Source organism: Impatiens glandulifera, chromosome 5 (genome assembly GCF_907164915.1).
Source record: "Impatiens glandulifera chromosome 5, dImpGla2.1, whole genome shotgun sequence".
Classification (NCBI taxonomy): domain Eukaryota; kingdom Viridiplantae; phylum Streptophyta; class Magnoliopsida; order Ericales; family Balsaminaceae; genus Impatiens; species Impatiens glandulifera.
Window position 1 is genome coordinate 9,540,834 of NC_061866.1, and position 72,089 is coordinate 9,612,922.

General features: G+C 32.0%; 2 protein-coding genes across 2 annotated transcripts; one reads left to right on the forward strand and one right to left on the reverse strand.

The window, feature by feature from the left end:
• Positions 1–21,481: 21,481 nt before the first annotated feature.
• On the forward strand, positions 21,482–28,035 carry LOC124939938 (protein DCL homolog, chloroplastic-like). Its single transcript, XM_047480402.1, has 3 exons — positions 21,482–21,812; positions 23,151–23,265; positions 27,672–28,035. The coding sequence occupies exons 1-3, from the start codon at positions 21,541–21,543 to the stop codon at positions 27,828–27,830; spliced, it is 546 nt and encodes a 181-aa protein (XP_047336358.1). The 5' UTR covers positions 21,482–21,540; the 3' UTR covers positions 27,831–28,035.
• A 9,943-nt stretch (positions 28,036–37,978) lies between these two features.
• On the reverse strand, positions 37,979–39,192 carry LOC124940612 (cyclin-D3-3-like). The gene is made up of 4 exons (XM_047481134.1): positions 38,736–39,192; positions 38,468–38,663; positions 38,271–38,395; positions 37,979–38,189 (listed from the first exon to the last, which is right to left on the reverse strand). The coding sequence occupies exons 1-4, from the start codon at positions 39,117–39,119 to the stop codon at positions 38,037–38,039; spliced, it is 858 nt and encodes a 285-aa protein (XP_047337090.1). The 5' UTR covers positions 39,120–39,192; the 3' UTR covers positions 37,979–38,036.
• Between the last annotated feature and the right edge of the window lie 32,897 nt (positions 39,193–72,089).

Genomic DNA, 72,089 nt, shown 5'->3' on the forward strand with positions numbered 1-72,089 from the left:
TCAGGGAGAAGCTAAAGCTTCTCAAACCATATTCAAATAGGCCATTAATAAATCAAATATGCTAACCGGGAGGAAGTCTCCAGTTATGCCCGATTATCTCATTATTTCAAATCAAATGTATGTTTACTAATACGGTTGAAATAACTAGGTTGAAGTGGATAAAACAAGTCCAAAGTTGAACAACTGTTGACACTAATCAACTTTTCTTCATAAACGGAAATATCCTACTAAAACCGGTCATGGAAAACCGCTCAGTACATATGCACTCTGGTCTGATGAAATGAACTTTTCCGGTTAACCTGAGATGATCGACCGAGTTTTCGTGCATGTTTTGAAACATGAAGCCTGTGATTAATTAAAAACGAGTCTACCACAATCGAGATGACGACATGTGTCCATCATCAAGAGAGGGAGACTTACATCTTGTCAAATAGATATTTTGTCATCATTGCTATCTTAGTAATTATTAGATTTACCTTGGAAATAACCATTAGTTACTTCAACAAGTTAAGTCTATTAAATAGCTGATGACATCATCAGGCATGCTTAAACTCATTAAAGACCAAGCCGAATCCCCGGGCTATATAAACCATCCTTAATCCTTTTCAAAAACATCACAAGCTCACTATTCACAAGAATCATTCTTGAGATAAAATCCTCTCTCTCTCAAAAATATGAATACCAACCCCCTAGCCAAGAAAATCCTACTGGCAGATTTTGAATCAATCTACCAATATGAGGATCATGAAGTCAAGGAAATGTTCTTAGCCATTGAAAGGAGTGGGCTAAGAAGTTTTCTTGAGAACAGGTTCATCATCGACTACCTTATGGTCGAAGAACTGTTTGAAACCGTGAAAGAAGTGCATCGAGATATACTCGTCGCACAGGTTTACGGTCAAAAATTCCTATTCAGCGAGACGGATTTCGCTGTATACTGCGGCTTACCCAATGAAGGGGTAACCGACCTAACCTATTCTCCGGTGACAATGGAAGAAATGTGTCGCCGGTTCTCTGGATCTGACATCCCGGTTAAACCCTGGGGTGCTAAGAGTCAACTTTCTCACAAGTACTAGATTCTCTGTGAGATTCTGGGAAAATCTGTCTTGTGCAGAGAGAAAAGTTACTATTACACTCAAAGGGTATTCGAGATGATGATCGCCGTAACGGTTGGGACACCGGTTAACTGGTCCTGGATCATCTTCAGTAACCTGAAGAAGATGCTTCTCTCCAACAAAACCGGCTACGCTCCTCAGCTGAGCGGTTTCTGCGCAAGTCTGGAGATCCACTCCGGAGCCTTCGTCACTCTTCACCCAAGGCACGTGCTCACCAAAGAAAGAGTACAAGAGATGATCGACCGGTGGGAAGCGGTTAAAGCCAGAAGAATTCAAGCGGCTGAGGCTTCAAATGCTCAAGCGGCTGAGTCATCAAATGTCTAAACCTGTCTTTCCTCTTTTCTTTTATCCTTTCTTTACAAAACCGGTACTTTTGCTGTACTACCGGTTTCGTACTTCAATCAATGAATCGGATTTCTTTCCTTTCCAAGTCAAAATCTACAATATTCAATGCGTCGTATCAAGAATAAATCATTTTACTCTTGGAAATATAAATCTCAAAGCATGCCTGACTTGATTTGACAAGACTTGCCTTTATTCTCTTGGAAAATCACAAAAACATTAATGACTAAGTATAAACGGCTAGATTTTCAAATCCTCGCATTAAATGCTCTCATTCACTCCAGGCTATAAAAGGGGGTTCAACTTCCACTTTTCAAAACACGCCTTCAAGCATTCTTCTCTCTAAAAACTCAAAAGCTCAAGAACTCTCTTAAATCTTCTTCATTCTTCATCATCATGTCTGCCGAGATAAGAAACACTCTGATCATTGATTTTGAAGACATCAAACACAGTTCTTACTATGAATGCATTTTTCAGCATGTCATAGAGTCTGGCCTGAAAGGCTTTCTCAAGGGTTCGGACCTCATCCTCGTGGAGGAGGTGTGCGAATTCTACAACAACGGTCATGTTTTGGATGATGGCAGCATTTGCACCATCATCGACGGTCAATTCCTCCAGTTTTCTGAGGAGGAATTTGCCACTTTCTTTCACCTTCCAACGGAAGGTTTCTCTGATTTTCCAACGCCGTACTTACCGGCTAAGGAAACCTTTTTCAAGATCTTCTCCTCTTCATACACTCCTGTTAAGGACTTTGGGAAGAAAGAAGATCTCGCTCCTCACTACCAAGTCTTTCACGATTTGGTCCAAAGGTCTATCATAGGTCGAATGCCCAATCAGAACTACAGCCGGGAGGCATTCGATATTATGATAGCCATCATCCGCGAAACCGCCATCAACTGGGCGTCCTATCTTTTCAATAAGCTGAAGCAGCTTATGACCGGTAAAAGAGGAAGGATCAGCTACGCTCCTCAGATCACCCGGTTTCTCATGTCCAAGCGTCGCAACCTTGGAAAAGGTGTTCCGGTTGGATCCTTCAACACCATCACTATAGATATGATCTATAAATGTGTGTTAAGAATTCAGGAACGGTCTCCTCAAAACACCATGGAGAAGTGGTATGAAAGGAGGTTGGAAGGAGGATGGTTTACTGAATAAATCTCTTTCTTTTCGTTTTCTTTCCGGTTTCTGGTCATTTTGCTGTACGACCAGAACCGCTCCTATGTTAATCATTTCTTTTCTCGTATTAATGAAACATTTCAATTCTTAAAAAGTCTCCGGTTTCTCATTCACATTATTCCCTTCCGGTTTTTCACACTTATACAAAAACTTAAAGTTAACTTAACTATCTCCGGTTAACAAGACTTCAAGAGAAACCGGAACTTCGAGCAAAGATAAAAACTTGAAAAATCTTAACCGCCCATGGTTTTACCTCTCAAAATTTACCGCCCATCGAATTTCCGCTTTTACCGCCGAAAGTTACGGCAGTAACTTTTTGGAGGGAAAGTTGGCGCCAAAACATTAAATTGACGGTTCATCTTCAAAACCGCTTGGAACCGCCATCTATATAAACTCAAATCAGCCCATTCAACACACGTGCTTTCTCTCTTTAAAATTTCCAGAACTTCAAAGATCTCCTCTCTCTGATCATCGTCACTCTTCATCTTCTTCTCTCAAACACTATCATGGATCTAGGCAAAGCTCCATTTCAATGGATGTTGCAGGTAGATTTCGCAGATATTGACGAGCATGCTGACGACAAGAACAAAGCTGTTCTTCAACTTCTACGAGAATCTGGGTTGGAGAAGTTCCTTTCTGGTCCGTTCACCATTCATCCGGCGGCGGTGACGGAGTTCTTGGCGACGGCGACACTGTTGAAGAGAAAGATCTCGGCTACTGTCAACGGGAAGGCCGTCCTCATCACTGAAGAAATCTTTGCGGAAGCCCTTGGTCTGCCCAACACAGGTTCAGACCTAAAGTTCGACTTAACCGAAGCAGAATCAAATGCTGCCCGGTTGGTTGTATCTTTCTCAGGTCAGGATCTGGTGATCCACAACAGCCGGAAGATCAAGCTAAAACCGGAATACAGATGGTTAGTGACCGTCATCGCCAAATCGCTCCAAGGAAAGGGAGGTAACTTCGATAACCTCACAAAGTTTAAGCTCAGAATGTTGTTAGCCATTGTTCGCGGAGACAAGGTGGACTGGGGATACGTTATCTACGAAGAGTTTTGTCAAATGGTGATTAAGAAAGATGGCCGGGTGCAGGCCTATGCTATGCAAATCGTCAAAATTCTTGAGTTCCTTAATGTGGAACTAGGTGAAGGCATACCGCTTCCGATCTCCAACATTCTTGACTCTGAGTCAATGACAGAAAAACCGGAGAAGACGATCAAACCTAAATCCTCAAAGACTAAATCATCTAAGGGAGCTAGCTCATCGGTTCCAGTTGAAGAAGAAACAAGACAGAAGAAACCGTCAAGAAAAGCGGTTGAGGCAGAAGCTCCACCAGAACCGAAGAGGAGGAAGAAGGTAGCTGCGAAGAAGAGTTCAAAGAAACCGGCGGACTCCGAGAAAATGCTTTCCTCGGACAATCCACCGGAAAGAACCGCAGACGTTTTTCAGCCCATCCCAATCAACACCGTTATCCCAACTCCCATCCCATCCAATTCTCCAAGGCAAACCGAATCTTCGGGGAGCAAGGAGAACAAGTCAAACTCAAAGGAGGAGGCAGAGGGAAATGTTCACTCTGCAACCTCCAAGTCACCCAGTAAGCAAGCCGAAGAGGTATTAGCCGATGTGGGCTTGAATACCTCAGAAGCAATTCAGAATGTGGTCCAGGAGATCACAAGAGAAACCGAAGAGGACGATGTCTCAAGTCGTCGGAAGCCAGACAATCAGGTTGAAATACCTGATCAAACAGAAGTTCAACCGGTCGATGAGACGACCAAATCAACAGAAACTGCACCTCCGGCTCAGGAGGGAAATATTGAAGAACAGGAACCCTCCGGTTCCGCAGGAGGCAAGACAGCTCCAGAAGGTCCCACTCAGGTAGACAAAGGCAAAGGCATTCTTTTTGAAGAAACAACTGAAACCGGAACGGGCACGTTGCAAATCGACCCTCAAACTGAAGCCATAACCGGAGACGAGTTTTCATACACCATAGAGCAAGAAAATGAGCTATTTGAGGAATTCACTCAAGACATGAACAAAGGTGCAAGTGATGCGCTAGCTCCATACATCCGGTGGGTGAAGCTCCGATGCGAAACCAAATTATCCGACATGCTTCCAGGTTTTAGTGGAAACAGACAGTGGGACAAACTCGTCAAGCTAGAAGAAAGGGCACTCGAGCTAGCTAACACCAATCTAATCCAACCGACGTTTAACAAAGCTCCGGTAATCCTTGAAAACGTTCGGTTACAGGCAGTTGAAAATGCTTTTCAAGAAATCAAAGGAAAGACACTAGAACCGATTGAAATGAAGATGGCCGAACGATTTCTTGGGGTACGAGAACAGCTTGTGCGAAATCTCGATCGTCTTGATAAGCAATGGTGGAAAAGTTGCCAACGTCAATTCGACAATGCTGAGTTATATCAAAGTAAGCCTTTCTTTATAAGTGGTGAAACATCCGGCACCTCTGAAAACCTGGAACAAGAAGCCTCTCAACCGGTCAGAGCTCTGGACATAGATCAAATCAAGCAAGCAATGGTGGAAACAGCTGATTCATGCCTTGGGAACTTTTCAGCAGTAGCCGACGAAAGAATTTCAGTGGCTGAAGATAAAATGTTAAATTCTCTACAAACCATAATGGACACGACCATGCAAACAACAGTTAAAGCCATGATTACCGAGTCCGTCAAAGCCGCAACCGCTCCACTGTTGGACATGTTGCAAGCAATGGCAATTCAAATCGGGGAAATGTCCAAGGTTCAAGTCAGCTCAACCCAAACACAAATCGAAAAGGATGCTGAAACCGCACGGAAATTGCAAGAAGAAGAGATTGAAAGAGAACGGCTACAGAAGGAACTTGAAGATAAAGACCATGAGCTTGCCCAACAATGCAATGAAGAGGAGCAGGCTAACGTCCAGGAACCGATACTGGGTCAATCGTCCCACTCCATGAGTACAAGGAACAAGAACAAGAAGAAACGAAGTGCCGTTAAAAACGTGATGAAGCGGGCAGAACAGAAAACAGCCGCACCGGTTGCGATAAATGCGGAACCGCTTGATGAGGAAGAAGAAGAAGATCCGGAGGAACTTAACAGACGGAAGAGAAGGACAACCGGAGAATCCACAGCAACTCCAAGCTTCAGACCTTCGACTGTTCCACCTCCTCCACCGCCAAAGCTAGTTTGCGCCAACTTCAACCTCAAGAATAAGAGCACCGGTCACTCAAGTGTATGGGCCGGTGTGCTGATCGATGCCGACAGACGTGCTAGAGAACACAGAGCAAGGCAAGAAGAAGAAAGAAGACGGTTGGAAAAAGAGCTGGAAAAAGAGCAACACAAGGGGGGACCATCCAAGCCCTAAACTCTATTTCTATAATTATTTTTGAACAATTATATTTTACTGTGTTTCGGAAACTTGGTTACTTTGCTATCTCTTATGTTTTTCAAACATATTTTTTTATGTTTTTCAAACATAGTTTTCTTAAAAAAATCTTACTTATTTTTCTTCAAAACATACATTTATCAAAAATCAAACTCATGTTTTTCAAACACGTTTCTCTCAAAGCATTTGAATTCATACTGTTAACCGGCCACACATTACAATTTTTAAATATTTATTCTAAATAATCAAAAAGGGAGAAATTGATAGAAAAATTAAGTAAGTTAATTTTCTTAAAACCGGCCACACATTACAATTTTTGAATATTTATTCTAAATAATCAAAAAGGGAGAAATTGATAGAAAAATTAAGTAGATTAATTTTGGAACCGGCCAAATAAACTAAATAGAGATTAATCTTCATGTGCAGGTACTTAACAAACCGGAACCGGTTGAGGCATCAAAAACCGGTTGATACTACTTCAAAGAAACCAGCCTCAAGTGATCAAGTTAAGAGATCACAGGAACCGGCTTCACCTTCTCAAAGCGACCGGTTAACGAAGAACAAAAGATTACATTCCAACCGGATCATAATGCACAAGACACAAAAACCGGACAGTACAGATCAAAAGTCAGAAGATTCAAATCTCAAGAGTGACGTACCATGACGGAAGAAACGTGTCTTGAAAGAATAAAAGAAGATCAGATCCGATCAGAAGCATGCGAGGAAAGCAATGATGCTTTGCTGATCCGATGCTGACAGCCGGAAGCGGATGTTCAACACGTGTATCAATCTGAAAACCAGCTATGTCATCATATGCTCAGAGTCACCTGCATGACTGCCAGGTGTTGAGGAAGTTGAAGCGTGCAAGCAACCTCTCTGCAAACAGGCGTGATAACGATCAACCAATCCAGAAGAGAGAGAAGAAAGTAACCGTTAGCTATTTTCAGCTATAAAAGGAAGACGGATCGTCTTCATTAAATGCAAGTGACGGATTACGAAAACAAATCATTAAAGCATTAAATTCTAGAGAGATAAAGTCCTGTATTCTAAAACCGGTGTGCTTAAAACCGGAAGCTTTCTGTGTGTTGTTTTGTTGAGTTGTTGTATTACATCAAAGTGTGAGTTTGGTGTAACCGGCGAGTAGCGAAGTTGGGCTCGACCGGAAGTGTAACTGTAACTCTAAAGAGTTAGTGGAGATCCTTCTCATAACCTGAGAAGAAGGGGTGACGTAGGAGGGTTTGCTCCGAACATCCATAAACAAATCTCATGCCTCGTGTTCCCTTTCTTGCTTTCAGTTCTTGTTTACTTAAACCTTAAACCGCAAACTAATCATAATTCCAAAACCGGTCACTCACCTCCATTAAATCGACTCCTTCCTAAAACATCATCTAAAAGTCGCATTCGTTGCTTCAACCTGAAACAGACATTTCCGCACTTGAACCCGGTTCAAGAGTCTGTGACAGGTTGTGCAGTGCTGAGAAAGGTTTTAGTCTTTAACCGGACTATCACCAAAGAGTTGTGTGTTGTGTAAGCGGCCACCCTTACCTGAAACCGGAAAACACCCCGGTTGATGCGGTGCGAGTCGAAGAGATTGGAATATAATCTAATTAAGGAAGGGATTGGAAGATATATTCTAATCAAGGAAGGGATTAGAATATATATTCTAATTAAGGAAGAAATTACTAGAGATATTCTAAATTAGGTAGGGATATTCTTGCTATGGAAGGAATATCCTAAATTAGTATAATTAAATTGTAATTAGACGTAATTCCTAATTTAATACGTGTAAGTCCTATAAATACCCTGAAGGTATTCCATTGTAAGGGAGAAGAAGATTATTAATCAGAAAACGAGGTTTCCTCAATATCTATCGACTTTCGGTATTCGTAAGAATCAACGAATCTTGATAAAGGTTCATCCTAGCCACGCACGCTGCATCAGTTGGTATCAGATTCCAGTCGACCCTGAGGTATGCCGCCCCGAAGACAGCCGCGCAACCCTACCCCTGGTGCTGATGATGGTGACCTTGCTGAGTTGCGACGTGAAAACGCTGAGTTTCGCCGTGATAACGACGATTTGAAGCGGCAGGTTGAATGGTTGACGCAGCGGATGGATGCATCTATGCACATGCACCACCCTGAAGATGATGTTACGATGACAGATGAAAACCCCTTCGGTGGTCTTCGGAATCGATCCCCTGAACGCCCCAATCATCGCTGGGAGCAGGCTTTCAGGGTGGACATCCCTAAGTTCGATGGTAGTCTATCACCGGAAGAGTTTATTGATTGGCTTTCTCAGGTTGAAGAGATTCTGGATTTCAAGGAAGTTCCTGCAGATCGTCGTGTACCCCTTGTTACGATCCGCTTACATGGTCGTGCACAAGCATGGTGGCAGCAGTTGAAACAGACACGTGTTCGTCATGGTAAGGCAAAGCTCACGAATTGGGACAAATTCAGGAAGCATATTAGGGCTGCGTTCCTACCATATAATTACGAACGTAACCTGTACCAGCGGTTCCAGAATCTTCGTCAGGGTTCTCGTTCCGTGGATGACTATTCCACTGAGTTTTACACCTTTGTGGCTCGTGTTGACCTGTCTGAGTCCCCCCTCCAGTTGGTTTCTCGCTATATTGGTGGCCTTCGCCTCCAGTTGCAGGATATTTTGAATATGTTTGATCCCTTGACTGTTTCTGAGGCACATCAGCGTGCTTCACAGGCTGAGAAACAGCTAGCCAGGCGCGGTTCGGGTAGCTTTGGAAAACAGGGTGTCCCCACTAGTGGCATTGGTTCTTCTTCCCAGTCGGCCCATCCCACCCCAGCCCCCCCTCGCGGCACTACAGCCCCCCCACAGGGACGTCCCGGTGGCTTGCGTTGTTTCGATTGTGGTGAAGTTGGCCATCGCCAAGCAGAGTGTCGCAACCCAAAGTCCACCAATCGTGGTCTTTTTACTGAGGTGGATGATCCTGACTCTGCTCTTCCTTCAGATTCAGCCCCAGTGTATGATGTTTATGATGATGAGGCAGCGGAGGAGTATGTTTCTGGTGATGTTGGCCCCCTTTTGGTGATTCGTCGATCATGTTTAACCCCTCGTGCTCCTGACAACGAGTGGTTACGCAATAATCTGTTCCATTCCACTTGTACCATCGGTGGCAAAGTTTGCACCGTCATCATTGATGCTGGGAGTTGTGAGAATGTGATTTCTGAGGTTGCAGTTTCGAAGCTGGGTCTGTCCACTGAACCTCACCCCAAGCCTTATCGCCTGTCCTGGCTGAGTCAAGGTACGGATGTTACAGTTTCCAAGCGCGTACTTGTTAATTTTTCCATTGGTTCCCATTATCGTGATGCTGTATATTGTGATGTGGTTCCTATGGATGCTTGTCACCTTTTACTTGGTCGCCCTTGGCAGTTTGATCATTCCGTTATACATGATGGGCGTGCTAATACCTACACGTTCTTATTTCATGGTACCAAAATTGTGTTGATGCCAAATCAGCCCAAGAAGGGTGCTGCCCCCACTCATCATGCGTCCCCCCCTACCACCTTGTTGTCTCGGGGTCCTTTTCAGACCGCCATGGTCGAATCGGGCATGGTGTTTGCTCTATTTTGTTCGCTGATTACCTGTGGTGCTAGTTCTAAGGTGCCTATTCCAGTGCAGCCGCTGTTACAGGAGTTTGCAGATGTTTTTCCTGAGAATCTGCCTTGTGCCTTGCCTCCTTTGCGTGATATCCAGCATCACATTGACTTGGTTCCAGGTGCTGCCCTACCCAACCGTCCTCATTACCGCATGAGTCCCAAAGAACATGAAGAGTTGCGTAGACAGGTGGAGGACTTGCTGGCTAAGGGACACATTCGAGAGAGCCTTAGTCCCTGTGCTGTCCCGGCCCTTCTTTCCCCAAAAAAGGATGGGTCTTGGCGTATGTGCATTGATAGTCGTGCTATCAACAAGATTACAGTGCGTTATCGGTTTCCTATTCCCCGGTTGGATGACTTGTTGGATCAGTTGGGTGGTGCTTCTGTGTTTAGCAAACTGGATCTCAAGAGTGGATACCATCAGATTCGTATTCGCATGGGTGATGAGTGGAAGACTGCCTTTAAGACTCGTGAGAGCTTATATGAGTGGCTGGTTATGCCGTGTGGTCTGTCGAATGCTCCTAGCACCTTTATGCGTATGATGAACCAGGCTCTTCGCCCTTTCATTGGGAAGTTTGCTCACAATCATGCTGTTAATCGCTCCACTGGTTTCAGTCCTTTCCATGTGATTTACGGGCTGTCTCCGCGTGCTCCTCTTGATTTGTTAGCGCTGCCCAGCAAGGTGCGTCCTCATTCCACTGCTGCGGATTTTGTTGGTCAGTTGGCTCAGGTTCATCAGACCACTCATGACCGCTTGGTTGCTGCTACTGCCAAGTACAAGGAGAAGGCTGATTCGAGAAGGCGTGCTGTTGATTTTGAAGTTGGTGACTTTGTGTGGGCTATTCTGACTAAGGATCGTTTTCCAGCTCATGAATATAGCAAGCTTGCTGCTAAGAAGATTGGTCCTGTTGAGATTGTGGAGAAGATCAACCCCAATGCTTATCGTTTACGCCTTCCCAGCCATGTGCGTACCTCTGATGTGTTCAATGTGAAGCATCTTGTTCCTTTTGTGGGTGAGTCTTCTTCTGATGAGGATGATGCGGTTCCAGATTCGAGGACGAATCTTTTCTACCCTGGGGGGAATGATGCGGTGCGAGTCGAAGAGATTGGAATATAATCTAATTAAGGAAGGGATTGGAAGATATATTCTAATCAAGGAAGGGATTAGAATATATATTCTAATTAAGGAAGAAATTACTAGAGATATTCTAAATTAGGTAGGGATATTCTTGCTATGGAAGGAATATCCTAAATTAGTATAATTAAATTGTAATTAGACGTAATTCCTAATTTAATACGTGTAAGTCCTATAAATACCCTGAAGGTATTCCATTGTAAGGGAGAAGAAGATTATTAATCAGAAAACGAGGTTTCCTCAATATCTATCGACTTTCGGTATTCGTAAGAATCAACGAATCTTGATAAAGGTTCATCCTAGCCACGCACGCTGCATCACCGGTCCTCCAAGGGCGTCCCCGATCCTAACACTTCTTCTTCGTTTAGAGGTTCTGCGCCAGAGCGATCGGCGCCATGAATGTATTTGGAAGCAGCAGAGACATAGCTTTCCATGATATCATTCAACTTTTTCAACACTTTTGCTTCAACATCATCTCCTTTTGCGTCAGGGTTGAAGTTAGCTTTCCTAGCTTCATAGATTGGAAACAGAGTTTTTCCAAGAATGCAAGCTTCCACCAGTTCTCTCTTATTCAACGCTTCACCCACATCTGAAGTTCTTGCCCATTTCAGAACTTTCTTCTCGTTTGTCACTCTCTTCTTCCATTCTTTTGTTATGACAGCGTTAGATAGAGAGTCGTTGTACGTAGAGGACAGCCTCTCAGTATGCCAGGAATCATAGACTTCTAATTTTTCAGCAGAAATAACTTTCACTTGATCCAGAATAAGATCAACGATACCTCTTGCTTCAGATACCTTCTCAGGAGCTTGAAATGTAGTGGATTTCTCTTTTCCAACAACCTCTACAGGTTTTGGAGCTGGTCTGGGTTCACCAATTACAATTCCACTGGTCCCTTTTCTGGCCCGCAACAATTCAAAGGCAGATTGGAGTTTCAAGCAGAACTCAGCAGGGAGCTCTCTACAAACAATTTTTCCAACCACCAAGGAATCCTTGGGATCAGGAATGATGGGTTCACCAGCAACAAGGGTAACAACACCTTGTTCTGGTTTCGACGATTCTGTAGCACCGGCGGCTACATGATCAGATTGAGTAACAGGAGACTCCGCCCTGTTAATAGTTTTAACATTTGGACCGGCTGACTCAACAGCAGGCCTTTCAACAAATTCTCTCAGAGGAGAGAAAACAAATTCAGCTTGTTCCACTCCGGTAACATCAAATTTTGGCACAACAGCCAAAGAATTAGAAGACTTTACCTTGGCAGATTTAGACGCGCGGGGCGCCTTTGTCTTCTTCTCCTTTGAGGCACAAGACCTCGAAGGTTTCCTCAAGTACGTTGATGGAGTGGATAACGATGTCATCGGGGTAGCAGCAAGTACGCCTGGACCTTGCTTTACCCTTGAATCAACAGATTCTGTGTCCTTCTGATTTGGGCTTTTCATGCTGGAGGAACTGGCCTCCGATTCGTTCACAGTTCTGGTTCTCTTTGCTCCTGTTGACATAACAGAAGTAGAAGGCTTTGATCGGGTGGAAGGCCTTCCACCAGTCTGGAAACTAGAGGCCCCAGATGCAGACTCTAGGTTGTTCTTCATCCTCGTCAAAATGCTGGCCACCGTAAGTGTAGTAAAAACTCTTGGAGAGTTAATCTGCGCCGGTTCACCAACAGGAACCCCCAAAAACTTCAACAGGTGGCTCAGTTGAGCCGCATACGTGATACTCTCTTTGTTCGTCTGGATGATGGAGTAACACAGATTCTGAAACAGGGTATGACCCCAGTTCACTTGGATTCCTTTAGAAATGGCACACATATAGTCAAAACGGTCTTGACTATAGAGATTGAAAGAGTCAGCCTTCCCTTGCAACGCCTTCGCCACCACATCGTTTAGGAGAATAAAGTGGGGTTTGAATACCTTCTTGTATCCATTCACATGGATCTTAGAACCGTCAGCAAAGAAGGAAGTATTCATTTCCTCCATGATTTCTGAAGGGAGCACCAAGTCGAACAGATGACCCTCCGTTGGGAGTTCAAAGAACTCCGCATAAACCGCTTCGTCAAAAGAAATCTCCTTTCCGTTAACGGTTGCTACGATGGAATCATCCACCATAACTGCCGTTTTGAAAAACTCGTGAACTTCATCTTCATAGAAGATGAACGGTCCGCTCAGATACTTCCTCAACCCAGAATATTCTAGGGTTTGAAACATCTTTACCACCTCCGGCTGATCAAAAGAATACACCGATGGAAAGTCCACCTGCAAAGTACAGTGACCGAGAGTGATTTTTTTCACCATTTTGAAAGAATGTGAATCGACACGATATTTCAGAGAGATTTAGTGAGAGAAATGCAAGAAAGTTAGGGTTCTTAGAGATTTTGAGAGATTTAAAGTTTTCAAAATCATGCAGTAATGTCCTTATATAGAAGAGAGATGGAAATACAGAATAACCGTCTATTCTATGGGTATGGCCCATTAATAAATGTTAGACGTCCTTTTTCAAGAAGTAATCATTAAAAATGAGGGTATATCAGTCATTTTCTCTAAACTTGATAGACACGTGTCTTCATGTTATTAAGAGATGACTGTTCGATATTTTGAGCGGGAAAAGTAGATAGCTCTCAGCGTGTGACAACTGTCCCTGATCAATCTAATCGACATATAGTTAGACGTTTTTCTTACTTCACAAATAACACAGCGTCTATTAGACGGATGAGTGTATTAGATGCATACGTCTAATTCCGTGTTTATAACAAATCCGTCTAATGTTTATTAGATGTGTACGTCTAATTCTGCATAAACAACACGTGTTAGACGTGTGTTTATTAAACATGAGCATCCTCTTGCTCATGACGTAAAAACGTCTAACGTCTATTAGACGTGTCCGTCTAATTGCGTGGATATAAAATCTCAACACATAGACTTAGATGTATGGATTGTGAGCAAAAATACGTCTAAGTACATATTTTTTCTTTTAGACACTCTTGTCTAATTAGACCGATTAAGGATATTCGTCTAGAGAATATCTTTAATTCCAAAGAAAATTTTCTTCTCACAATGAATATGGACATTAGAGTTTTATAAACAATTTTTGTGGTCCAAAGACCAAAAATATTTTTAACAAATAAAAACATTTATTCTTCCAGAATGGCAAGTGCCATTGTTGATCTTCCAAGCTGTGTACTCAGAGGAGTACTCTTCTAGCTTCCTTCCTGCATCACCTACAAAATAAACTATTTACAAATCTTGGTACCCACACTCAATTGGGTCCTCGATCAATTAGTCCCTTAGAAATTCATATTTGAGATATTTTGATGGATTTCCCATTTTGTGTTGTGATTAATGCATAAGATTTTGACTTAGCAGATGACTTCCTACTAGCCACTGATCCTTTGACTTTTGAAGAAGATTTTCTTTTAAAACTCCTTGACTTAGAGTCAGGTTTTAAATTACCAGACTTATTAGCTTTTTCTAATTTGTTCTTAAGCCAACTAACAGTCGGTGGAACATAAACTATTTCATTTTTGAAAGCAACTTCCTCATGAATAGGATCAGATTCAATGTTAGTCATACTTCCTTTGACAAAACTTATTGGCTTAAGTTTGTCATTTGGCTTTGACTTTTTGCAGGATAGGTTAGGGTCATTGCTATCAAATCCCAATCCGGATCTAGATCTAGCAGGTTTCAACATGCTGATCTGATATTTGACAGCATCACCAGACCTTGTCCATGCACAGACAACATAGTTAAGCCTTTTGTTTTCAGATGAAAGAGTTTGAATCTGTTCCTTGAGCATCTCATTTTCAGATGAGATCTCTTCAATCTTCTTTTCAAAAACATGTGACTATTCTTCTTTAGACAGATTTGGTTTATTTAAATCTGATGAAGATTTAGTTTCATTTAGAGATTCTGCTAGCTTTCTGTACTCGATGACCATCTCATCTAGTGCAGCTACCAGTTGTTCCCTTGAAAACCTTTCGGAAGAGAAATCAAATACCTCAGTTTCCTGAGTTCCTTCCTCATCTTCTCTGGCCATGAAGCATGCCACGTCTTCTTCATCACTTTCACTAGATGAGAAGTACGAGCCACGACTGCTTCCTCTGTTCTTTCCGTCACCGGCCATAAGAGCCTTCATCTCTTTTTCGTCTTCATTGGCATCTTCACGCTTTGGCTTCCGGCATTCCGATGCATAATGACCTTTAATACCACAGTTAAAACAAGTAACATTAGCTTTAGATTTTCTATTATCATTAGAATTTGAAGAGTTTGAGTTAGAGTTGCTCTTCTTCATGAAGTCGCCAAACTTCTTCACAAAGAGAGACATGGCATCGCTGCTCAGCTGCTGAGCTGTCATCTTCACGTCCGGAGCGGTTGGTGGCTCTTCAGCAGTCACCAACGCCTTGGCAATAATAACGAACGAGGGTTGATCTTCTTCCATCCTACAGTTCAGCTCGAACTCGTAGGCCTTGAGGTCAGCGAAGAGATCAAAGAGAGAGATCTTATTCAGATCTCTGGATTCTCTCATCGCCATAGTCTTTATGTCCCATTCCCTTAGAAGAGCACGCATGACCTTGATACCAAGCTCCCGGTTTCTATAGGTCTTGCCTAGGATGGACAGAGAGTAGACGATCTTGTTGAATCTGGTGTCGAAATCATTCATTGTTTCACCAGGACACATTTTGAAGCTGTCGAATTGTTGAGTGGCAACCATGATCTTGTTTTCCTTGGTTTGCTTATTGCCCTCACACAGTTGAGTGAGTCTGTCCCAGACCTCTTTGGCAGTGTCACATTCGATGATGTAGTTGAACATGCTATCATCGAGAGATCTGTACAGAACATCAAGAGCCATGTTTTTGAGGTTGTTCTGCCTCTTTTCATCAGCAGTCTAGTCGGCCTTCTCCTTATCAATCTTGATAGGACCTTCTGTGACAACACTCCACATGTCATCATGAAGAGAAGAGAGATGAGCACGAACTCTTTTCTTCCAAACAATGAGTTTTCACGAGAGAAGGTTGGAATGGTTGTAGCACTGTCATCTTTGGATATGTTCGACATATTTCAGAAAAAGATTGAGAATAGAAACAGGGCTCTGATACCAATTGATAGGATCGGCTTTATCGTTAGAGACGGGGGTCTAGCTAAGGATGAAGGCTTATGAAAAACAATTTGATAGAAATCCTGTTAAGGATTAATATTTCTTTCTATTCTACGCAAACTTGTGTAAACACTTGAAACAGATTCAAGGCGGAATTGTTTACTTGGGTTTGAAGCACAAGATGAAATATGAAAAGATGATAGAAATGAAGAACACAATAGTTTGTTTATGGATGTTCGGAGAAACTCTCCTCCGTCACCCCTTCTTCCAACCACCAAAAGGATTCACTATAAGATGATAAGAATCAAATACAGTTTACACAAACTTAGCTCACTATTGAACAGAACACTTTCTGTTCAATTTACAAGATGAAGAATATCACTCAGCTAAGGTGCTTTGATTCTAGCTTTCTCTCTCGATTCACACACAGTACAATCAGAAAGAAGCTTCACAGAATAAGTTCAGTAAGCAAGATGATTGAGTAGTCTCTCTCTCTCTGTAAAATCAAAATGCTTGTTCGTTTGGCAAAATTCTTAAGGCAAAGGTCACTACTTCGTCCGTTGTACTTAGGATTTGTTAAATACAGAGCAGGAGCATTTGAATCGAATAGACAAGATTGAGTTACCTCGAGTAGGTGATAGTTTTTTCTGTTGACGACACCATTTTGTTGGTAAGTATCAACACAAGAGATTAGATGAATGACCAATTTTTCTTTTGACAAACTTCAGTTTTTTTCCTTAATTAGGAAGAGCCAAGTGAGTCGAGTGTGATCGTCGATAAACTGTGATCCATCGTTTATCATTTAAAGTGTTAATGGTGCGGGCCCCTACATGTCACATGAATTAATGATAAATAAGTTCGGTTTAGCCAAATATAAAATACTGTGTGATGACTAAGTCTACGATGCCACAACATTATTTCAGTACCTTTCTTTGAAAAGAAAATTGAATAACCTTAAACATTCTCTATAGGTGTGTTATGTTGCAAGATGTAGAGTTACTAACACAACTTATTATTTTTAATCGTTCTCCCTGATCTCGTATCCTGAAATTTACAAACATTCTAGATATAATTTGGTAAGATATTTTTAATGATTTGTATAGGAAGCTAGTATGAGACTTTTACTTCAACTTAAAATGTGAGAATTGAATTATGAGACTTTTGATCTATTAGGAACGGACTTTTACTACTTACTTATAGTAGTGGGTATATGTTTTACCGTAATGAATTGAGATAAAAAAAAATCAAAGGACTTCATTAAATTAAATGTTTGGTTAACAGGCATTTTTAATCTTTCTATTTGTTTGTAGGTGGATCATCATCCTCAACATAAACATTCAAGGTCTTTGTTTGTGGTGAGAACGGATGGAGGATGTACAGATTTCTCCTACTGGAAGTGTCTTCGAGCATACATACGAAATAAGTACCCGGAGTGTCTTCGAATCTCCATACGAAATAAGCTTCGAAAATCTGCCAAAATATTTATTATGAAGAATATAATATGAGTAAGTGTTTGATGTCCTTTCTATGGCTTTGGAAATAGCTTATAACACAAATAATAGTATTTTCCTTTAAGGATTTTAAGCTTATAACATAAATAATAATGATGCACATAGCTTATCATATATCCATCATTATTAAGCTTCCTTTATGGAGTTTAAGCTTTTAACTTTTGTAAAGAGCAATAATATTTTCTAAACAAGATAACTAAACGCTAGATTTTGGGTCTATTCAATCATAATTATTTATTTATTTTTGTGTGAATGTAGAAAATTAGTATGACTTCGTTATTTTCACTTTCCAATTTTATATTTGATCTTTTAAATATTCACTTAGCTAATGATGTATTTTATTTTAATTTTTAGTTAAGGTATTTTATTGTAACTTATATGTAAATGTATTTTAATTTAATTTTTATGAAATATATTTAATTTTAGTTTATTTGAATTATTTAATTTAGTAGGTTAATTTTAATTATATATATTATTTTTATAAAACTAATTAAATATAAAATATGTGATATTTTAATATTTATATAATATATTTTATTTTAATATATAATATTTATATAATTTTAATTATATATATTTTATGTTTATAAAATTAAATATTTAATAAATTAGTGAGAGAAAATAATTATGATAGGATCGGCTTTATCGCTAGAGACATGTCTGGCTAAGGATGAAGGCTTATGAAAAACGGTTTGATAGAAATCCTGTTAAGGATTAATATCTATTTCTATTCTACGCAAACATGTGTAAACACTTGAAACCGATTCAAGGCGGAATTGTTTACTTGGGTTTGAAGCACAAGATGAAATATGAAAAGATGACAGAAATGAAGAACACAACAGTTTGTTTATGGATGTTCGGAGAAACTCTCCTACGTCACCCCTTCTTCCAACCACCGAAAGGATTCACTATAAGATGATAAGAATCAAATACAGTTTACACAAACTTAGCTCACTATTGAACAGAACACTTTCTGTTCAATTTACAAGATGAAGAATATCACTCAGTTAAGGTGCTTTGATTCTCGATTCACACACAGTACAATCAGAAAGAAGCTTCACAGAATAAGTTCAGTAGGCAAGATGATTGAGTAGTCTCTCTCTCGCTGCAAATATAATATATTTAAATTAAATTAAACATTCTAAATTAAATAATTCAAATAAATATTATAAACTAAAATAAATATTATACCCTAACATAAAATTCATTACATAAACCTTTAATATTATTTATTAAAATAAAATATATTATATTATATTATATAAATATTAAAATAACACATATATTATATAAATACTAAAATAACATATATATATATATATATATATTATTTTTTATTTAATTTTATAAATATAATATATATAATTAAAATTAAACTTTCTAAATTAAACCATTCAAATAAATATTATAAACAAAAATAAAATACATTATATAAAATTTTAATATTATATATTAAAATAATATATATTACATAAATATTAAAATAACAAATTTACACTCTTTTATATAGGGAAGAATGTCAATTTTATCATTGATATAATGGAATATTCATATATATATCACTGAACTAATTTTTGTTCGCTCATACCACTTTAGTTGAGTTTAATGTTCATTGATGTCACAACTTCACCAAATCTCTAACTCGCTTAAGTTTCTGTTAATGAGATGACAGGTGGAATTGACATGTCATCTTTTTTAATTAATATATGGTGGGATTGACATGTCATCTTTATTAATTAATATATTATATATATATATATATATATTTATAATTCTAAATAATAAAATATTTACAAAGAGATTAATAATTTTCCTCTTCAGCCCTAATTTACTAAGCCCACTATTCTTCTTCTCCAATTCTTGTTCTTTTTTAATTTATGATATTATATAAATTTTTATTAATATTATTTATGTATGTTTTTAGTTTATTTTTTTGACTACTAAGTGAATTAGGATAATAAGAAGATGAGAAAGGTAAAAGTGATTTATTTTATTATTTAAGAATGTTAATAAAAATAAATGTTGAAAATATATTAATTTAAAAAAAATGAATTATTGTTAATGTCTCTCAAAATGTCTAAGATGTTTGGTTAATGAATCTAAAATGTAAGGGTTTTATTATTTAAAAATATAAATAAAAAAAATATATAATATATATTAATTTTTAAAAAAGATATGTGAATCACATGTGTCATCTTTTAACAGAAAACATAACGAATTTGGATGTTTTTGTTAACAAATGATATAGATGAGCATTAAGCTCAACTACATTGGTATGAGCGAACAAAAATTAGTTCAGTGATATACGTGAATATTTCGTTATAGTTCAGTGATAAATTTGACATTCTTCCCCTTCTATATACAATTCAATCCACTCTTCTAGGCTAGCGGCAACAAAAGGTGTATATTCCTCAGTTTTCTTGAGAGGTATTGGGTTCAAGCTCGTTTGACGACAAGTTCTGCGCATGGTTAAGTTGTGACAACTTTTCTGGCCACATCTTTTTTATATGCAATTCAATCTCAAATACAGCTCGATCTTCGGAGGAACAATTAGAGAAAAAACTTTGATTTGTTTTTTACAAAGCTGCTATCTTTGTATGAAAAAGAACAGCTCTAAGAATATCAATTGTAAGGATGGCAATTTAAAAGCGTCCCGCGAAAATTGAACCGAATTGTCCCGTTTGGGACGGTTTTTCCCCGAAACCGAATGAGGATGGGACGTGGATGGTATTTGTGTCTTCCGCCCCGACCCGTCCCGATTTCACCCTGATTCTGCCCCGAACACCATAAATATAATTAAATATATTAAATCACCAATATATTTATTTATTCAATATATTTTATAAGAGTAGTAAGGTTATTTCTTTTATAATAATATAAAATTTTAATATATTACAATATATAATATATTAAAAAATTCGTTTATATAATTTTATTCTATAATATTTATTTATTTTTTTAAAAAAAAATTATTAACGGTGGCCTGCGGGAATTCCCGAAACCGAAAAAACCAAATAGGGCGGGGATGGTATTAAAAAAATCTCCGAAATTAAAACGGTGCGGGGATGGTAAATGCATTCCCCGCTCGAACCGCTCCATTGTCATCCCTAATCAATCAAAATCGAATGTTTTGAATTGCTATGGCGGCTAAGCTCACTTCGACACCGAGCTAAGCATAGTTGTAGTAGTGATTCGAGTAGAATAAAAAAGAAAGACGTATAAACTTAAGACCCATTTAAGTTTAATATAATAAAATAAATAATTTATATGATTTGAGTAATTAATATTATAAGTTTTTAATTAAAGTCTATCCCAAAACCACTTTGATAGAAAAAGTACGATCTTCAACGATTAACATAAAGATCCGTAAATCTATGGGGAATTACCATTTGTGTGGGTGGATAATTTAAATAGCGCTGGTGACCCTCTTTTTTTAATGACAATTGTACACTTGCGTAACGCAACTCTAGTTGTGTGACGCAACCAGATTTTTTATTTTTCAATTTTTTTTTCGTCTTGCGGTTGCGTGACGCAACTGGGGCATTTTCGTCCAAAAATTTCATAATTAAAATTTTTTGAAAAATAAAAAAATAAAAAATTGCGTCACGCAACGACGCAGTAAGGACATTTTCATCAAAAAAAAAAGGGGTCACCAGCGCTATTTAAATTAGTGACTCTCACTTTCCGCATTTAGCCCTCTTTTTAGGGTCATCTCCTCAAATTTCCCAATCTATGAGTCGAAATATATTACGCTCTACGTTGTGTGAAAATTATATAATTAAAAAATCGTAATAATGTTTTCAAACTTAGTTCAATGTTTTAAAATACCTAGTGTTAAAGTCATGATTTAAGATATTTAATCTAACATTAAAATCAATTAAAGTAACCTTAATTTAAAATTTGAGAATCATAATTATGACTTAAATGAATAGAATTTATTCAAATTTCAACTCCGTAAAAAATTGGTTCAAACTCGACTTATTACTCTTAACGAGATCCTTGAGAAGATCGTTTAAAAACTTAAAAATTTCAATAAAAATATAAGATAATTGGATGTTGAGCTCACAAAAATGTTTATTTAGCTAAAATAGGGTTTAAAAATCTCGATTAATATTTAGTCTTAAACCCTTCCCAACAACAAAACTGTGAACCGCTCTCTCTTCAACAATAAACCAACAAATGGCGGCACCGCTGCTGTCTAGGGCGTTTCCGTTACTCCGCCTACGGTTATATCACCATAATCTGGACTTCGGCACCCTCAATCTCCTCCGACGAGGCTTCTCTGCTGAGTCCACCGATCGGACTGAGGATGCCACCGATGGAGGCCTGAGCAAGGCGTCTTTGAGCGAAAAAGATTCCGACTGCCTTAGATGGAAAGAGAAAGAAGCGGATATCCTCAGAGATATTGATCCCATCACCCTCCTTGCGAAGAACATTTTACACTCCACCAGGTTCAATCTCTCACCCCTTTTCACGGCGCTTTTATTCTTCAAGTTAGCGTTGTTCTTTTGATGAAATAACACTTTCCTTTAGTATCAAGAACAACGACCTTTAAGCATATTAGTTTTGGAAGACATATATCTCTTCATTTCTTAATTCAATCTTTTATTGGCTAGTTAAGGAATATAGCTTAATTGTGTAATTCATTAAAAAATATTGCACCTTTCTTTAAAATTATTTTACAAATGGTACTATTAGTTATTTTCTTGTATGAGTGTTCAATGCAATTTAGTCTTGTAGTGAGGAGTATGATTGTTCAATGCAATTTAGTCTTGTAGTGTTTTGGATCATTCTAGGATTGAGAAAACCATTTCGATTATGTAATTTCTTAGGACAAAGATATTGGTGTTACTGCAATATAAAACTGTGTGTTTGCGCCTCCATGTCAGAAAATAGCTAAATTGTGAGAATATTGTCTACTACCATCATTGGGTAAGTGTTGATTTGAGATTCCGAGAACAGTTAGGCTTAAGTAGTTTATTTTTTTGAGGTGTTTTCGATGATATCATTTTCTTGTGACTTGTGATGATTAATTTATGGCAATTTATGTCATGACTTGAAGTATACTAGTTTGGTTTTGACAAATGTAACCTTTGTGTTGGCTGCGGTGTAATAAAATGTTTTTTTCACCGTTTAGAAAAAAAGATCGTCAGGTGAGTGTCCTAATTAGATCTAATCTACTCGATTACTCTTGTATCATAACCATATTGCATAAGAGATATTAATCTAATTCCATAATTGATAATTCTATGAATGATAATATCTAATATTCCGCATAAGAAAAATGAGGCATCAATCACTATGACAGGCAGTATGGCTATGGCTATGGTGAAAGGATAGGTCGTAAACACAATCTTGTGTTTTTGAAAGGGAGTCGTTAGATTAGGATTTTTATGATTTGGGTAAAAGAGCATGGATGAAAGCGGATATGCTCGAGTTTGTTCCAAGATGCAGATGCTAATTTTTTTAAATTGGTTAAAGGAATGATGATTTTTCTTGAATTTATATTACACTTTGATGCATATACCATTTTTGTACACTTCCATTTATTGGTACTATTTGGAAATACCTGGATACACAAATTCTCAATGAGATTATGTTTGAAATCTAAACTTAGTTTAATTATTGGTTGTTTCTCATCTGGAATTCGTAACAAAATTTGTAATTGTTTCCAAATGGAGCTGGTATGTGATAAGAGTTTTTACTTGTCTAATCAAGTATTTCGGATTGCTGCTAAATGCAAATAAGAATTCCACTTGCTGTCTGACTGAAATAGTAATTGTTTTCAGGTACTCAAATGGGGAGCGTCTCACCACTGATGATGAGAGTTTTGTGGTAGAGAGGCTTCTAGCTTACCATCCTAATTCTGAAGACAAAATTGGATGTGGCCTAGATTCTATTATGGTCAGTATTTGAATTTTACATAGTTTTTCTTTTGGTTTTCAAGTCACTTCTTATCTCCTGTTGTGCTTTTACTATAGATGCATGATCTGTTCTTCTGTTATTTATGTGTTCCTTAGAGACCCTGCAGTTAGTTCTAAAATCCTCAACTCATAGTATGTTGTAAGCACTTCTTGATCAAATATTTGATGAATTTCAGTTTAGTTCTTAGTTTATAATTTCATATCTTCTTTTCTCCAATTTTCCACTTGGTTTCACATCATCTGTCCCATTCCTTATCTTTTTTCTACCCATTTATGTGATCTACTCGAAGCAAAAAAATGTTGAATTTTATTGAGAAAAAAGATGAAATTTTGATATATTATTCTCATGATATGTTGCACTTATTTATACAAATTTTGAGCTGATTCCCTTCATTAGGATAAATTGGGATTCTTAAAATATCCCAACAAATTTATTCCCTATTACATCTCTAAATAATTAAAGAATAAAATACATATAAGCATTGTTTGACTTTTCCATACTCCCCCAAAAAACAAGGAAACATATTCTCTAAACTATGGAGACCTGAGTGACTTGATCCAACCCAAAGGAGGATGCCCAAAAGTACTTGATTCAACTCAAAAGAGTTTGAGGTAATCATCGAAGAGTAGGTTGATGTTGAGACTCTTGCTGATTGGCACTTTAGAGTGTGCAGAGAGACATTTGGATTAACATAGTAGATGGTGCAGTGTTGTAGAGGGGCGATGCTGAAGGTCTTGAGGTGGTGATGCCAAAATTTCTGTTGTTAATTCCTAAAATTGAAGTGGGCCGCTAAATTTTCAGTGGCTAAATTTGCAATGGATTTAAATTTGGGCTAAGCAGACTTAGGTAAAATAATATGCCTTCATATAGGAAGGGATAGAAAATGAAGGCATAAGAGAGTTTTTATTCAATATTTTTGAGAGGATAAACACAATCTAACTGCCTTAGCACCTAAAGCTGCAACTTGCAAATTGTGAGAAAGGGAGAGATGAAGGTTTGGGGATTCCCCTACGGTGTATACGAGGCTCAATCGACCCATAGCCAACGACAAAAGGAGCTCGGTTGTTGGAGTTTCGACAGAGAGGATGACGACGCCTTCAAGTTCTCCATTAAAAAGTTGACGGCTGATATTCAAGTTCTCCTTCTTGCTAGAGGTCGGGTCCTTCACTTGCTGTAACAACCTGTGAGTTTAGTCGCCAACATGCTGAAGGAACCAGGACATTTTGGGGTTTGTTTGGTTTCAATATGGATAAAAGCAGAGAAACAAAAAGGTAATTGGGTCCTTCACTTGCTGCAACAACTGTTCGACTGTGAGTTTTAGTCGCCAATAGGTTGAAGGAACCGGGACATTTTGGGTTTTGTTTGGTTTCAAAATGGATAAAAGCCATGGAGCAATAAAGGTAATTGGACTATTGAAGTCCCCAACCAATGGCTACTCCGACCATTGGCAAATGCGTCAGAAGACGTGCAGTTTTGCTCAAGAACAGTAACACCGCTATGATACCTTGCTGGATTTCATTGAAAACAGAGAGTAATTTGTTGATATATTATACTCATAATAGGTTGTATCTATTTATACCAATTTAGAGCTGATTTTTATCCTCCATTAGGATAGTCAAAATCCTTTAAGTATTTAAACTAACTTATTCTAATATACCTGTGAATAAATTAGAAAGTAAAAGAATGAACAAACTATTTTCACCAATTTGAAGGAATCGCTTAAATGCATTCATTTAGGTGAAGATCTGTATTTTCATTTTCCCATTACCATTAGCCATAAATATACATATTTGCCGAGAAATGCCAGAATTTATCGATTAACAAAGAGAGATTTACAAAATGAAGAGAAAATGGAGGGGATATCATGTGAAAGGATATCCCGTTTAATCTGAATCTGCCTAGTCCATTTACAAAAGTCATGGTCTCGGTTAACATTAGACTGATTAAGGAAATAATTGAGATATTAGTATAAATATTGAAAGAATTGCTTGTGATGGTTTGATGATGCCTTTGGCTTCCGAAGAAATGTCTTATGGAATGCTATGCAGGATAGAGACCAACTTAAGTGAGTCACTTATAATCATAGTTGCATTCCTTGTTTGCCGAAGTGAAGTTTAGGGCAAGTGAAATTGCTTCTGCCTCGGTTGTATTAGAAAACCAACATTAATCAGTCCAAGTCTTGGTGAATGTGATATCTCCCTTATGCAATAAAGGAAGCTGCACCGATTGATGAAGAGTAATCTTAGAAGATGAAGATATCCTCCTTTTGCCGGAGGAGGTATCTTTTGATGTAGTTGTGGAAAATGAACACCATTGATCTACTATGAGTGGAGTCAAATGTAGATAAGCTCATTCCATTTGTGTCCAATTGATTGTCCCAAGACCTTAATTGTCTTTTCAATAAACTTCCATTATGCTCTATCAAATGCTTTTGCTATGTCATTTTGGTACAAAGAGACCCACCTTCCATTTTGATCTATAAATGTGGTGCATAATCTCTCTTGCCATGATAATATTATATGAAATTTCCCCTACCGAGACAAAGGCTTCTTGGGCTGGTGAGATAATCTTTGAGATGACTTTCTTTCATTGTAATAGATGAGAAAAGAAACCTTAACTGCCAGGGAGAGAGAATTTAGGAGGGAAACATAACTTAACTAATTTCATCATATTCAATTCTAGCAAGTCTACCTCTATTTATACTAATCTACCACTATGAGCTCTCTTCATAACAGCTAAAAGTCCTATCTCTCCATCTTCAATTATTCTTTATTCAATTATCCTAACCCTTCCCATGAAATCATTCCACTGTTTTTTTCCATTTCTCAAGCTTGTGACCATTTGGGTGATCCAGTGAGTGGATAAAATTAGTTCCTTTGTTTTAATCGTTGACCTAAAGAATAATTTACACAGTGATCACCGACATAGAGCCATCTGTCTCTTGATTTTTGTCACGGAAACCATACTCAGAATTGAATCGATGTCTTTCCTGCACTGGAGTTCTTGAGAAGAAAGATGCCCCGCGTTATCATAGTTCTTGAGAAGATAGATGCCCTGTGTTATCATTATGGAGTTCAAATGTAAGCTTGATCATTTTTTCTCAAGGTTTCCCATGATGTGTTTACTCTAGAGAGAGTGCTTAACGAGGCAGTTGCCAACTTTCTTGTGGAGGACAAGTGGGGGAGACCCTGAAAGTGGTGCTTGAAAGGTTTCTTTGATAATTTCAAATCACTTAGGTCATCAATGTCCAGAATCTTTCAAATTTTGGAGCTCTCTTTGGAGTTCTATTCTATCCTTCAAGTTTGAAAATTGGAGAATGAGGGGGGAGTTATCAGAGTATTTGGCTGGTGGAACATAGACAAATGTTGGGGACTAGGGAAGAGTACCATTTTTGTTTGGGAAAAGAAGTGTTGCTGGATCAGATCACAGTTGATCCACAAATTTGTATTAGAAACTTCCCACTTATGCTTTCATTTGGTATTAGAGTTGATCCACAAATCTGTATTAGAAATTGGGATCATATTATTTTCTAATGGCTACTTTAGCAGTAAAGGCTCACTTTCCTTTTAACATAAATCTGAAAGCACTAAAACATTAGACTGTTTTTGTTTTCTTTTGAAATGTTAAGATTCGATTTAAAAACTCATTAGAGTAAGTTCAATTGGTAAGAGGTTAAGTGATGGTTAAGAGTTAAGACAGTGAGATGTCATGCTAAAAAATCCTGTCTCAAAAAAAGAAAAAGATTCATTTAATAGAAGGGATGATATGAATGCCATATCCATTAGAACAGTGTGTACAACAAACAAAAAAGAACTAGAAAATTAAAATAAAAAGAATTTCAGACAAATAATCAATCAATATAGATGATGTGAACCGAGAGGCATAAGGTTATTTGGAAACTTAAATTTTTCTATTTGTCAAAAATCACAAAAGAACCTGTTTTGTAGCTTTATCTAAATATTTATCAAATATCACTTTATTCATTCATTTTCACCTAAAAAGGTTCATCTAATTCAATCACACTTATTATACCAAATATAAACTAAATCACATATATTTCTTATTTTAACAATTTTCATTTGTGATGGTCATTGTGACAAAATACTAGTTTTCAACACTCTCAGGTAATAAGACTGTTATATAAGACTGTTATGGTGTGTATGTAGGCTTTCTGATTCACAGAGGATACAGAAGGATCCATTCCTTTCAAACCAATTATGTATGTACAAGATAGACCTAAAATTGGATCTATGAATTCTCTTGATTTCAGAACACACCACCATGCATTGTATATTTTTTAGCATATAGTAATGAATTGAGGATAAAAAAAATCAAAGGATTCAATTACATGTCTTGGTCTTAACTTGTTTTCTATTTGTTTGTAGGTGGATCGTCATCCTCAATATAGACATTCAAGGTGTTTGTTTGTGGTGAGAACCGATGGAGGATGTACAGATTTCTCCTACTGGAAGTGTCTTCGAGCATACATACGAAAAAAGTACCCAAATTACGCCGAAAGATTTATTCTGGAGAATTTAAAATGAGCAAGTGTTTGATGTCCTCCTTTTTTCAAAGGATTTTGAAATGGCTTATAACATAGATAATATCTATCATATATGCATCATCATTAAGCTTCCTTTATGGAGTTTGATATGATGATAGTAAAAGAAGCTTTCAACTTTTGTATGAGACTCAACATTGTTTTCTTAAAAACACTTCAGGACTAAACTGGAGAAGATTTTGGGCCTATTCTCTCACTTGTATTTTATTTTTTTAATGTAGAAACTAGCATGTTTCTCACCTTCATATCATCTACTTCAACTTAAAACTTGATATTTGGTCTCTTAGGTATGTATTGACTCTTTCCATTTGAGTTAATTTAGTGAGTTAGCTTAATAGAATATGTTTGGTTGTTTTCTTTCTCTTTTGTGTGTTTTCTAATGTCATTAGGAAAATCCAAATTGAGATTATTATTTTTTTGGTGTCTATCAAATTCAGGTATACATGTGCTTATTTGAAAATGGTTGGTACGATGATATGAATGTTTTGGAAAACCAAACAGAAGGAGGACTCTTTCTATTTTGACCAAATGGGTGTTTTGTCTTGGAAATGGGTGTTCAGTATACAGTCTGTCAAATATATTTTTTCAGATTTGCTGTCAAAATGCATATAATCCGAATGAATGAACTCACATTGTATAAGGCTATGTTTGATATGACTTTATTTCAAATAATCCTGTTTGATTGAGGGTGGAGGGGATAAATATATAATGAATAAATAGAGTTGAGGCTGATTCAGATTAGATTATTTAATAATATTTTTTATTAAATGGTTTAAGGTATTAAAAATACAAAAAATAATGATATTAAATAGAGTATTTGAAGATTTAAGATGAATGTAAATCTAAGGAAATTAGTACTGTTACTGCAGAAGCCATGCACGAAACTTCTTTTCCATTGGAGTGATATGATTGAACAATGACAAAGATGATGGAAACTTTATCCACGCCAAAAATCTTTAATCAATTACTCTTCTTTGTTTTTTATTATTATAATATATGTTTTTAATTAATTACATTATTATAATCTTTTTATTTAAAATTTATAAAATAAAATAAAAATATTTTAATATTTTAGTTATATGTAAGAAATTTTCCATGGTTACTATTAAAACATTGTTTGACTAGATTTAAAATGATTCTTGTATCAAATTCTCACTTTGTTTAGGGAATATCTCTTATTAAGTAGAACAAATAAACGTATTAAGTGTTGGAATTTGTTTGAGCTCTCAATTATAAAAAAAAGGTTCAATAGGGTTCACTTTTAATTCATTAAGGGTATTATAGTATTTAAAGGGTTATATTATAACCTAATTGCTCTAGTATTTAAAGAGCGGCAGCCATCATTAAGAAGTAGAAGTCAAAAATTAAAAAGAGAGGAAGAAAGAGAAAATCTTGCAGCAGATTTTCGCCTACAGCCGCGCAGGTTCATCAAACTCACGATCGGAGATTCAAACGGAGTTTTTATGGGGCTTAAAGGTTCTTCCTAATTTAAGTTTTTATTTGACTTGTTTGAGACCAAAAAATTGTATCTTTTTAAGTATACCCTTTTATCTTTCTGCGATATTAAAATGTTGTTATACCTTGTTTGTTGTTATACCTTGTTTGTATTCCCGACTCTGATTTTAGTGAAGCTTGAACTGGACGTAAAGTCCCGTGGTTTTTACTCCTTGATTTGAGGAGGTTTTCCACGTAAAAATTCCGTGTGTGCATTGTGTTATTTATTTCCGCTTTTACTTGTGCTTTATTTGCTCCTAAGTTTTTCAATCAAGTAGGGAATAGAATATACGTTTTTTTCCAACAAGTGGTATCAGAGCTTGGTTAGTTGTTTAAGACTTGATTGAATTATGAAGATAAACACAAGTAGAATGATTTTGCTCAATGGTTCAAATTATCAAATTTGGAAAGAAAAGATGAAGGATTTGTTATTTGTTAAGGCTTTACACCTACCCATTTTTGGTAGTGAGAAACCTGCATCCAAATCTGACGAAGAATGGAATTTTGATCATGAACAGGTATGTGGTTTTATTCGTCAGTTTGTTGAAGAGAATGTTTACAACCACATCCAACATGAGACAAATGCACAATCTTTATGGAATAAACTTGAAAATTTATATGTTTCAAAGATTGGAAGTAATAAATTATTCTTGTTTCAGAAATTAATTAATTTGAGATATAATGATAGTGTTTCTATGACTGATCATTTAAATGAGTTTCAGGGTGTTCTTGATCAGATGTCACACATGAGAATTAAGTTTGAAGATGATGTTCAAGGACTTTGGTTATTGACTACTCTACCCGATTCGTGGGAAACGTTTAAGGTTTCTCTTTGTAATTTTGTTGCTAATGGTGCAGTAACTCTATAGATGGCCAAATGTGGCGTCATTAATGATTAATTAAGAAGAAAATCTCAAGGGTCTTCGATAAATTCAAATGTGTTGGTTACTGAAAATAGGGGGAGACAGATGAACGGGGGTGAAAAAGACAATGCGAGACATAAGAGTCGAAGTAAGTTCAAATCCAAGTAAAAGTCAGTTGAATGTTATCATTGCGGTAAAAGGGGGCACATTAAGAAAGACAACTTTAAGTTGAAACGTGAAATGAGCGAATCTAATCAAAATAAATATACTAGTGAAGATCGCGTGTCAATAGTGACTTCAAATGATCTTGTAACTGTCCACGATGAGAATACAATTAACCTTGTATGTAATGAGTCGAGTTGGGTGTTTGACACCGGAGCTTCCTTGCATGTTACGCCAAGGAAAGACTATTTTACGTCTTATACTTCAGGTGATTTTGGAGTATTGAAGATGGGTAACAACGACTTAAGTAAGGTTATTAGTATTGGTGACGTTTGCTTGGATTCTGGTAATGAGTCAAAATTATTACTTAAGGATGTTCGACATGCTCCAGATATTAGGCTAAATTTAATATCAACTGGAAAACTTGATGATGATGGTTTCACGAGTAGTTTTGGTTCTGGAAAATGGAAACTTTCTAAAGGTAACTTGATTATAGCTCGAGGAGAGAAATATTCTAATTTATATTTGATGCAAACTTCGATATGCGAGGATAATGTGAATGTTGTAAGGAGTAAGATGCTTCTAAATTATGGTACATAAGACTTGGTCACATCAGTGAAAAAGGATTGAATATGTTGGTTAAGAAAAATGCTATTTCTGGTTTGAGTGAGACCGATTTGGAGAGATTTTCTCATTGTGTTGTTGGAAAACAAACTAGAGTATCGTTCAAGCATAATCTTCCTTCAAGAAAGTCAAAAGTCTTAGAGCTTGTGCATTTAGACGTTTGTGGTCCTTTAAAGGTACGAACTATTAGTGGTTCTCTTTATTTTGTAACGTTTATTGATGATCATTCCAGGAAGCTTTGGGTGTATGTTTTGAAGTCTAAAGACGAGGTTTTAGACAAGTTCAAAGAGTTCCATGCTCTTGTTGAAAGAGAGACCGAGAAGAAGATCAAGTGCATTCGTAGTGATAATGGTGGTGAATATTGTGGTCCATTTGATGCATACTGCAGACAACAAGGGATTAAACATCATAAAACACCTCCAAAGACTCTTTAGTTGAATGATCTTGTAGAAAGGATGAACAAAACAATTGTTGAGAGGATTAGATGTTTGTTTTTAGAAGCAAAGTTATCTCAAACGTTTTGGGGTGAAACATTACTCACAGTAGTACATGTTATTAATTTGAGTCCTACAGTCGCTTTGGACGGTGAAGTTCCAAATAAGGTATGGACTCGTAAAAATATTTTGTATGATCATTTACGAGTATTTGGATGCAGGTGCTCTGTTCATATTCCAAAGGATGAAAGATCAAAGTTGAATGTGAAGAGTCGAGAATGCATTTTCTTGGGTTATGGCCAAGATGAATTTGGTTACAAATTTTATGATCGAATTGCAAAGAAGCTTGTCAGAAGTCGTGATGTCATCTTTTATGAAGATGAGACTATTGAAAACATTGATAAAGCTAAAAATAGTGAGTTGAAGGAAAAAGGTGATTGGATAAATTCAGATCTAGTTCAATTATCTGAATCACCTAATTCAACAAAAAATCAGTTGCAACAGGATGATTCTCAATATGAACATGACGTTCAAGTGGATAAAATTAGTAACGAGCAAGAGGAATTATCTACAATTCCATCTAGAAGATCAACAAGAGATAGACAACCTTCTACGAAATATTCTATTAATGAATATATTTTAGTGACTGATGGGGGAGAGCCAGAGTCATATGAAGAAGCTATGGATAGTGAATCCAAGCATAAATGGGTTGATGCTATGAAAGATGAGATGCAATCTCTACATGATAATCATACCTTTTGAGTTGGTAGAATTACCAAAAGGAAAGAAAGCTTTGAAGAATAGGTGGGTATACAAACTGAAGCAAGATGATCACACTTCAGCTCCACGGTACAAAACTCGTTTGGTTGTCAAAGGGTTAGTCAAAGAAAGGGAATTGACTTTGACGAAATTTTCTCTCATGTTGTTAAGATTACTTCAATTAGAACTATATTGAGTTTGACAATTAGTCTTGATTTGGAAGTTGAACAGATGGACGTGAAGACAACCTTTCTTCACGGTGATTTAGATGAAGAGATTTATATGGATCAACCTGATGGTTTTGAGGTCAAGGGTAAAGAGAATTGTGTTTTCAAGTTGAATAAGAGTTTGTATGGATTGAAGTAGGCTCCACGACAATGATACAAGAAGTTTGAGTTATTTATGAAGCAACACAGATATAAAAAAAACTACTTCCGACCATTGTGTGTTTGTGCAAAAATTCTCTCCTGATGATTTTTTTATTTTGTTACTTTATGTTGATGATATGCTTATTGTTGGTCAAAGTGCTACGAGAATTGATAGGTTGAAACAAGATCTAGGGAAATCCTTTGCAATGATGGATCTTGGACAAGCAAAAAAGATTCTTGGAATTAGAATCAGTCGTGACAGAAAGATGAAAAAGTTATGGTTGTCTCAAGAAAAATATATTGAGAAAGTGTTACAAAGATTCAATATGGAGAATGCTAAAAGTGTCGGCACACCTTTAGCGGCTCATTTTAAATTGAGCTTCGAATATAGTCCTTCATATGATGATGAGAAGGAATATATGAAGAATGTTCTCTATAGTTCAGTTGTTGGTAGTCTTATGTATGTTATGGTTAGCACAATACCAGATTTAGCTTATGTTGTTGGTACTGTCAGCAGGTTTCTTTCAAATCCGGGAAAAGAACATTGGGAAGCGGTGAAGTGGATATTGAGATATCTCAGAGGCACATCAAGTATGAAACTTTGTCTTGGAAATGAGAATCCGAATTTAATTGGTTATACCGACTCAGATATGTCAAGTGATGCTGATTCAAGAAAATCCACTTCATGCTATTTGATTAATTTTGGAGGGGGAGCTATTTCTTGGCAAACGAGACTACAGAAGTGTGTTGCGTTGTCAACCGCGGAGGCTGAGCTTATTGCAGCGACGGAAGCTTGTAAGGAGATGATTTGGGTTAAGAAGTTATTATTTGAACTTGACATTGTGCAAGAAAGGTATGTGCTTCTCTGTGATAGTCAAAGCGCTATTTATCTAGCAAAAAATTCAACATTTCATTCTAGATCTAAACATATTGATGTGAGGTATCATTGGATATGGGATGTGTTAGATGAAAAGTTGTTGATTTTAGAAAAGGTGCATACAGACGATAATGGCGCCGATATGATGACTAAGGCACTACCACTAAGCAAGTTCATGTTTTGTTGTTCAACCGCCGGGTTGATAACATCTTTCCCATAGTTGTGAGGGGGGAGTTTGTTGGGTTTTGTTTGGGCTCCCAACTATGAAAAAGGTCCAATAGAGTTCAAGTTCACTTTTAATTCATTAAGGGTATTATAGTATTTAAAAGGTTATGTTATAACCTAATTGCTCTAGTATTTAAAGAGCGGCAACCATCATTAAGAAGTAGAAGTCAAAAATTAAAAAGAGATGAAGAAAGAGAAAATTTTGTAGCAGATTTTCGCTTACAACCGTGCAGGTTCATCAAACTCACGATCGGAGATTCAAACGGGGCTTAAAGGTTCTTCCTATTTTAAGTTTTTATTTGACTTGTTTGGGACCAAAAAGTTGTATCTTTTAGGGTATGCCCGTTTATCTTTCTACGGTATTAAAATGTTGTTATACCTTGTTTGTATTCCCGACTCTAATTTTAGTGAAGCTTGAACTGGACCTAAAGTCCCGTGGTTTTACTCCTTGACTTGAGGAGGTTTTCCACGTAAAAATTCCGTGTGTGCATTGTGTTATTTATTTCCGCTTTTACTTGTGCTTTATTTTCTCCTAAGTTTTTCAATCAAGTAGGAAATAAAATATACGTTTTCCCCCAACAAGTGGTATCAGAGCTTAGTTAGTTGTTTAGGACTTGATTGAATTATGGAGATAAGCACAAGTAGGATGATTTTGCTCAACGGTTCAAATTATCAAATTTGGAAAGGAAATATGAAGAATTTGTTATTTGTTAAGGCTTTACACTTACCCTTTTTGGTAGTGAGAAACCTGCATCCAAATCTGACGAGGAATGAAATTTTGAGCATGAACATGTATGTGATTTTATTCGTCAATTTGTTGAAGAGAATGTTTACAACCACATCTAACATGAGACAAATGCACAATCTTTATAGAATAAACTTGAAAATTTATATACTTCAAAGACTGAAAATAATAAATTACTCTTACTTCAGAAATTAATTCTCACTTTGTTTAGGGAACCTCTCTTATTAAGCAAAGCAAATAAATGTATTAAGTTCTTATAAAATACAGTTTCATATCTATCTAAATACAATCCCTATCAAACATAGAACAATGCATTTAGTGGGTAATCATCATTTGAAAAGGTTTTGGACAAATGATATAGAGATAAACACTTGTAATGAAATCATGAAAGCTATTTGAACAAAATAAACACTCGGATAAACTTACATTCCACATTAAAGAAGCTCTATTTTTGTTTCATTCATAATTTCTTTTATTTATTTATTTTTGTTCAAATGTATCCCATTTTTGTTTAAGCGGATCTATTATTGCACACATATTCTATTTTTTATTTATTTATTTAAGAATACGATTATCGTTTCAACTTAATATGTTTGTAGTGTGAATCTATTTACCTATCAAACTATTGTCATTTCAATTATTTTAGCAAATTACATTTTATTATTTAAAAAATAATATATATAATTTTGTAGAAGTATTTAACTATACATATAGGAATTTAAATAAATTATTAGTCAATGGTAATCGATAAAAATAAAATAAAAAATTATAACACCTTGAAATATATCGTTCTCGTAATTAACTTAGATTTTTAAATAATATTTTTTTTATCACATTATTATTATAAATCATTAAATAATTTATTTATTAATTAAAATATTAAAATATTCTTACTATATTTTTATTAAATTTAAAAATACAATTACAAATTCAAATAATTTACTTATTTATCAAATATTCTTTTAATTTTTTTACAAAATCCAAAAATCAAGAAAAAACTAACATTTATTTGAATTTAAATATTTTTTTTATAGATATATATATCATATAATTTTGTACATAATAATAATTCACATTCATACTAACATTATTTATTAAGACTGCGGATACCATGAACTAATTCTTAAAATGACCGAGTTTTGTTCAACTTCTCAAACTAATCTATACCTTCGTTCCTAAATTAACATATTTGACTATTCAACCTCATTATTTGTAGTTTTTAATTAATTAATTAATATATTTACATTTAAACTTATTATTATATATATTTAAATTATTATTTTTATAAATTCGATATATATATTTAAATTATTATTTAATAAATTTAATTATTTATATTTTTATATATATTCTAAATTATTATTTTTATATATTTAATTATTTATATTTTGTTTACATTCGAATATGCTAGTATTGAACTAAGTAGGTTTTCATCTTTCTTAAATTTTCATTAATAACAACATTAACATATATCTTTTCACCTTCCAATATCATCTTCCAATATCATTTGTTTAGTTGTTAAAAACAATACCATTAAAAAATTAATTAGAATATTCACAATAAATTTATTAAAAATAAACAGTACAATGAAAAAATTAACTAAAATACTCACAATAAATCTATTAAAAATAAACATTATAATAAAAAAAATTAGATTATACTTCTCATAAAAAAAAATTGTATTGAGTAAATATTTATGAAGAATTATAATTTAAATATATTGTTTTATGAAAAATTATATAATTTAAATATATTGTTACGGAAAATAGAATTTTATATTTTTTTGGAAAATTGGTGGAAGTGGTTAGGAAACTTATTGTTTTCTTATATCTCTGAAATTGTTAACGTTAAATTCTATGTTAGACTTGTTCGTTGATTAATATTTTTTACTTATATTTTTATTATTGTTTCTTAAATGATTAATTTCGTTATGTTTTGACTTTATTTAATAAAATTTTGAACGATCGTTTATTTGTAATGTTTTTGTCACTCTGTTTAAACAATTTTCATTTATATAATATTGGATAAAATTATTTTTTTATATATATAAATTAATAATTAAAATGTAAATATATATATATATTAAAGTATAAATAATCTAATTTATAAAAAAATAAAATAATATATATTAAAATATAAATAATATAATTTATAAAAATAATAATTTAAATATATCTATTAAATTTATAAAAATAATAATTTAAATATATATATATCAAATTTATAAAAAATAATAATAATTTAAATATATATAGTAATAAATATAAATATATTAATTAATTAGAGAAAAAAATGAATTTGATTAATAAAGTTGTTATTTTATGAATAAATGAAGTTCAACGATAAAGAAGATTATAAAACCGATATGAAGTCTGAAGCTGAAGATAAGGAAGATAAGAATACAGAAATTCAAGTTAAAGATAACAAAGATAAAAGTCTTGAAAATCTCAGAAATAATTCTTTCTATCAAATCAGAACGAGCTCGTACAAAGAGAGAATTCAAAATGAGAAACAACAATACTCATCATCCTCTTCAATACAATCTCTTTTTATCGTTAGAGGAAGAGGAAGAGATAGAGGAAGGGGAAGAAGGCCTCTCAATAAAGATAGATGGAATGCGAAAATCCCAGGCTGGGATGATTATGTTTGAACGTAGTCTTTTCTATTTGTAATCTTTGTTTTTTAGAATGTATGAATGCTACTAATCAGTTTTTTTAGGGTCTTTTGTCAACCTTAATCATAGCCCACTTTTGGAATTTTAATGAAATGATTTTATCCGTTAAAAAAAAAAAAAAGTCAACAATAAACTGTTAGATTTTATTTTGGGAATAGGTTCTGAATACAAATTTGTTTAAGTAGACTCACTATCTGTTTAAGTAGTTTTTAAATTTTTTTGTTTTGGATAGGAATTAATTATCATAACATTACATAAAAGAAAAAAAAATTATAAATAGAACATTAATTTGTAAATTAATATAACTGATTTTAAATAATATAGATTTATAAAATTTTAAATGAAATCATCCAATAATCATTCAATTTTTTTAAAAACCTAAATACAAATTGATGTGAGATCTATATCAACAAGGGAAGAAAGCAAAAGCAATTTTGGATGAATCTTCACCCAAAATTCTAAGCGGCAACAATTTTAGCCTGACGACCAACTAATTTTTTTTGATTAAATGATAAGTGATAATTTATCAATATGATTAAAATAACAAAAGTTCATAAAAGAAAAATATTATAACATACCTGTAAAATTTACAAATTTTAAAAAAAAATTATTGAAAAAAGAAAAACTAGTTCAAATTCAATAATACAATTTTGCTTTGTTGCAAAGAAAGAGATGGACACAACTCGAGAAATAAGCAAAAACGATTTAAGAATATATATATAATCGACAGACAACTCACCAAAGATTTAGAATATTATTCGGATTTTAAAAATTTAATAAAAAAATTCCATTGGTTAAAACAAAGCACCAACTCGAATTGAATTATCAAAGATAATATAAATATATATAATTACTCATAAAAGTTGATATAATAGATAATTATCATATTAAAATTATGAAACACCATCCATTTCCACATACAAAATATATGAAACAGAAACAAACCCCAATAAATATATAAATCTCAACTTTTGGCCTCCTTGTTTGTCCGGCCAGGGCTGAGAGTGTTCCCAATAGGACTGAAGGAGGCATCCGTCACTCCTGTAGGACTGCCCGGTTGCAAATAATTTCTTGAAACTGCCTCAATAATCATTTTACAACAATCATCTACATCTCCCTGTTTACAAATATTATTATCAATTTAATATTAAAAAAAAATGGTTTTAATTTTATAGTAGTAAAATCTATAACTACTAACTTTTTGGATTTGAATGATGCTAAAAATGTGATCTTTAATATCTCCTGCATCTGCAATTCCTGTCATCACTAATGTAGCTATGGATGCAGCCAAGATAGAAGGAAGATAATTCATAAACCTACAATCTATGTTTAAAAAAAATCAATATTAATCATCTTATCAAAACAACTAATGTAATAAAAAAAACATCAGTTTACCAGAAATAGAATCTAGTAAGAGGCATTCACATCGCCGGAGAAACTCGCCGGAGAAATCATGATTAAATTTCAGGTTTTTCGCGATATAGCTAAGAAAACAAAGTGGGGTAACTGGGTTCATCTTCCATTGAAGCTTAGACAAGACAAGAATCTCCATCCTCTGAATAGTCTTTGCTTCAAACACATTCTTCTCCACCTTAAATTTAACAAAACATTAGTAAATGACTATGTTTTGATTTTGGGTTGTAATTTGTAGTTTTGTACGTACTTGGAAATTGGATAAAGTGGGGAGATGGGTTTCTTCCATTTTGGCTGCTAAAGAGAGACAAGCTACGGCGGCGAGATGGGTTGTCCATGGCGGCGGTCTGTTTTCTTGTTGAAAGAGGAGAGTGTTTAATAATAGGTTGTCGAAGTAGTTGACGGCGAGGACGGCGGTGGCGGTGGAGAAAGAGTGATGGGTATTGGCTTTGAGAATCCAATCGATGGATTTGGTTCTTGCTCCGGCGAGAAATGTGTTGGTTTGGAGAAGACTGGTGTTTTTGGGATGTTGTGTTTGTTTTGAAAGCATAGAAGCTATGGATTCTTCTTCAATGGTGATTGGGTATGTTTGGTTTGATGATAAAGAAGAATGAGTTCTTTGGTTTTCTGCCATTTTCAGTTCTTGAGATGTTTTGAAGATTCAATTCATTATTATAAGACTCGGGAGAGGAGATGATGGCCGGATAAATGGCACAAAAACCGCGAGAGATCTCTCTATTTATATTATATTTAACTGTTCGTTTTACATCGGAAATATAATATATATATATATATATATAAATAAATGTTCATCTATTATCTCTAAAATATAAAAAAATAAACACATTATAAAAATAATGAGATTAAATATTTAAGAGTAATAATAAAAAAAAATGTTCACCAAAAAATAAACATAAAATAACATATAATTTAACGTTAACAATCTCGAAAACCTTAACAAGATCAATGAGTTCAACAACCGGCTCCGCCGGTTTTTCAGAAAAGATTTCCCCTATCGTCGTAATGATAACGTTTTGAAGTAAATGCATCAGTCGACTGCGATTACTTAAAGTTCTACTATTCTTTTTAACAAAATAGTTCACATGAAAATAATTAGGATAGAGACTCATCGACTCAATCCAGTGGCGGACCCAGAAATATTTTCTCGGGGGGGCCAAATACATAATAACGTAGCATTTTTTGGCTATCAAATAAATGCATTTTTAATTAAAATTTTACTCGATAATTACATAAAAATACTAATAAGCACAATTACTAAATTATTCTTGTCCATGAGTCGGTACAAAAGAAGACAAATATCTTCATTACGTTGACAATACCAATCAATCAATTCAAGAAAATTTCCTTTATTTGATGAACTACTTGACTCATCATGTCCTCGAAAAGGTAATCCTTGCCTCAATAGAAAGCGTGTTACATCAAATATTGTCGTTAAACATGTGTGATAATTTATTTATATATCACGACCATGTGTACGTAAAACGTTTCTCACGTTATGTCTTTAATCTTAAAATGATTCAAATTGAATTCTAGATTCAATATGACAACTATTTGAAGTTCTCATATGACGATTGAATCTTTCTAATGCTCTTTTCCAATTTTTGTACGCATCTCCTATAAATGTATCATCTACGTTTTCTCTATTTAAAGGTTTGAAAAGATAACACCAAAAACAAAATGATGCATCTTTTGATATGCTATATTCTAACCATGTATATTTGATCAGTAACATTAGACTCATTAGTAGGCTCATTAATTGATTGAGAAGACTCATGTTGGTCATGTGATGTAGAAGTACAAATTCGTTTATAGAACATCTTCATTATTCTATATCCTACATAAAATAAATGATTAAAAATAAATATGTGTCACAACCCCTAAATAAAATCTAACAAATACATTTATTTGTTGAAATAATTTAAAATTAATTTAAAATTAAGAAATATAAAATAATATTTTACCCTTATATTTATATAAATGGTTATTTTACCCTTATATTTATAAGTAATTTGTATTATTAATTATATTAAAATTAATAAAATATATATATATATATATATTATAATATAAATGTAGTTTTAAAATAAATAATAATATTATATGATTTTCATTATTTTATATATAATTATTTATATATTAACTAAAATTTATGTATTATTATAAATATTGTATTTTAGAAAATATTTTTTTGTATAAAATAAAATATTAATAATAATTACTTTAATAAAATTATATTTGAAATTAGAATAATATAATTATGAATTAGTTTTTTTATTAATTTTTATAAAAAGAAGAGTTAATTTATTATAAATAATAGAAAATAGTGTTGATATAAAATAAAAATTTTATAAAAAGAAGTGTGAGGTTATAATTATAGTAGAGGCAAGATTTGATCACCTAACCTCTACTATAAATTTCAACTCCAAAACCACTCAGGCAAAGTCTTATTTGATAAACATATATATATAATATCTTAAAAGTTTTACCCTGGTTGGGGGAGGCCCGGGTCCAAGGCCCCCTTGTAGGTCCGCCACTAACTCAATCCAACATAATTCACAATTTTTAAGTAAACATTTTAATTAACGACAATTGATTTAAACATCACTCACTCAATGTCAATTATGTTTCAAATCCACATAAATATTAAAAAAACAAAAATAAATGACGTGTTTCATCTCCTAACAATTAAAAATATTAGATAATATCATTAACATATTATTATTATATTCATTTTTATATACATAATTTAATATTTATAAATTTGATACTATATTATTTATATTAATTTCTTTATATACATAATTTAATATTTATAAATTTATACTATATTATAATTATATTCAATTCTTTAGTACATAATTTAATATTTACAAAATTGATATAATTTATGCAACGAAAGAAGAGATTCAATAAAATATTTTTTCATTTCTCTAAATTCCAATAATATATTTCTATGTATTATTTATCCCTCTTTCTATATTCGTTAAGTTCATCAAAATAAAATTTTGTATCTAGCAGAATAGGTAACACTTATTTTAGAATTCACTCTAGACAATTGATGTGAAATTCACAATGATGTGGAACCATGTTTGCCCATACCAATAGATTTGGACTGCACTCACCCAACGGCTGAGCCAGACATAACCCACTATAGGTCGATGACTTTTTTTTTCTTCTTTTTTAAACAAAAGAACACCCCACCGTCATGATTCTTTGATTTTATTCAAAGCGTTTCGAGTGAAAATTGAACCTTAACCTTTTGTTCACTCTATACGTCGACGACGTTTCAAAGCATCTCCTACAATTGAGAAACAAATGGGATGTTGATTCTTTATGCTTGAGACATAACATACATTTACAAGACATCAAGCACGGACCAAAAAATTGAGTTAGGGTGAGCTGAAAAACATTTGAGGTGTGTTTAAGAAAATGAAGGGAAATTTGTGGATAAAAGAGCAAATAGATGTAAGTTTACCTATTTTTTTAATAATTAAATAAGTAAATAGTGAATTAAATTAAAAAAATGTTAGATGTCATATCCTATTTTTACCTAAAAAATATTTTTTTTTTGTTAACATATATACCCTGAAAATATCGACATCTTTTATTCACTCTTTCAGAAGAAGAAAAAATTTTAGATTAAATTTGAGCATTATTAGTTTTTTAAAATAATTTTATATATTTTACCACAATTAAGACTTAACTCTTTAGTGTATAATATTAATATTTAATATTAAAAGGAATATATATTATTAATAAAAGTGTTTTTTTTAAAAAGAAGTCACATGTGAGTTTTGTAAAGACCGATATAAAAAGGGTTAAGCTCACCTCAACTCTACCTTGAATTTAAAACAGCCCAAAAAAATAGTTTTTGTTTTATTGCTTTGTTTATAATTATCAATCTTCATTCAACCAAGCAAACAACAAAAAGAAAGAGATGCGAGTTTTAGCGTAGAAAACTCTTCAATAAGAGTAAAATCACGGAATCCTTGAAACGTTTAAATCATTCACTATATAATTTCGTTTATAATGAGTAATACAAAGTTCTTATAAAATAAGTTTTTAATCTTAAAGATTATCTAAACCTTTAAAAACTATTTAGAAAGAGAAAAGAAAATAGTTTAAAATATTTTTTTTTTCCTAACGCCTGTTTTCGTCTTTACTCTCTCTGTTTTATTTTCCTTAAACCTGAAAACCTTTAGGTCTATTATATAGTATAAAATAATATATAATATATTATTAGTTAAGATGATATAAAAAAAAAAAGATTGTTCTTAGTTGAGAAATTTTGGTTAATTAGATCTAGGATATGTATATTTATATTTAAAAGATTATTAGTTCATAGACTTAAGTGAATGCACTCCACGGATCATTACAATGTGATATGCTTTGCACCACTGTCGAGGATCTTAGCTCCAATGAGATTCCGACAATGAAAAGAATCTCAAATAAAAAGGAATGAAAAAAAAAATACAATGATAAACTAAATGTACAATTCTTTTTTTTACTTATAACACAAATAATTGAAAAGAATGAAAAAGAAAATCCTACAATGACACGAAATAAAAATTTGGTCATGAGATAGAGATCAAGAGGACCAGAAGAGTAGTTGGGTTTAGATGTCATCTATTTTGAGTTCATATAATCATATGTCCTTTTCTAGAAGATATATCATAATCATTTTTCTACCATGCTAGCTGTTATATTTTATTGGGCAAAACAACTACAAGATTTAAGTATTATTTAAAATAAGTTAATTTTGTCTTAATATTTGTATGACTTCAAAAGGTAGTACGTTGTAATTCAATTAAATGTCTATATAAATAAGGATTTTATGTGGATATAAATATTTGTTGACTGAATTTCTTTATATTTTGTATATATTATTTTACATTCATCTCTATTTTTTAGACGTGTGTTATTTTTGTCAATTTCTTAAAAGGTGGTATTAGTGAATGTTTTCAGAATAATTTAAGATAATTTATTTGTGTTTGTTGATTGATCGAGAAAACAACATTTATTCTTATAGGTATGTTTCGAACTCGCAACCTAATAAAATAAATATAACTTTTTAACCAACTAAGCTAATAACACTTTATATTTTTAATTCAACACCAAATTCGATGAACGCGGGACGTTGTAACAATAATATATATATATATATAATGATCCTTAATTTTGAAAGTGTTCAGATTGCCGGGTCGAGAGATGTGGTTAATTTGGATATATATGTGAGAGTAAATGGATACTTGGGTCGGATTATGGGTTGACCCGTCCATAAACTTAAAACGGTTAAAAATACAATTAAAAATGCTATAGGTATGTTTCGAACTCGCAACCTAACAAAACAAGCACAACTCTTTAACCAACTAGGCTAATAATCGTTTATATTTTTAATTCAACACCAAATTTGATGAACGCGGGACATTGTAACAATATAAGTTCAACTTTTTAACTAACTAATCTATATATATAATGATGCTTAATTTTGAAAGTGTCTAGATTGTCGGGTCGAGAGTTGTGGTTAATTTGGATAAATATGTGAGAGTAATGGATACTTGGGTCTGATTATGGATTGACCCGCCCATAAACTTAAAACGGTTAAAAATAAAATTAAAAATCCTATAGGTATGTTTCGAACTCGCAACCTAACAAAACAAGTACAACTCTTTAACAAACTAGGCTAATAACATTTTGTAATTTTAATTCAACACCAAATTTGATGAACGCGAGATATTGTAACAATAATTTATATATATATATATAATGATGCTTAATTTTGAAAGTGTTCGGATTGCCGGATCGAGAGTTGTGGTTAATTTGGATAAATATGTGAGAGTAAATAGATATTTGGGTCGGATTCTGGGTTGATCCGTCCATAAACTTAAAACGGTTAAAAATAAAATTAAAAATGCTATAGGTATGTTTCGAACTCTCAACCTAACAAAAACAAGTACAACCTTTTAACTAACTACGTTAATAACACTTTATATTTTTAATTAACACCATATTTGATGAACGTGAGACGTTGTAACAATATATTTTTATCCGTGTACATCGCACGGGGATATTCCTAGTTAAAATAAGTTAGTTTAAAGTTTAAGTTGCTAAGGAGATGACAACCGTTAAAACTTTTCTCAGTTATTATTGACTACACCTTCAGAAAAAGTGAGAAACAAGCTACACGTCTTTTATTATTCTAAGTCAAGCATAGTTGGACGCTAATTAGTGGCGAGAAGTATGAGTGGAAAAATTATCGATATCATCGGTATATCAAAAATACCGTACTGCAAAATATTAATTTTTTCGGTATATTAAAATATTGAATTTTTGATATATCAAAAAATATAAGGTATGTTACCAATACTGAAAATATTATTGGTACGATAAATATATAAAATTTTCAATATATATATATATATATAAAAGTAAATAAAAGTTGAATAATGAAATTACTTAATTATTCTTCAATTTCTATTTCAGAAATTAGACTCACAACAATCTATATATATATATATAATGATGCTTAATTTTTAAAGTGTTCGGATTGCCGGGTCAAGAGCTGTGGTTAATTATAATACTTGGGTCGGATTGTGGGTTGACCCGTTTTTAAATTTAAAACGGTTAAAAACAAAATTAAAAATGCTAGAAGTATGTTTCGAACTTGCAACCTAACAAAACAAGTACAACTCTTTAACCAACTAGGCTACAAAGACTTTATATTTTAAATTCAACACCAAATTTGATAAACGCGGGACGTTTTAACATTAATATAAGTTCAACTTTTAAACTAACTAATATATATATATAATGATACTTAATTTTTAAAGTGTTCGGATTGCCGGGTCGAGAGCTGTGGTTAATTTGGATACTTGGGTCGGATTGTGGGTTTACCCGTTTTTAAATTTAAAACGGTTAAAAATAAAATTAAAAATGTTAGAAATATGTTTCGAATTTGCAACCTAACAAAACAAGTACAACTCTTTAACCAACTAGGCTACAAAGACTTTATATTTTAAATTCAACACCAAATTTGATAAACGCGGGACGTTTTAATATTAATATAAGTTCAACTTTTTAACTAACTAATCTATATATATAATAATGCTTAATTTTTAAAGTGTCCGGATTGCCGGGTTGAGAGCTGTGGTTAATTTTGATACTTGGGTCGGATTGTGGGTTTACCCGTTTTTAAATTTAAAACGATTAAAAATAAAATTAAAAATGCTAGAGGTATGTTTCGAACTTGCAACCTAACAAAATAAATACAACATTTTAACCAAGTAGGCTACAAAGACTTTATATTTTAAATTCAACACCAAATTTGATAAACGCGGGACGTTTTAACATTAATATAAGTTCAACTTTTTAACTAACTAATATATATATATATATAATGATGCTTAATTTTTAAAGTGTCCGGATTGCCGGGTCGAGAGCTGTGGTTAATTTGGATACTTGGGTCGGATTGTGGGTTTACCCGTTTTTAAATTTAAAACGGTTAAAATTAAATTAAAAATGCTAGAGGTATGTTTCAAACTTGCAACCTAACAAAACAAGTACAACTCTTTAACCAACTAGGCTACAAAGACTTTATATTTTAAATTCAACACCAAATTTGATAAACGCGGGACGTTTTAACATTAATATAAGTTCAACTTTTTAACTAACTAATCTATATATCTATAATGATGCTTAATTTTTAAAGTGTCCGGATTACCGGGTCGAGAGCTGTGGTTAATTTGGATACTTGGGTCGGATTGTGGGTTTACCCGTTTTTAAATTTAAAACGGTTAAAAATAAAATTAAAAATGCTAGAGGTATGTTTCGAACTTGCAACCTAACAAAACAAGTACAACTCTTTAACCAACTAGGCTACAAAGACTTTATATTTTAAATTCAACACCAAATTTGATAAACGCGGGACGTTTTAACATTAATATAAGTTCAACTTTTAAACTAACTAATATATATATATAATGATACTTAATTTTTAAAGTGTTCGGATTGCCGGGTCGAGAGCTGTGGTTAATTTGGATACTTGGGTCGGATTGTGGGTTTACCCGTTTTTAAATTTAAAACGGTTAAAAATAAAATTAAAAATGTTAGAAATATGTTTCGAATTTGCAACCTAACAAAACAAGTACAACTCTTTAACCAACTAGGCTACAAAGACTTTATATTTTAAATTCAACACCAAATTTGATAAACGCGGGACGTTTTAATATTAATATAAGTTCAACTTTTTAACTAACTAATCTATATATATAATAATGCTTAATTTTTAAAGTGTTCGGATTGCCGGGTTGAGAGCTGTGGTTAATTTTGATACTTGGGTCGGATTGTGGGTTTACCCGTTTTTAAATTTAAAACGATTAAAAATAAAATTAAAAATGCTAGAGGTATGTTTCGAACTTGCAACCTAACAAAATAAATACAACATTTTAACCAAGTAGGCTACAAAGACTTTATATTTTAAATTCAACACCAAATTTGATAAACGCGGGACGTTTTAACATTAATATAAGTTCAACTTTTTAACTAAGTAATATATATATATATATATAATGATGCTTAATTTTTAAAGTGTCCGGATTGCCGGGTCGAGAGCTGTGGTTAATTTGGATACTTGGGTCGGATTGTGGGTTTACCCGTTTTTAAATTTAAAACGGTTAAAATTAAATTAAAAATGCTAGAGGTATGTTTCAAACTTGCAACCTAACAAAACAAGTACAACTCTTTAACCAACTAGGCTACAAAGACTTTATATTTTAAATTCAACACCAAATTTGATAAACGCGGGACGTTTTAACATTAATATAAGTTCAACTTTTTAACTAACTAATCTATATATCTATAATGATGCTTAATTTTTAAAGTGTCCGGATTACCGGGTCGAGAGCTGTGGTTAATTTGGATACTTGGGTCGGATTGTGGGTTTACCCGTTTTTAAATTTAAAACGGTTAAAAATAAAATTAAAAATGCTAGAGGTATGTTTCGAACTTGCAACCTAACAAAACAAGTACAACTCTTTAACCAACTAGGCTACAAAGACTTTATATTTTAAATTCAACACCAAATTTGATAAACGCGGGACCTTTTAACATTAATATAAGTTCAACTTTTTAACTAACTAATATATATATATATATAATGATGCTTAATTTTTAAAGTGTCCGGATTGCCGAGTCGAGAGCTGTGGTTAATTTGGATACTTGGGTCGGATTGTGGGTTTACCCGTTTTTAAATTTAAAACGGTTAAAAATAAAATTAAAAGTGATAGAGGTATGTTTCGAACTTGCAATCTAACAAAACAAGTACAACTCTTTAACCAACTAGGTTACAAAGACTTTATATTTTAAATTCAACACCAAATTTGATAAATGCGGGACATATTAATATTAATATAAGTTCAACTTTTTAACTAACTAATATATAATGATGTTGAGTAAATGGATACTTGGGTCGGATTATGTGTTGACCCACCTATAAACTTAAAACGGTTAAAAATAAAATTAAAAATGTTATCCGTAATTTTTTCACGGTTTTTTATATTATTACTCGTGCAAATGCACGGACTAAATGCTAGTTAAATATAAAATTGTTAGTAAGATCAAAGGATATTAACAAATTAATTAATTTTAATAAATATATTTAAGACCTAACTTTCATTCTATTTAAGTTTAATATTGTTCAAAGTATAAAAATATAATTTATTAAAATTAGTTAATTCGTTAATATCCGTTTATCTTACTAAAACTTTTAAAATAATAATGCGAGTCTAACTTCTGAAATAGAAATTAATAAATAATTATTAATAATTTCATTAGTCAATATTTATTTACTTTTATATATATAGATTAACTTATATCAAAAATTTTGATAATATATAAGGTATGAATAAAAATTTACGATATACTGTACCGACTTAACCCTAACTTTTTTAAGTCCAACTTTTTCACAAAAATAAGTTTAAGGTTTGATTGATTTCAAATTTCAACAAGTTAGGGTCTATTTTGATTTCATTTTTCACAAATAAAACTTATTTTATTTTAAGTAAGTTATTATAGTTTTGTTTGGATTTGATTTGGATCTGTTTGATATGTGTTGGGTTTGTTTTACTTGATTTTCTTGAAGGAGATACTTTTGACAAAATATTAAAAGTTTTTTTTTGTCCGTGATTTTCTCCCATTTTAAATTTTCACGTATATTTTGTGTTATTTATGTATTTTATATATCCCACATCTTTAATTAATTTATAAAAGTGATATCAAATCTCTATTTTATAAAGAGGGACATATGAACATTGATGAACTATATTCTAAGACTATCTCTGATTTCGAAGATCACAAACATGTTTGACTATTAACAAGAACAAGAACAAGAACAAGAACAAGAACAATGTGTACAGGCTGAAGAATGATGATGGTGAATATGTTTAGGTTTAAAAAGGTGTATAAGATCTGACTATCGATTTCTATAAGCACTTTATGGGTGGGTACAAGAAAGCAGCATCAAAGTCACTTGAATATTTTGTATCAGATTATTGATAGGAAAATCTCTGCAGAAGATAGTCGCGAGTTGATAAGGGTGGTCACGAAGGTTGAGGTTAAAGAAGCTCTGTTTAGTATTGATGAGAATAAAAGTTCGGGTCCTGATGGGTTTAATGCACAGTTCTTCAAAGACAATTGGTCGGTTGTGGGTAAAGATGTTACTGATTGGGTTTTGGAGTTTTTCAAAAACAGGAAGATGTTAAAGCAATGGAATACAGCGGTTCTAACCTTGATCCCGAAAACTGCGGTACCTAAGAAAGTACAAGATTTCAGACCAATTTCCTACTGCAATGTGATTTATAAAATAATTTCAAAAATCATTTCTAAACGTTTTAAAAATGTAATAGGAAAAATAATAAATCTTAATAAATCTGTATTCATCCCCGGTAGGACAATCTCTCATAATATTCTTCTCATGTAGAGCCTATTAAAAGACTACGAGAAAAAGAAAATATCCCCGAGAGTGGCTTTCAAAATAGATATCAAGAAAGCTTCCGACTCTGTTAGATGGGAAGTCATTCGAGACTTTCTGGTTGTTTCTGCTTTTCCTATGATTTTTATCGATTGGATTATGCAATGTGTTTCATCATCCTGCTTTGTTGTTAGCGTTAATAGAGTCCACGGAGGCTATTTCAAGGGTGAAAACGGGGTAAGGCAAGGGACCCCCTCTCTTCTTACATTTTCGTAGCTATCATGACGATCTTTGAGAGCATATTCGCGATGTTCCGAAAGAATCGTCCATACATCTTTCACCCATTCTTTGAGGTAGAGGAGGTAACACATTTATGTTTTGCTGACGATTTGTTCATTCTAGCGCACGCAGACGTTGATTCCATTAAAACTATTAGGGTTGCACTAACGTTTTTTTCTGAGGTAACATGTTTAACTATTAATGAAAGCAAAAGTGTGGCATTTTATGGAGGCGTGAAGGACGAAACAAAGTAGGACATATTCAACATCATGGGCATCAAGGAAGACAACTTTCCCATAAGGTACTTAGGAATTTCGTTAACTGCGAAGCAGATCGAGATCTCACACTGCAAGCCACTGATTGAAAAGGTAAAAAACACGATATCTGGATGGGCAGCGAAAAAACTTTCTTATGCAGGGAGGATCGAACTTATCAAAACCGTGATTATGGGCATAGTTGGCTACTGAGCGCAACAAATGGTCATTCCGAAGAAGGTAATGAAGGAACTCGACACGCTGATGAGAAACTTTATCTGGGGTAGTAGTGGAAGAGGAGGAAAGAAAGTCAAATGGACCGCTCTCTGCAAACCGAAGGACGAGGGAGGCATCGACTTGAAGAAGTAGATCAAGTGGAACAAGGCTTTAACCTTCAAGCATTTATAGGCTTTGGAGCGCAATCAGGAGTCACTATGGATCAAATGGGTGCATACGAGGTTTATGAAACACGAAATTAGCATCTAGACCTACAAAATTCACGAAGGTATGAGCTGGTCTTTGAAAAAGATTCTTAAACTAAGAAGCAATATTACAAATCTTTATGACATTCGACTAGGGGACGGGAAATGCACTCTACTATGGCACGACCCCTGGTTCGAAAACCAACCTATCATCGACAAGGAGAAGTTTCAAAATACCCGTATCAGAAGGGACTACGCAAAAGCGAAAATCAGAGACATCAAAGACGGGAATTGGAACTTGCTCTTGAGAAGAATTATAAAATGAAAGAGGATACTTGATCATATAAGTAACATACAACTACATGACAGACCGGATATTCATGAATGGAAAGCTGAGGACAATGGGAAGCTGGTATTGAAGAAAATATGGGAGTTAATCCGGGAAAAAGCGCAGAAAGTAGAATAGGCTCCTCTTGAATGGTCAACGAATATTATCCCTCGACACCAGTTCATCCTATGTCTCGCCTTCTGGGAAAGACTCAGCACTCGTGATCGTATCAGCAAATATATGAGTATCCTGGATGCGAGTTGTCTTCTATGCATAGGAAATGAAAAAACCATAGATCACCTATTCGGGAGTTGCTGTATTGCTTCGGAGCTTTGGGACAGATTCTATAAAAGCCTGGAGCTGATTAGTTTTCCGAGCGAATGGAATGAAATCAAAGAAGCATCACTACTCAAAGCCAAGGGAAATAGATTTGCAACAAGCGTGTTCAAGTGCGGCTTTGGAGCAGTGGTGTATAACATTTGGCAAGAACGGAATGCAATGGTATATGGCAGAACCCGCGGGAGTGTTGACGAGTTATGGAAAGATATTGTATCGGATTGCAGCGCCCTCGCGAGAATGTGGAGAGAATTCCAAGCACGGAGCAGAACTGGAATATCTACAGGAACTAGAGTTTACCATTTTTTAAACTCACTAGAATTAAAATCATTGTAAACAGATAATTCATTTACGTTTTTAGCTTTTTAGCTTTTATTCAGAATGTTACGACTTCAAAATCATTCTAGGCCTGTCGAGAATAATCTCTTAAACTCGTGGTTTTTTTCCCGTTTTTGGGAATTTTTAATGAAATGACGCTAAGTCGTTTTTCCCCCCCAAAAAAAAGAAAGAAAAAGAGCTTAACATTCTACGGAGGAGTAAAAGAGGAAACGAAAGTGATATCAGATCTCTATTTTATAAAGAGGGGCATTTATAACATCATGGGCATCGCAAAAGAAAGCTTCCTGGTAAGATACTTAGGCATACCACTCACGGCATAACAGATCCAAATCTCGCACTACAGACCTCTAACCGAGAAAGTGAAGAACTCAATTTCCGTCTGGGCAGCAAAGAAACTTACATACGCTGGAAGAATTGAGCTTGTCAAAAGCGTGGTAATGAGAATCATCGGTTACTGGTCGCAGAAACCCGTGCTCCTGAAGAAATTAATGAAAGAACTTGACACGCTAATGAGAAACTTTAATTGGGGAAGTAGCGGGAAAGGCGGGAATAAGGTTAAGTGGACCGCACTTTGCAAACCAAAGGAAGAAGGCAGCATAGGGCTCAAGAACTATGTTGAATGGAATAAAACATTAACGTATAAGCACCTATGGGTCATCGAGAGCAAACAATAATCACTCTGGATCAAGTGGGTCCACATCCGGTTTATGAAACACGATGCAAGCGTTTGGATATCCAAAATAAGTGAAGGTATGGGATGGTTTTAAAGAAAATCCTTAAGCTAAGAAACAATATTTCATGACTTTTTGACATTAGCTGGGGAGACGACAAGAACACACTATTTTTGCATGATCTTTAGTATGAGGACCAACCGCTAATCAATAAAAAGGAATTCAGAAACGTGAGGATCAGACGAGACTGCTTAGTTGCCAAGGTCAGAGACATTAAAAACGGACTATGGAATTTGCTCCTTAGATGCAGGCCCGGCCCGGAGGGGTAGGCAACCTAGGCCACGGCCTAGGGCCTAGGACCAAAAAGGGGCCCATTTTTTTTTATATATGCTAGGTATTAGTAAGGATTTTTAGTTTCTTATTCTTTAATTTTTATTTATTATGTTAGATTTTTTGGCCCATGACTCTATAGCCTAAATAGATAAACAAACTAACACTATTAGAACAAAAAATTGAAAACCCTACTGTCTGTCTCACTGTCTGTCTCTCTCAGTCTCTGTATCCTACATCGACAACGAAACCGACAATGAAACTCACAACGAAACCGACAACGAAACCGACAACAAAATAATTTCGACGGTGGCTCTATTTCGATGGGTTGAGCCTTGAGGTAAGGTTTAACCATTAAAAGTGAAAATTTAACATCAGGGTTTGATTGTTATTTATTTTTATGCATTTTTTTGAGATTGTGTATTTGTGTGGTTAAGCCGTAAAGATCTTTGAAAATAGTTTACTTGTTTGATGGCGCCGAAAAAATATTTATCTGGATATGAAAAACGGAAAAGGAAAGAATTAGAAGAACAATTTGTTAAATCTCAAAGGGGTGCGCTTGACAAGTTTGTTAAAAGAACAAAAACTTCTGAAAATTTAGACTCCACTGAAGCGATAAATGCTGAATAAAATAATATAGTTAATGTAGATGAGAATGTGGAGGAAATAAATATCATTCCCGAAAACGATAGTCAAACGAACAACCATTCTATCTCTCTCGTGGATAAACCCCTAGTAGATATATGATCCTATAAATTGGGATAATCTTGATAATAAAACAAGAGATTTATTGGTTGAAAAGGGTCCTAGACGGGAATTAAATCTTGAGTTTCCTTATGATCATATTTCTAGGCGCTTTTCTTATTTTCACTATTCTCAAAAGTTAAGTAATGGAGAAGAAAGGGATAGGAAATGGTTGGTTTGTTCAAAATCAGTGGATAATGTGTTTTTCTTTTGTTGTAAGTTATTTAAATTAAATCACAATAGCAGCTCACTTGCAAATGAATGATGCAGGGATTTGAAAAATATTAGTAGGATACAATATAGACTTGCTATTTTATGTATTGAAAAAGATTTTTTGGAATATATTGATTACGATACAATTATCAATGATTTTGCATCTAAAAATGCAAGAAGAAGTCACTTTCGTTGACAATTTATGTTGCATCTTTGTTGATATTGGAAGGTTATTGAAGATCAACGGTGAAACACAAGTGAAGTTTATGTGTAGGGCCCCAATTTCATGCTTTCGCCTAAGGCCTAAAAAATCTCAGGAACGACACTACTTAGATGAATACCGGTAGGGCGGTGCATTTTCTAACATATTAGTAACATCCAATTAAACGAAAGAACGGACGCACACTGATGGAAAGCCGAGGAAAACGAGAAGATTATTTCAAGCAAAGTGTGGAACACCATCCGAGAGAAGGAGTAAACAGTAGATTTGACTAATCTAGTCTAGTCGTCAAAGGTTATACCAAGACACCAATTCATCATATAGCTTGCATTTCGGAAATGACTAAACACGAGAAATCGCGTCAAGAAGTAAATGGAAATTCCGGATCCAAATTGTCTGATGTGTGAAGGGAATGAAGAAACAATAGATCACTTATTTGGTTGTTGTCCTTACACATCGAAGCTATGGAAGAAGTTTGCTAGAAGCATGAAAATAGTTAGCCTGCCTACAGAATGGAAAAGGATAAAAAAAATAAAAAAAATAAAGCCATACACAAAGCAAAGGGAAAAAGTTTCAAGTCAAATGTTTTCAAAAGCGCCTTTCGGTACAATCGTCTACCACATATGGCGAGAAAGGAACGCAAGAGTGCACTCGAGAATAAGAAGAAGTGTAGAGGAGACATGAGAAGACACTAGTATTCGACAACAACATAAATTTATAAACGCTGATACGAGTATCCATGACTGAGCAAAACTAGAAACTAAGCTGGAACTGGAAAATCACATTCAAAGAAGTCACGAGAACGAAACATTTTTTAGTTAGATAAACACTTTCAATTGTTTGTGTGTTGTATAATTTATTTGTTTCAGACTGTTACGAATTAAATTTTTCTAGGCTTTTCTAGGAAAATACATAAACTCATTTGATTTTTTTTTCTTTTTAGGAATTTTTAATAAAATAACGAGCTTAAGTCATAATTCCTTAAAAAAAAAATTTATAATTCATTGTTAGATTGCAACACTAGATTACTTCTATGGCGGTAAATATTAGTTTTCTTTGTTGAGATTAATTTAAACGAGAAAGAAGGATCTTAAGACCGTTTCTTTAAAGTAAACGAATGTTGTTGGGTAGGTCTGAAGCTAGAATAAATAAATGACAATAAGTCTCACCACCAAGTGGGATATAAAACATGAGTATACTCTCATCGCATGAATGAATTTAATTGTTTAGATATTCAATACTATACGTTGAACAATTTAATTACACGCTAGTGCTAATATATATTTCATACTTGTCATCTTAACAAATTATAAAAAAAATCTAAATAAATAAATAAAACTCAAAACTTTATAACAGTTATATATACAATGATGCTTAATTTTTTATATATACAATGATACTTAATTTTTTATATATACAATGATACTTAATTTTTTAAGTGTCCGGATTATCGAGAGCTGTTAATTTTGATATATATGTGGGAGTAAATGAATATTTGGGTCGGATTGTAGGTTGACCCACCCATAAACTTAAAACGATTAAAAATAAAATTAAAAATACTATAGTTATGGTTTGAACTTACAACATAACAAAACAAATAAAATCTTTTAACCAACTAAACTAATAACACTTTATATTTTATATTCAACACCAAGATTAATGAACGCGGGATATTTTAACAATTTAAGTTCAACTTTTTAACTAATTAATTTATATATATAATGATGTTTAATTTTTAAAGTGTCCGGATCGTCGTGTCGAGATTTGTGATTAATTTTGATATATATATGAGAGTAAATGAATATTTGGGTCGGATTATGGGTTGACCCGTCCATAAACTTAAAACGGTTAAAAATAAAATTAAAAATGCTATCACATTTTTACCGTAATATTTTTTTTACGATTTTTTATATTATTACTTGTGCAAATGCACGGAATACATGCTAGTTATAATAAAAAGCTCTAATATCATTCAATATAAATTAAAATTTTGAGTAATAATAATAATAATAATAATAATAATAATAATAATAATAATAATAATAATAATAATAATAATAATAACACATAAATAAATAAATAAATATATATATATAGTAAAACTTCAAATATAAAAAAAAAAAATTACTAAAGAATGAAATATTTTTTTTTTGGAAAACAGTTAAAACTATTTAATTAAAATTTCAAAAATGGGAAGATTAAGAATAAAAACTAGACAAACCCCAACTATGATTAAATGATGACAATTAAACGACTCTAAAGAACCTGATTAGTAACAATAAAATACAAGAAACGGAGATTATAAACAAAGATTACAAATTATATCATATTCGAACCATCCCAATCAAGATTTTTATTTTCATACTAACATGTTGTTTCAACATTTTGTCTTTCTCTTCCTTTTGTCCTTCCTTTTCTTTTTCTTTTGTAATGAAAATAAAACTGAAAAGGTTGATAAATATTGTTTATTCTCATTTTTATATATTTCTTTAAATGAACCCGAACCAATTTGATAAAAAATTATTCTTCCAATTTTTTTTACTCTTCACGTACCAACTTGAATTTTTAAATATTGCCTGTTTGGTTTTATTTACAATATTCTATATATGAGAGAGAAGATAATCATAGTTTCTATATCTTAAAAGACCCTAATTATGAAATATTTATGATTTTTTTTATGACATTGTGGGTTTTAGACTTAATCAAAACTGACTTAATCAAAACTAGAACTTAATCAAAACTCATCGAAGTTACCTAACTCTAATACAATTTATTCTTCTTATTTTTATTTTTATTTTGGAAACAAGGGTTAATTTTATGAAGCAAGTTAATAGAATTACTAATTAATAACCTCCCTCTAAAGTGTTTTAAAAACATCTTCATTTTGTATAATTCATATATAGATATTAATTAGTAATTAATAGTTAACGTGGATGACAAAGATGATTCATGTTCTAACTAGGATTACCTTATAACAAAATTAGGTTTGAAAAAACATAATCCATATCATAATTGCCATATATGATATCAACTGGTGCAGAATTTTGATGGTACGATCCATTTCCAAATAACAAAAGTAGTTCCAAGTTCCAACATATTATCACTGTCAGCAATTAATTTTGGTGGATAAAATAGTACAATAATAGTAAGCTAGCTAGAAATTAAAATATAGCAAATAGAACATTTTGACATCCACAAAGCCTGGTGAATACACATTCCATACGTGATCGGTTTAAATTGTTGAATGTGACCTATCTCTATCCAAATTAAACCCTAGTTTGTTTGCAGGTTTTCTTTTGCAGAATCCAACTGGCAATGAAGAAGGACCATGTCATATCGAGTGGGTATCCAATGGGGCTCGATTTTCATAGATCTGATGTTTTTCGATTGGTCATCATCGTTGTAATTAATGTCAAAAACAAACAAGCCACTATAGAAAGATCATGGAAGAAAAGACACAATTTTGCATTTAGTTTCTACATAAGTTCATATATAGTAATTGAGGGAACATAATCATTCTCCAAGATCAAGCCGTACACGTGGTCCTTTCAACTTTTTTACCTTCATTTCTATTTACTTATTTATGTTTTGGTAATGTAAATATTAAAATAAGGGCAAGAGTTGAAACATATGTAATGGGTAAGAAAACTATGAATGATGAGAAATATATAATAAGGAACTTTGTTGGAATTAGAAGGAAGTAATAAGACCATATGATACATTTTATTAACAAGAGTTTGAGTTATGCTCCATTTTGACTTCAAATCTTTAGATCTTGAAGTTTATGATATTTGTTTATAGTCTCCTATTTAATTTATTTTAAAAGGATAAAACTATTTTATTACTTAGAAATGTGATGGATTTTTTTAACAATTACCTAGCTCACAAGTGAGGACATTCCACCAATTACCCAAAGTGAGAAGTAGTGGTGTGCATGGTTGCATCCTTCTTCCGGGTGTTATGAGAAAATACGACATGTGTTCGGCATATTGAGGACTTCTCCATTGAACGAGGACACTCCTCGATGTCAACATCATTTTATTATGTTGATGATGGAAAGGACTTAGTAGGATCGCTTACCACAATCAAGAATTGACAGAACTCATCAAAATTTGAAGAGTCGGTGAAACTGTGACATTGTATTTGATGATTTAGGTGTTTTAATTAACTCATGATAGTTGATATTTTGATGAATTTTGTGATAATTATAATTTTCCCACGATAAATGTGACTTTCTACTAACATATATTTATCGTTTATCAATGAAAATGAATCAAATTTCTTAAAAATAGACTTCAAACTATTAGTTATTAATCCAATAAAAAAAAATCTCACTCATTGCAGTTCCAAAGAATCTTATGTGTTAATCTTTATTGATTAATATATATATATATATATATATATATATATATATATATATATATATATATATATATATATTAATATATATATATAATTAAATATTTAATTTATGCTCAGACAATTTTAAAAATTTATATATTAAAATATAAAATTAATTAAAAATTAATAATAAGTAAATAACACTATTAAAAAAAATTATATTTATAAAATTAATTATATTAATTTAACTGTCTTTTAATTTATAGATATAAATTAATTTATTTTAATGTAAAATAATATAAAATCGTAAAATTAAAATTATTTATAAAATTATAAAATTATAAAATTAAAAAAAAAATTATCGTAAATTTAAAATAATAAAATTGACTGATTTAAAAATTTAAATAAATCAAACTCGTTACACTAGTATAAAATCTAAAAATTTAGTGTTGACTCGTAATTTAACTTTTCAGACCACTCATTTTATAGTATGACCCAAAACCAGCAACCCACCTTATGGCCCAAATGACTCCGGATCAATACCTCTGGGCCACAAAGAAATTTTATAAACACAATAATTATTTAAATATTAATACAATTACTGAACCATTTAACTCTATATAGTCTAATTTTTTATCTTTAAATAATTTAATAATTTATTTATTTATAAAAGAATAATTTACAACAAAATATTTGTAATGATTTATTATATTATATATATATATATTTATATATAATTTTGAAGATTTTAATCCAAATATATTTATTTTTTTTACATTATTTTAATAAGTAAACAACATTTTATTTTATGTTTTTAATATTATTATGTAATGTAGTATTAGTTTAAAAAAATATTACCTTAAACAATAATTATTTTATAAATTTTATTTACATATACACATAACTTATATATATATATATATATATATATATATTAACTGTCAAACATTTTAAATACTCAAGTATATTTTTTAATTTATAAACAAGTTATGCCTATATATAAATAATATTTATAAAATAATTAGTATTTAAGATAATACATTTTTTTTTTTAAATTAAATATATAAGTTAGTATTCAATATAATCAGAACTTTAAAAGGTATTAATATCAATTTGGTACCCCCAACCAGCAAGTTGGGCATAAAAATAAAAGTGTGAGGAAATTAATGGATTCCACTTTGGTAGAACTTTAATAATATAAAGATTAGAAGATTGACAATGATCTTCAATTAATTAGCACTTATACCAATTGTATGATTTTAATAAATACTGATCAGTTTTGAAAAAGAAATAATAATGTGTGAATGGAATCTGTTAAAAAACAGGATAATGGAATCTGATCAGGAAAAGAGTGACATCTTACAGAGCAAATGGAATCCGAAATAGAAAACCACTCTCACTCAATTATTTAATCATACAAAATCAAAGTATCATATGCTTGTTTGGTTGTAATTATTTTCATAAGACAATTCAATTATTTCAAATTCACTTTTCTTACAATAATATTCTTAATTTGTTATTAACTTTGAATTATTATAAAATTATAATTATTAAATATAGTATTTTGTTTCTAATTTTATTGAATCATTTGCAAATAATAATCTTAATTTTTTCTCAAAATATCAAATAGTTCAATTTCCACATCAATTTGTATATAGGAACCAATAATTAGCTTGTATAGTTTCATAATTATATATATATACATAATTTTGTTATTATAGAGTTCTCACTAAAAAAAACTCTTTGAAAAGTTAAAAAAAATTACTCTTAAATCTTTTTTTACTTGTCTACTTATATTTTATCCACTCAGATTTGAGTTTGTATTATATTTTGTTTGATTTGTCATCTTTTTTTAGCTGAAACAGATTTTTTATTCAAATAATATTTCTATCGGTTGATGGATTGTTTGATGCTCATATCTTACGATTGTCTTTCTGATCAAATCTCGAGTCCATGTCCGTGTCCGTCGCCTTCTAGCAAAAAAAAGAGATGAAGTTACCGAATTTGAAATTGTTTTTCATTTTTTCAATAAAAAATCACTGAAACAAATCTTTTGGTGAGAGACACTTTCTTACACGTATCTTCCCATTATTTCTATAAGTTACAATATATATGTAGATGGTCGAACCTTTTTTTCGGCGTTAATTAACAACTCTTAGTAAATGACAAAATTCACTGTTTCTCACAATATTTGGTATAGATTCTCTAACATCACTAATTGGTTTGTTTGACTTACTTTATTTTATTACTCATCGTTATTAATACTAGGAAGATCCTCGTGCGATGCACAGAGATAAAAATATATTGTTACAACGTCCCGCGTTTATCAAATTTGGTGTTGAATTAAAAATATAAGTGTTATTAGCCTAGTTTATTAAAGAGTTATATTTGTTTTGTTATGTTGCGAGTTCGAAACATACCTATAGCATTTTTCATTTTATTTTTAACCGTTTTAAGTTTATGGTCGGGTCAACCCAAAATCCGACCCAAGTATCCATTTATTCTCACATATATATCCAAATTAATCACAGCTCTCGACCCGGCAATCCGGACACTTTCAAAATTAAGCATCATTATATATATATATATATATATATATATATATATATATATATATATATATATATATATATATATATATATATTAGTTAGTTAAAAAGTTGAACTTATATTTTTATAATGTCCCGCGTTCATCAAATTTGGTGTGTAATTAAAAATATAAAGTTTTATTAGCTTAGTTGGTTAAAGAGTTGTATTTGTTTTGTTAGGTTGTGAGTTCGAAACGAACCTATAATATTTTTAATTTTATTTTTAAGCGTTTTAAGTTTATGGGCGGGTCAACCCAAAATCTAACCCAAGTATCCATATACTCTCACATACATATCCAAATTAACCACAGTCTCGACCCGACAATCCGGACACTTTCAAAATTAAGCATCATTATATATATATAGATTTGGAGTCACCCTAAAATATTATAAGATGGTTCGATATTTATCATTAAAATTTCAATTATTGCAAATACACCATATTATTTAACACAAAATTTTGTATTTAATTGTTTTGATTTTGTGGACATTATTTTATAATTTAATTTTCCATATATAATTCCTTATTTGAATTAATGAAAATTATTTTTATTTTTTTAAATAAAAATTATATTTATGATAATTTTATTAATAAAAAAAATCAATAGGATTGGCATTTGATTTTCTTTAAAAGAAAAGTGGTAAATATATAGGTTTTCTTCTACGTACTGAGGAAAGTTATAATTATATATTGACCTTAAAAACAATCATATTTGACAAGGTGAGATCCTAGGTTACGGGCAAAATGGTTATATTTAAAAAATTACCATTTTATCCATTCTTTTAAGAGGACATGGGAATCAAGAGGATTCTTTCTTATATTTGACACCTTTTGAATTTATAACTTAAAAATTCCAAATTTATTTTAAAAAATGATTTTTAAAAATTCATAAATGAACTCTTTGTAAGGGATTTAAAATAAAATAGTTCGAATAATGACTTTGTATAATAGCTTGGACTAATTAAATGTAGGAAACCAAATAAAATAAATAAATAGCTATGGATGGGTTAAATAAAAATATTTTATTTTTTATTATAATTAATTTTGTGTTTAATTTCTTGATTTTTTTTTTATAAAAAGGTCAAAAAGGTAAAAATGCAAGTAAGAAAAACAAGGAATAAGCTAAGAGGGTTTATGATCTAGTGTGGCAGAAGTTGAGAATATAAAACACATCCATTAGATCAAAAGAATCCAACAAGCCAGATGGACAGTAATCCAGTGTGGTCGGGTGCAAGGAGAGAAATCCAGGGCATTTAGATCTTATCGATCCATCGCTTCAGATCGTCTCATCTGATTGTGTAAGGCTAAGGCCCGGATTCAAGTTCTTATGCGTCTGTTCTTCATTCCAATTTCCAATCTGATTGTGTAAACATGTTCCATTAGATGTAAGTGAACTTTTAGCCGAATTAAATTTGACTAATCTAGCTTAAATCAAAATAACTAGGGTTTGAACTTTGTTCTAAAATTTTGGGATTCTTATTTTTCGACGCTTACTCGAAGATGAACTCCTAATTGGTGATTTAGAATCGATTAAAATAGCCCTTGTTTCATTGTAATCGTCATACTTATAAGTTAAAATAAATAAGAAAGAAATTTTAAAATGGAATTTAAGAAAACAAAAACCATTATAAAGGGTATAAAACGAGTATATGGTCGTGATTTTGATTTCTCCGACCACATTCTTGATATTCCGATGACTCTCCGATCATGGGTTCTCCCGTTGATCGACAACTCATGAGTAGAGCTGCAAATAAATCAAGCCGGTTTGACTTTAAACAAGTTCATATCGAGCTCGAGTGAACTCGTTTAATATTTAAATTGAGCATGAGCTCACATGGTACTTGCGATGACTTGTCGAACTTTTTTTAGCATAATAATACATAATATATATTTTTATTTTTGAGATTCGTTCAGGAAAGACAGTAAAGTTTATCGGGAAAATAATCGTTTTTCTCGAGAATTTATGAGCTTAATAAATTATTTAGTTTCATTTTTTTTCTTTTCATGTTTTATCGTTTTACTTAAATAATTTTTTTTTCATTTTTAATATAAATGAACCTTTTTAAATATATATATATATATTAAAATTTAAAATCTAAAATAAATTTTTTTTTACTCTCTTTAAAGTTCAAATGTCAAGACCACAATCTACATTATTATATTTTATTGTCCAAAAGTTAAAAGTAAAATCATAAATCCCTAATGTATTATCATATCCTAAGTGACTCTTCTCATCATCATTTCTCTCCATTAATAAAAGTTATTTTATATTTTGTTATTATCTCTCGCTCGCTTATAAGAGCTTACTTTATTTCTTTATATTATCTCTCATTTATTCTCAAGTGTAGTATCTTTAAATAAAGTATTAATTTTCACTTCTCCAATCGCTTTTGCTTTTATAGTTTTATACCGATTAGGACGTAGATGATTTATATTTAAAATCCCCGTCGCCGTCGGGATCAAGACGGGACTGGTAGATTCGGGACGGGAATAGTAATGCATTCCCCGAACCATTCCATTATCATCCATACTTCATCTACTCCAAGCCTAAGTCAAAGCCTAATTTGTTTGGACATGTTTACTATGCCCTTTTAATTCTATTCTAATTCTTTATTAAATTGATTCAAATTATTTGCAAACACACTTAATTAATTTAACCAGATATCTCACATAATAAACTTGAATCCATGATAGTTACATAAGATATTTACCTCTTTTTCTAACCTTATTTTTAGCATTACATGGTTACAAGTTGATCAAGACTTTTTTAACATTACATGGCCTAAAAAGATATCCCAAACATTAGAGTTTTCCATTTTCGACTTTAACTAGATTTACTCTACTATTATATTTAAAAATTTATCATATTAAATATATCATAATCATTTAACAAAAGCAATTTATTTTTTCCCACTTTTTCAAAACAAACAATTTAGATTCATAAAAAAAAACTTACATGAAATTTATGTCAGCAAAAGCATTGGGAAATAAGAAACTTAAAAAACCATTGAAGGACCATTAATATAGGACAGTAACAGTTGTCTTGTTCCTAATTACAATTATATACCGTATGCGCTATGCATCATTCTCCATTAACAACGTCAAACCCCGTAAAAGAAATTCTTAGTTTGTTTATTTTTAATTTATTCATAATAATTTTTTCTTTAATTATATCACTTAAATTATTAATCAAAATATTAAAATAAACCTTTTTTCAATCAAACGCCAAATTTATTTACATATATGTAATTAGAGTTACATATATACAACAAGTGAAAATTATATATTTTCATAAACTTTTACATTATTGTAAAAATAATTAGATTTTTCGTTTAGGGACGGATTTAATAATCCGAGTTAGAGAACGAGAAAATTATGAATAAAATGAGAGTGAATAAAAATAAGTACTTTTTTTTTAAAAAAATTAGATAAAACAAATAATATATGAAATTTAAAAAATTAACTGATAATATCACAGTAGTAATTTTTTTTTTCTTTTAGGATGTGCCAAACCCTACAAACATCTGTCCCTAGTTTCATTCATTAAACACTAAAAAAAATCATGATTGAGATATAAATTAGTGTAACCCAAAAAATCATTATCCCGAAAATAGTTCGAACTTCAAAATAATTCAACCTCGATCTGTGGGTTAGAAATCTTTTTAAACAAAACATTATTTAAAAGAAATCTGATTAATTTGAATATCATAATTTAAAATTAATTATGATAATAAATAATTTTTATCAATTTCTAATAATCTATTTAAAATAATCAAAATAAAATTTGATTAAAAAATTTGTTTTTAAATTAATTAAATATAATTCATTTAAAAGACAATTTATTTGATCCAGAGTCGCCAATTAATTTTAATTTTAAAATCAATAATAACTATATGTATACAAACGTATTTTGATAATATAGTTTCTTTTTGGTTCGTAGTTTTGTGATACTCAAGAAAGAGTTTTTACGCTATGTCTTTCGTACCCGTTAAAAAATAGTCTATACTTTATAAAATCTTGGCTTTTGAAAATTACTTGTATACCGTTTTATTTCAAGCAATTATTCTCCAGATCCTAGGCATGCATATATTTTTCTTGTATTTAAAAATTGTAAGAACAATCTTCAAATGCTGATACATGTGGAAGATATCGATGATTGATGATGAATATAACCTGAAAAATGTTAGTTTAAAGGCATTAAAATTTAAAAATAAATCTCAAACAAGTCATTGTCAAAATATATTTTATGAAAATATTCTAAAAATATTTTGAAATTATTTTCTATTTTTTTTAGATTTTTAGAAAATGATGCGAGGTTCCAAAAATTATAATAATAATTTTGAAATAATAAAAATGGAACCAAATAAGCCATAAGACCAATATTCTCGGTCCTAAGTCGATGTGATGGAACTCTCGGTCGGGGTGCTAAAGACCCTCGGTCGGATGTGGAAGTCATCGGTCCTAGGTGCAGGCAATTCTCGGTCGAGTGTGGGAGTCATCGGTCGGGTGCGGGGATCCTCGGTCCTAGGTTAACCTCGGACTAACATTCTCGATCCTTGGTATGAAGAACAATCGTTCATGGGTTAGCCTCGGGCTTAAATTTTTTATCATAGGTGCTAACTAAGGATGCTCGGTCTTAGGTTACCCTTGGGCTAACTTTTACCGGTCCTAAGTGCGAAGGACTCCTAGTCCTGTGGTTAGACCTGTGATAGGTTTCTCGGTCCTCGAGAACATCAAACTATAGGTTTTATGTTTTCATTTGATGCCCGAATCTTTTGATCCAAGGGCATGGGAAGCTTCATACGGTTCCTAGGATCATTTATAATATCATCATGACGTGTCATTCAATCGGGATAGTGTACCATTTAACACAAACAGTTTTGATATAAAAATTGGATTTTTTTGTTTTAGGCTTTAATGAAGCGTAAGGAGTTTGTCAATAGTTTCTTTATTCTTCATATGATTGAATAAACCAAAACATGAAGAGACTGTTAATTTTAATCAATTCAAGAACTAAAATTTATTTTTTATAAATAATTTAGTTTTTGATCAAACATGATCGGGATGACATGGAACTGGTTCAAATAGATTCTCAACATTATTAGAAACATGTTGGACACCTTTCTGGGTTGTTGTTCTTGTGCAAGAACAAAAACCTGATTTTAAAATTTTTCAAAATCAAAATTGGGGTTTCTTATTTAAGTCGATTGATTGGATATTGCTTTAACAGTATGCTTATAATTGATCATAGGATCGCTTCTCAATCAAGAAATTAGATAATACGGTAGCTGACAAAACTGAATTATAAAATTTTCAGTTCAAACTGGTAATTTAAATTATAGTGTGATTGTAAGCTTAAATGGAGTTGGAGAACATTCCTTAACATTTAGGGAAGCTTCCTAAATCCCTAAATTAAAGCTTTATAGCCTTACACAAAAATTCCAAATTTACAAAAAAAACTTGAAGAGCTTTAATGGCGGATTTATTTTCGAGGGTGATTGAGGAATTGAGAGTGTGTTTTTTGCCTTCAATTTGCTCAGAAGACCGTTAAGGGTCTTTTGGCTGTTCTCTGGCCAATTGCCGATATAGGCTGCAATGATGCCTCAAGATGTAGGAGAAATGATCACCGGAGTAGGGTGATCATTTCACCTTTTGAACAAAGTCAAAAGGTAGAGAAACAATAAAGTTCCATCTTTGAAAAATCAAAGATGGAAGCTTGATCTTATCTAAATCGTCGTCGCGAGGAAGAAGACAAACCAGGAGAAACGACGTCGTTTCGGGCGAAAAATCGAATGTCTGATGCTCCGTCCGCGTTCCGTTAGCGTTTCAGTATTTCGTTGTGTTTGGGCTGACGGTGTTAAGGAGTTCGTTTCTTGGTCTGATGTTGCATGGAAGCGCTCTTCTTTCATTGCAGCGGGCTACACAGATGACTTCTGGGCGTGGGATAAAATTTCAGTGCTCATATGATGGTTGTGAGGTTTGCTACACTAATTACTCATGGTTCCAACTTTAGTTGATTCTAGTCTTTTTTTTTTTTTTTTTACCTTGAAGCTTGTTTGATATTGATTTTTTTTAATATTTATTTTTGCTCAATTTTCAACCTAAAAATAAATTTAATAAATATAAAATTTATTATATTTTGAAGATTTTGAAGATTTAATAAATAATTTAATTGAGATAAAATGAATGCATCATTTATCTTAAAATATTTATTTAATTCCCTTTTGATTTTCTTAAAATTAATTTGAGATAAAATAGTATAATATTTATCTAAGATTATGTTATTTATTTTATTGGTCATTACCTTTAATTAATTAAAATTTAATTATCACAATAATTAATCAAATTAATTATTTAATCATGTTTTTGATATTTTTTAATTATTTTAATTTTATTTATTCAAAATAATTATTTAAAATTTATAAATTTAATATATAAAATTTCAATACCAGTGATCTTACATCATCAACATTTTATTATAATCAATTAAATCTCACAACCCAGTCTATGTCATAACACAACAAAAACCATATTTTACTTGCACAATGGAGTAACCTTATTTATTTTTTAAAATTATAAATCATTATTAAATTACATTTTCCTGTAAAATTATAATTAAACACTTAACAAAATTAATACACCAAAAAATTATGGCATCTTTTTATATACATTATTCAATACATACCCAAATGAGGAAAATATCAAACTACAATAATCAAACCAGACTTCACGAGGTTGTCTGACATTTATTAGTCCAAAAATAAAATAAAATTTATTATTGCTTCAACTTTTATGCATTCAATAACTTTTAAAATATATAATATTACTAATAATTTAGTTGTTTTTAAGATAGGTACTTCATATATTATTTTAAGTTCAATTCTTTTTAAATATATTTTTATATAAGAAAATTTAACAAAATTATATAAAAAATACATGCTTCTTCTCTAAATAATTATTTTATTCTTAAAATTATTATTTTAAGAATAATGGGCCCACAACATGATATTCACTTTAATTTAAGATGTTCTAAGTGTGAATTGAACCCATGACTTTGATATCTTAAAAATTATTTTTGCACTAAACTACCATATTTTGTTGCGCTGTATTGATTTGACCTTTTCATTTATTTAACGAACATATATTATTTACATGTTGATAAGATTGTAAGGTTGTGATGAAAATATCTCAATAAAGTAATTAGAACACAAATTAAGACTTTTATTTCGATATAAATTTTATAATATACTAAAAGGAGATAGGTTTGGCTCAAAGGCTACAAAGGAGATACGATCAATTTTGATATTTGCTTCTCATAATATCCACAAGTAATCATAACTCATTGAGAACTTTGATGAGCTTCTTTTGATTTTTTTTGTCTGTTTGATTAATTTTTACTATTTTATAATCAACCATGCTATAATCCGGTTTATAATGTTTTGATTGAGTGTTTATATGTACTTCTGAACTATCTTAAAATGTGATTAAATGAAATTGTTTTTATATATATCTTTCAAAAAGAATTAATAATAAAGCTTATAGTATTATTTTGATATATAATTTATTTGAATATAAATGCAAAATGAGTTGGTCTAAACGTTGATAGGGAGATTCAGACTAATATTCAAATAATCTTCCATTGTGATATCTTTGCTTTATTGCACAAATTTTATTGTTTTTGCTCATAATGCAAATCAGATATTGAAGGCACTACCAACAAGGAAACTTTTCCATGCACAAAAGAGGAATCTAATCATGCACGCAAGAGGAATCTAGTCGGATTGACTTTTATATCTAATCAAATTATCAAAATTTTAATGAAATCAAAAGGTTTAGTCTCAAATAAATTAAATAAAAATGAAACTATGATATTTGACATCTTAAGAATTACTTTTGTTACTTATAACGCCAAAAATCGACCCTTCCCGAGGAGGGGTTTTCGTTACTTGATAGTCGCGCCCCATAGCTCACTTACTCTTGGGTCTCGAGTGAGACGAAGAACAAAAATAGTAGACTTGACTAGAGTTTATTTAAAAAACATTGATTTAGATTAGCTTTTACTTTTTTAGAGTCGTCACTTAATTTATTATTACTCGAGAAATTAGGAAAGAAAAATAGTTTACGTGTTTAAACGCATTTAGAGATTCTGTTATTGGTTCGGTGTTTGGATACACGTGAGAAATGACTTTCGCGTTATGTCTCACGTGCGTGTCACATTACAGTCTTTATCGTGCATTTGCACGAGTAAGGATATAAACAAAATATTATTTATAAATAAATTTTTTAATTTGAATTAGTTTTAATTTATAAAAATTAAATTCAATATAAATTTAATGTTTATTTTTAAATTTATCATGTATATAAAATAAAATAAAAAACATTTAAAAAAATATATATAATACATGCAATTAAACCAATCATATGAATTGATAACATTCATTAAAAAAAAAAAAGTAGTTTAAAAAAAATATACCAAACGAATTTTGGATCAAATTATATAAAACTATAAAAATTCTCGTGCGATTTATATATATATATATATATTATTAAAAAAATGTGTATTTAATGTTTAAAATTTTTAATAAATCACGAATAATATATTAAAATAAAAAGTAAAAAACGTTTTTATTCCACATTTTATTAAATTCGGTAAAACAACTTATCTTCTCATATATCTCATTACATATTTTTTTGAATAACATCTCATCTTGTGACCTTACACTTTAACTTTGATCAATCAAATATTTGAATCATATTTTTTAATATTTAACAGCGTGATCTCACACTTTGATCAATCAAATATTTGATTCATATTTTTTAACCACTTTTAATTGATACATGCCTATTATCCCTAAGTAAAACACATCTCAATCACACTTGGTTAAAGAGTTATACTTGTTTTTGTTAAGTTGTAAGTTCGAAACATACATTTTTTATTTTATTTTTAACCGTTTTCAGTTTATTGGTGGGTCAACCCACAATCCGACTCAAGTATCCATTTATTCTCACATATATATACAAATTAACCACAAATCTCGACTTGGCAATCCTAACACTTTAAAAATTAAGCATCATTATATATATATATATATATATATATATATATATATTAGTTATTAAAAAGTTAAACTTATATTGTTAAAATATCCCGCGGGCATTAAATTCGGTGTTGTATTTAGAATATAAAGTGTTATTAGCTCCCATTGAGTGAAGGGGGAGCCGCTTGAGCTTAGTTGGTTAAAGAATTGTACTTGTTTTTTTAGGTTGCAAGTTCAAAACATACCTATAACATTTTTTATTTTATTTTTAACCGTTTTAAGTTTATGGATGGGTCAACCCACAATACGACTCAAATATCCATTTACTCTCACATATATATCCAATTTAACCACAACTCTCGACCCGGCAATCCGGACACTTTAAAAATTAAGCATCATTATATATATTCACACTTGGTTAAAGGGTTATACTTGTTTTGTTAGGTTGCAAGTTCGAAACATACATATAACATTTTTAATTTTATTTTTAACCGTTTTCATTTAATGGGCGATCGAGTTAACCCACAATCCGACCCAAGTATCAATTTACTCTCACATGTATATCCAAATTAACCAAAACTCTCGACTCGGATATCCGAACACTTTAAAAATTAAGCATCATTATCCATTATTGATATATATTTATTTTAAAAAATAAAATAATAAAATCATCTAATTTAATTAATTCTGTAATTTGTTTTATATCTATAATAACTTTAATTATTAATAATTAATTTGAGTAAAAATTGGTATTTATATAAAACAAAAAAATAAATAAATTTAATATAATTAATTGTTTAAAAATAAATAAATAAATATAATATATAATAAGACAAATATAAAAAAATATTTAAAATAAATATATATATATATAATAATAAAAATGTAGCAGTGTCTTAATTTATTTTTTATAATGATAAATTATTATAATAAATAATTGGAAAAATATTAAAAAATAATTAAATAAAAAAATATGAGTTAAAAAAAAAATTATTCAGATAATGCCTTAATTTGTTTATTTATAATAATAAATTATTAAAAATTATTTAAAATTAATATATAATTGTATAAATAAATAAATAAAAGATATAACAATAAGAAAATAATTCTTTTAACTATCTTAATTTATGTTTTATAATAATAAATAGGTCTTAAATATATTTTTAAATAAATTTAAAACTTGACATATTTAGTTAAGTATATTTATAATTTTTTTAATTTAAATATTTTTGTTAATTTGTTTTGTATTTTTTTAACAAACATTTTTATTAATTTATTTTATTTAGTCTTTTTAATTAATAATATATTAAATATATATATATATATATTGATATTTTTTATTTTTTTTTTATCATTTCTAAATAAATCAAAAAAAATTTCTTAATCACTTTAAAACCTTAACATATTTAGTTAAAAAAATTATTATTTTTTTCTAATTTATATATTATTTAGAATATATATATATAAATATATATTATAAATTAAAATAATAAATATTTATTATATTTTATGGATTTTTGTAAGTATATATATATATATATACAAATAATTAATAATTTTAATATGAATAAAAAATGTATTATTAAAATGTCTTGCACGCATATATAATCTAAATTATCTTACAACGATGTATTATTAAATTTAACCATTCGATTACGCCTTTTAGCACGATCTTTGGCTTTGACTTACATCCGTGGAAGAACTTTGTAGTTTTTAAGAGTGCAATCTTAAACATTCGATTACATATTTCTGCATGAACTTAGGCCTTAGGCCCTGAATCACTTTTCATGTACTAACGTTTAAGTTTTTTCACCAATCTTACTTGCTTTACAATCTTACTTGCTTTACTCAAGCCAACATTCTTTCTGAATCCTTAAAATTTCTCAAATATATTTATTTTGTTTCAGTAGCTTCACTTCATCAATCAATTTTCGTTTAATTTTTTTTAAAAAAAAATTAGTTTAAAAGAAAATAGGACAAGTTAATTATTTATATATATATATATAATCTTATTGAATTTTATATTATATATATTATTATTTTTTTATATAATGTATTTACGCTAATATCCTTTATCTATCCATACCATTATATATTTTATATAATATTATATATTTACTTACATTTCCCACTCACATCACCTAGCTTATATCACACACTACCCAAAGCTTGATAAGCTAATTTATTATCTCTGCGTAGATAATTATAATTATTATATATTTTATCATTTTTATGATCACATATATAGTTTAAATAATATAATAATAATGTAACCATAATAATCCAGCTATAAATAATTTTTGACTAGTCGTAGGCAGATCTAATTGAATGATAATCGGTAAAAATAGGACATGTAAGAAAAACATTCGAAGGAGAACGATGATAAACTTGTCAGTCAACGAACAAAGTAAGAAACTTGATAAATTCATACACATGATCAGAAAGGAACTCCCGGTCGTTAAATGAATAAGATATTTTAATAAAATGTGACAATCATGATTATTTATTCTAAT

Excerpts from the sequence above, each read along its gene's own strand:
- LOC124939938 (XM_047480402.1), top strand. The coding sequence starts at position 21,541 with ATGGCGGCACCGCTGCTGTCTAGGGCGTTTCCGTTACTCCGCCTACGG. Across the intron at positions 21,813-23,150 it reads AACATTTTACACTCCACCAG|GTACTCAAATGGGGAGCGTC; the intron begins GTTCAATCTCTC and ends AATTGTTTTCAG. Across the intron at positions 23,266-27,671 it reads GTGGCCTAGATTCTATTATG|GTGGATCGTCATCCTCAATA; the intron begins GTCAGTATTTGA and ends ATTTGTTTGTAG.
- LOC124940612 (XM_047481134.1), bottom strand. The coding sequence starts at position 39,119 with ATGGCAGAAAACCAAAGAACTCATTCTTCTTTATCATCAAACCAAACA. Across the intron at positions 38,664-38,735 it reads CCACTTTATCCAATTTCCAA|GTGGAGAAGAATGTGTTTGA; the intron begins GTACGTACAAAA and ends GTTAAATTTAAG. Across the intron at positions 38,190-38,270 it reads GCATCATTCAAATCCAAAAA|GGAGATGTAGATGATTGTTG; the intron begins GTTAGTAGTTAT and ends ATTTGTAAACAG.